This window comes from Numida meleagris, chromosome 4, assembly GCF_002078875.1.
Source record: "Numida meleagris isolate 19003 breed g44 Domestic line chromosome 4, NumMel1.0, whole genome shotgun sequence".
Lineage (NCBI taxonomy): Eukaryota > Metazoa > Chordata > Aves > Galliformes > Numididae > Numida > Numida meleagris.
This window is the reverse complement of record NC_034412.1, coordinates 31075173-31147261: the sequence shown is the minus strand read 5'-3', so window position 1 is coordinate 31147261 and position 72089 is coordinate 31075173. Positions and strand designations below refer to the sequence as shown.

General features: G+C 36.9%; 1 long non-coding RNA gene across 1 annotated transcript; it reads right to left on the bottom strand.

Annotated features, from left to right (window-relative positions):
* LOC110398681 lies at nt 37474-38896 on the bottom strand. The gene is made up of 4 exons (XR_002438552.1): nt 38731-38896; nt 38077-38181; nt 37854-37926; nt 37474-37670 (listed from the first exon to the last, which is right to left on the bottom strand). It is a non-coding gene; the product is annotated as an uncharacterized LOC110398681 (long non-coding RNA).

Sequence of the window (72089 nt, the reverse complement as noted above, 5' to 3'; positions counted from 1 at the left end):
AATTTCCTAAGGGATAACTGATGTTGAAATACTCAGATCTTTAAGTTCCTCAAAGATACGTTGATGCTAGTTAACACGATTATTGGACTTAAATTCCCACATAAGTAAATTCTCAGTCACACGTGTTATAACCATATTACTCTATCATCAATGATTTGTGTTGTCTTCTACAGTTTTAAAAGAATCTTACGTTTTAATAAGTATCTCTCTAGCTGTGCAAACTAACTTCCTGGCAGAGGAAAGAAAGCTGACAGGCACCTTCTTAAATATACAGTCTTATTCACATCTCTTGAACAAATTAGTATTCCTCCCCTTCCAATATCGATCACCATGTACTTCCTTTGTTAGCATTTGGCAGTCAAATTATTATTAAAAGTGCAGGACCCAGTTAATCCCCAGGTGCATTATACTGAACTTATCAAATTAACACTTAAGGAACTTACAGGTCACCATCTTAAAAAGCACTGTCTCTGAAATACTGAAGACTGACCTCCCTCTTCCTTTCACCTCCTCTAGTCCTCAGCAGAAAGATTTACCCTTCCTGTCAGTTGCTAACAATTCCTGGAAACTCAAGTGACAACACAACAACCTAATAAGTAACAAACAAAACCAAATCTAAACCAGAAAAATGATGAAAGTAGTGAAATAAGGCATTTTTGGGAAAAAACACCTATTTCACACCATGTAGTAAATGTCACATCACTCAAATGCCAAACATCTGGGAAAAAGTATCTGTTACATAGGCTGCTCTTAAAGTAATGCCTCCTATTATTTCTATGGAGATTACAACCCATACAAACAGCACAATGACACTTTTTGAGAGAAAATTCTCCGGTACAAAACTATTTTTCAACAGTCACCACCATTAGCTATGCATTTTCACTAGCTATGAACAAGAGCCTGTGTGTTGCACTTGTAAAAATATGTACCAGTGATGGTGACTCATTGTCACTGTTGCCACTGCTGAAACACACCACCCATCACCTCACTGTGCTCACATCCACTGTTTGGTCTCCATAGATGTTCAGCAAGCATCAAGTAATGTCAATGGATGCAATTTTTCCTGCATTCTCCAATTCCACACCTTTGCCTCATACGTGCTTCCACATCAGACACCATTTTGTGGGACTGCCCTGTGCTGCTGTCACTTGGCAACAAAATGTAATGGAATATTGGAGGGACAGTTCAGCCTCTACTCCCACACCACCAATATCCACCTCTGATGTCACAGGCCAGTGTAATAAAATAGGAGGCATTACTTGCAGAGCAGCCATCATACATTGTTCACAGCTTGTTACTGTATATAATAAATTGTTTCAATCAAATATTTGATATCCGCAATTATACATCTATATCCTAATGTGGAAAATATCCCATTGCCCTCTTTTCTCCTGTTCAGATTCTTTTTTCGTCCCTGAACACACAACCTTCTGGGCTGCCTACTTGCCTGTACACTCCCTGAAGTCTATGGCACATGATGAATCACTATAACTTTTCTTTTTCAACCAAAGTTTTAAGTGGCATCAGATCTGATTTACAATTGACAGAAATCATTTGTCCATGCACCAGTAGGAAAACATCTTCATAGATAAGTCTTGCTAAGTCCTGTTTCCAAACAAACAGCAATTCAGTGAAGTCTGGCATATTACAAAATTGCTGCTGTGGTTGACTGACTTTGATTTGTCTACAAGACATCAGCTCCAAATGAACCTCTTCCCTACCTTACAACTTACTATCCAGTAAAAATGAGATGAATGAGTAATGCAGCATCCCTCTCATCTCAGGACATGATCCACCTAAGTATTCTAATGCGGATTTGTCTTTGAGACCATCGTCATACTGTCAAATGTGGTCAAAATGTTATTAGACAATTATCACATGACCAGAAAAATGGGAACCTGTGTGCAGTATATTCAAGTATTCATATATAAAGTGGTATCCAAAAATCTAAGAAGTCATAGATCAGCTACAAAAATGTTGACTCTGATCTGCAGAGCAAGAAGTAATAGACAAAGCTGTTATCTGCATGCACAATCTCCATAAACTTACCCTCAGCTTGTTAAAGATGGAGTTGCAACCTTTTCCTTATTTTCCACAATAAAAGCTAAGTCACATAGCAATTTTTTTAATGCAAACAAGCCAAGGAAGTAGATCTCTAACTGCCTAATAATAGTATGTTTTTATTTAAGTACCAGAAAGTCAAGAAAACATGATAGAAGAACAGAGAAAAACTGCAACGACTACATTTGAATGAGTACAACTTGGTCAAAGTTTTATAAGATGAAGCCATGGGAAACAGTAAACAGGAGTAGTCAGTAAAGACTACTAAGGATACATATCTTAACAGATATGTAACAGATCCTTAAGATACAGATCTTAACGAAGTGTTGAAAAAAATCTCATAGATAATCTTCTCCTTCATTTGAACTGAGGAAGGAAAATTATAAGTGAAATAAATTCCCATGTTTAATTTTCATGAAATCTGGAAAACTAGTTTTATGATGAATTTCTAGCTATTGATGTTTTTTAGCCCTTTGCAGTTGCATAGATTGCTTTCCATTGTAAAATCTTTCCTACTGTTTTCAGACTAGAACCACATCACCTCCAGAAATATGAGTTGTAAAGCCAGTTCTCCTTGGGTGCCTCAAAACTGTTTAGGATAAAAAAAACTATGGACCTAGCGATAGCCATGAGAAGGTACAAAATATCTCATTGCTCCCTTTACAAAGATAGTATAACATATGTTTAGCATGGGGCTTTTCTCATCAGCTCAGACTGACGCAATATGATCCAGTTAGAGTCAATTTACATGTATAATATCAGAGCAGAGCGTCTGTGGATTTACAAGCCAAACAAAAAAGTATTTGCAACTTTGGGAAATGAAAACTTTGAGTTGAAGACAGCTTTAGCTAATCTTAAGTCCCATACAGTTACAAGCTAATTCTCAGTACAGCATGCAGGGAATTAAACATGCAATTCACATTATTATCAAAGCTTTCTGCTATTCTCAGTCTTTATACACCTAAAACCTATCCTCTAGCACTTACTAATAGCAGCATCCACTTAGTACAGCAGGTGAAATACTGATTACTTAATTTATTTCTTAGTCATTTTTAAAACCTCCCACCACATTTATTTCGCATATTCTGCTTTTCTTTATCTTCAGATGAAAGCCACTGAAAAAATCCTCAGAGATACAACAGGACTAGAGCACAACAAATGAGCATCACAGCATGCATACATTAAAGGGCATCAGGGTGCAACAAAAATCTTCTCAGCAGTCCATCTACATACTGTGAACTAAATACATTTACTGTATTTGTATATGAAACTTCCACCTACCCCTGCAGGGCCAATATGTGTGTACTCAAGAGCACACTTCAATATCTGATTGCTTTACCATCTAGATCGTAATTTCACTGATAAAAAAATCAGCCATTCAAACACCTCAGAAGCATTATGAGGTAGAAAAAGGAAGAAATACTTAGATACATTAAGATTTAACAAGTTTCTTTCCTGATCAAGGACCAGATCTTGCATCTCTACACTCCATACTGAGAGAAAGACATCTCAATTTGTTACTAGATAAAATGGGTAAAATCCAATTTATTCATTACTTCATGCCTTCCTGACTCATACGCTCTATATACTTGCTTTACTGTTCTCTTAATAGCATTAAGATATAAATAGCATTTTGTCAATCCATAGTGATCAGAGTTCTTGCAAACAATAAGTTGACCTACACAGAAAAGGAATAGGATGCTTTCAGTTTGATCCTGCCTCTTCCAACATTGCCTTTCATTAGAAAATGGAAAGGAAACCATGATGCATGATATGTAGTTCTTACTTTGTTCCGCTTCGTGAAGACAAGAATGCAGAGACTGGATAAAAAAATAATAAAACAACCAAAAAATTTAAGCTCCCTCAAGAGTTCTCCAGAGTACTCATCAGTATAGCATTTAAGTTCTTCTTAGAGAGACTCACAGTGATTTAATAGAGTCTCTGGTTCTCCTTTCCCTCAGTATAAAAAAAAGCAAATGAATTGTGGCTGTGGTTGCCCTTTTCTAAGATGATTTCATTTCCATAGAAATACTACTGCTACAGTTTGGTTTGTTTGTTCTGAATAAGCATCTGCAGTACAGTACCAGCTTTCCTGGTACTTACAGCTTACTTGGAACATATTTGTAGTAATAGATGCTGAGGTACAGCTCAGATGCATCAGAATTCCTGGTTTCATCTTCTCTCTTCCCAAATTTTAAAGAAGATCACATGTTCCTCCCACTTCCACCTCCACACACATACTTCTCTTATAATGAAGCAGGAAAGGTCTGCTTAACTACCAGCTTAGTCTGCAAGCTGGGACATAGCATAATAGAAGCTGGTTAGCAGAATTCTATCCTTCCTGTTCCCTAGATGGCTAAGAAAACAAAGAAACTCCACTGGCTTTGACAAGCACTGTAGAAATTACATAAAAGAAAAAGTCATCAAATATGTACCTTCCAGGAACCACTTGCCAACGAACTTATTTCATAATTCATCTGCTCTCTAACACCAGGAGTTGCACTAGTATGTGAACTACAACAGTACTTTCAAGGAACTACTTAAACGTTAATCAAGTGAAGTTGCATGCATCCATATTTTAACAGGCTTAGATACATCAGCCCACTTCTTGTGAAAGATGGTTTTCTGAACCCCTCTTGTATTTTCCTTGGCTCAAAACTCACTTCATGAGGCCTTTTTTGGTGGTAAGACTCTGACTGACAACTGCGAACTATCTAGAGGGAGAGTAGTAGGTGTAACCGTGCCACAGTACTTCTGCTTATGATTATAAAGATAAACAGAAGCCGGACAAGCAGTCTTTTTCGGTGGGGGTGGGAGGCTTGAAGTAGCTGACCACTACAGAAGGGGATAATGCTTGTCCTTGACAATGAAGGCACCACACCCTGCTGGCTTATCTGCTGGGCCAGATGTGTCACATTAACAAAGAGAAAAGAAAAAACTGAGAAGCAGGGGATAAAAGGTCCCCACTAAACTAAGCGCTTGGGAGAAGAACTCCCTAAGAAACCACTCGCAAAGGAATTCCCTTAGAGAAAAAGTACCTCTTAGGAAAGAACCCCCTGAGACCTGCTTGCTGCTAAGCATCCAGGCTTTCTCCCATCCCCCCCAAGCACTGGATGTGTTCCTCAGACGGACAGAAAAACTAGGAGCAGTGCTGGAACATCGGTAGTGACAATCTTTCTCTTGCTTCCTATGAAGACTCCTTGCTTTTATTTCCTAGCTCTTTTCTATCGCTTATCTTCCCTTTCTCATCTCCCTAAGCAACTAGGATTTGTAATGAACTGGTCAGGCAAACATTTGACCCGTTGTGTCTTAATCTTGCCATCGGGTATACACACATATCAAAGAATCTCCTCTCCCTCCAATAATTGGAGACACTTCCAGAAAGAAATGTTTCTCATAATATACAAAAAAAGGCTTTCAAAGAAATCAAACAACAAAGCTGACTACAAACGAATTATATAAGGTTGTCTATTTCCATGGGGACTGGGGAGGAACACACTGTCTTTAAGTTACTCTTTTCTTTCCTGGATGTGGACTTCATTATTCAGCTGCTTTACAATTATGCTCCGCTTCTGGATTCTAGTAGTCAAGTACAGGATTGCGAAGACAGTACTTGCAGAATTCCTCATGCTTTAGGGTTGTATTTTTTCCTCTCTGTAAATCCACTTTTTTAATACATAGACTTGCTTTTTTTTTTTTTCTTTTTAAGCTTATAGCTGATTCAATCAGACTAGGGTAACACCATGGAAAGTGCAATAAGACAGCAGAGCAGCAAGGTCCTAGGCCACAGCAAGCAAGGATCAACTCAGAGACAACAGCAGAAGACAGAGACAACATAGAGAAACCACTTACCTTCAGAAAGCCTGTAAGACCCACAGATAAGCAGGCATCTCCCGATAAGAAACCCTCACTTTCACGGCCAACCCTTAAATGAGGTCTGGGAAGGGGTGAATCCTGGCTCCACCCCTTTCAATCACTCAGCTGCACTGCATGCACCTGAGCTCCCCTGGTGTTGGTCCTGCCTTCCTACCAGGTGCTCAATCACTGGTTCAAGCTGTGACTTGTATTTCCGCTACAACTAGATTATTTCATCCAGTAAGTAGTAAAATATGAATGACTTGCACATGTTGACTTCCAGACTGAGACATCTGTGGACTTTGAAGAATTTCTCTGTATACGCATCTCAAATATACTTAGGTTGCTCTGAAAGTAATGTTTCCTATTTATTGCCATAGGAACTACAACGGATACAAAGAGCACAATAACGCTGTTTGCTAGAGCAGATTCTCAACAAAAAAACCACTATTTTTTTAATACAGACCCACATTTTCACCAGCAAGGAACTGGAGCCTGCATGCCACACTAGACAAAATCTACACCAGCAGATTCCAGAACAGCCCTTGTGTGTATGTACACACACGCATAAACACTCAATATCAAACTCTACAGCAACCAGAGACAATCGATACTTGTATAAACATTTTTTTAAATTCTCCAATACCATCAGCCACAAACAAGTCTATTTGATTTACTGGCCTCTCCTTCATTAAAACTTTTGAAGCAGACAGTTACACAACTCAAACAAGTAATGCAGGAAATAAATGGCTGACCACCTCAGTAAAAAAAATGCCAACAGAACAGAGGGAAGCAAATGCAAACAACAGGTATGAAAAAAGAAAACTCATAGGAAGCTTTACTGATTGAAAAAAAAAACAAACAAACAAAAAGTTTCAGTGAGGCTAAAACTCCCCATTTTGCATCCGTTATGCCCAAAAGTCCAAGCTGTGGTCTCAATAAGCATACAGATGCACTAGTCTAATAAGCAACTAAAGATGGGAATGTACTGTGTACGATTTTACTAAGCAGCATCTATAGTACGAGGTGAAAGTGAGCTGGGATTTTTTTTTTCTCTCATAAATACTATCAGTTTCTTAAACTCATTATCTCAACAGTTTAGCCAATCTCCCTGTGAATCGTCTTTTCTTGTGTGAGAAGACAACTCTCCTCACTGGATGAGGATTGAAGAACCAGCTGTTCATATGGATGAGGGCAATTTGAGACATCACTTTGAACTGCTGCTACTGTACAAAAGAAAAGGCAACATAAAATCTACATGCACTGCTTGTAGAAGAGTCTCTTGACATCTCAGGTTTTCTTTCTGAACATAAAATCTGTCAGTCTTCACTGGGTATCTCAAATGCAAAAAAGTGATTTTAGAGGAAATTTTGTTTAACGTTAGTCAAGTGATTGAAGGTGCATGAAACAAGTGACAGAAGGTAAAAGCATCAGAAATTTAAATTTCGCAGACAAAGTGAAGTGATGCAAAGATACCAATTCAAATGCTATCTAACTAAGATTAATGGCAATAAGTGGCCACATGAACAAGACAATTCATGAAAAGGGTAGAATAAAGACTATATAAAAATAAGGTGACTAGTCAAAAAACAGAATGGCCCAGTTAACTTTGCTGTATAACAGTGTTTTAAGCCTTGTAGAACAAGAAGAAAATTAATATTTTAAAGGCAGAGTGCAGTGACCTAGAGCTCAGACCATCTATGTCGTCTGAGGCAAATGTAACACAATTACTGAAGTTGATAATCTAAAAAGGAAAAAAAATATGGAGTAACTCAGTAAAAAATACCAATTATTCTCACAGCCATGTGTAAGAAAACACAGGGGAGGTGAGTTTTAGATGCAGTACTCAACTGAATTACTTCATTATAGAATTGCTTCTTTACTCAATTCAGTTTCTAAATTCTAAATACCAAAGATTTCCTATTGTACATATAAATATATTAGAGGAAGAATGGTAAAAGATGCATAAAGAAGTGTTGGAGTATTATTTTTATTGGTTGGGAAAATCTTAATTATGGTCTTACTCCACAGCAGATATCACCGCAGACACATCAAAGAAAGGGTACTCTTACAGACAAATGCCACCTTAAGTACTACTATCGTATAGATTCAGACAAAAACAAAAAACAAAACAACAACAAAAAAAAACACACAAAAAGACTTTTAAATGTAATATGGCAATGTGGTAAATATAGTATATTATTTCCCCAAGAAATTGTTTAATTAATTTTACAGATATTTCTTCTTACGATTTATTGTGTTCGATAACAAAAAGGAATAACTTGTCAAATGGCAGTTAGTACCAAGAACTTTGCCAGAGACATAGGAACTAAAGACGTGAATACTTCTGAACATGCTTCCTGCTTAAAAATTTGAAATCCAATTATTTCTGTCCATAACAGAGACAAGTCTGAACAATAACATCCTTATAGTTTGTGAGACACTTAGTTATGCTGATGATGGGAACTGTGAAAACAAATGGAATAATATTTGCCTTTAAATTGCAAATATTATGATTTTTCAAGACAAACTCAATCCTCTATATACAACTTCAAATAACGTAACTCTTGACCTCAGCAAAGCTACCCTCAAGTCACATGGGAGAAAGGAGAAAAACAAGTACAGTTTGCTGAGATTTTGATAAAATGTTTGGATCAGATTTTGAAAAGCAGTCAGTTACATAATTCCCATTAGTTTCAAAGTGAGAAAAATGTATAAACATACTTCATAGTCTGCCACTTTTCATATTTTCATCAAATACCAAGGCATTTATCTTTATGATTTCTAAACAAATATATTGCTGCTAGTTGTATACAGTCTAAAATTTCTTTTATCCAGTGAAACAGCTTTTATATTGTGCTCTTTTACTCTAATGTATTTAAGGCAACAAAGAACACTTTTTCCCCCTCTTCAGCTGCAGGGGGTAAAGGAGAAATAAGAGAGTACTCAGACATGTTGTTAAAATATGCATGTCAATTAATAAGAAGCTCTTAAAGTTATCATAATTGTAGATAAAATAATTAATAGGATACTGAAAGAGCAAATCTATTATCAAAACATTTTCTATTTTGCATGTATTACTCTATATATATTATAGGAGGGCTGTTCTGAAAGTAATGCCTCCTATTGTGTTATGTTGGCCCACAACATCAGAGGTGAATGTTGGTGGTATGGCAGTAGAAGTTGAACCTTCCCACCAATATTCCATTGCATGCTGTTGCCGTGAGACAGATGGCAGCAGAGGGGCAGTCTGACGGAATGGCATCTGACATGGAAGTGCATGTGAAGCAAAGGTGTCCCGCTGAATTCCTCCATGTGGAAAAATGGCACTCGTTGACATTAATTGATGCTTGCTGAACATTTATGGAGACTAAACAGTGGATATGAGCCAGTAAGGTGATTGGTTGTGCATTTCAGCAGTGGTGACTGAGGGTCGCCTCCACTAGTGCAGATAGATATGAGTGCAGTATGCAGGCTCTTGTTTATCACTGGCAAAAATGCATGGCTCCTGGTGGTGATTGCTGAAAAACAGTATTTTGTAGCTGAGAATTTGCTCTCTCAAATAGTGTCATTGTGCTGTTTTTATCTCTTGTATTTTCCATGGAAATAAATACAAGGCATTACTTTCAAAGCAACTGACACAAATGTAATGTCAGCTGCCAGTCACCAGGTTAGGTTACGACTGCATTTGTGTATTGGAGAAGCCTTCTAATATCAGAAAAGGTCTTTGAGTCTCGGTGCTGATGTCACTTTTTTGGCTCAAAAAACTTTCACACAGAGGATTTTCTTCTCATGTGCTTAGTAGGCATATCCAGCAGGCAACAGGGTTTATTCTGCTTTAGAACCAGACTGAAAAGACAAATGAGGAAATTACACGAGGGTGAATTTTACATCTAGGTTTGGGCCTCCTCACTGGAACATTTTATTGCTCTCTTGTCACCAAAAAAAAAAAAAAAAAAAAAAAAAAAAAAAAAAAAAGCAGTGTTGCCTGGGAAAGTTACAGCTGCAAGGCTTTCTTACAGCAACCCTGATTTCCCTTCTTTCTGTGATGCCATCATGATGAAATAACAATTAGATTACATTATACTAGCTTTGTCTCAAGCTCTTTGTGTTAATGCACACAGAAGTTAAACTCAGAGAGAAACAGAAAAGTAACACACCAAAGACTGACGTACATAGAGAGGCCACAGTTACAAGCAGGACAGTGTGATAGATCTTTACCCAAATTAGAGAGAGGGTAATATCACACAGCTTTGCTGCCTCATGTGAAATGAAGTAATTCTCAACATAACAACATTATCTTCTGTATTTTCAGAGGATAATACTGATTATATCATAAACATGAGATCATAAAAGAACAATATATTTCAAGAAAAATAAGCTCATGAAATGTTGTTATGATGAGAATTACTTCATTTCAAATGAGGCAGCAAAGCTGCGTGATATTACCCTCTCTCTAATTTGGGTAAAGCACTGTGGAATCTGTTGCTGTAAATAACATGATTGAGAAATCCTTGTGTAACCATAAAAAGATCACTGTGTCTTCTCACCATGTGAATTAATTTAAGCTTCAGCAAACCAGTAGGAGCATATATCCATTTTCTATTAATTCAAAGTCAGGAGAAAAGCATAACAGAGTTCTGGGGTATTCACAATAAATGAAATTAATTTTCCCAAAGTCCAGACTCTTCTTCCTTTGACAGTAGCTGGTAGGCCACCTCCCAGCAGCTTTTCTGTCTTGTTTTCTCTTCCTGTCCTGCTGCAAAGAGGGAAAGAGCTCAGGTAGGTGTATAGCCCTGAGACAAAGCTAACCCGGCAAACCTGGCTTCATCTTCATATTGTTCCTCATCTGTAGGATGATTTTTCCTAGATAATAAAACAGTGAAGATAACCACATGCAGCAGTAGAGGATAGGGTTAGGATACTAAGCCAGTTAAACATGTCTTTTTAGAAAAGGGGGAAAAAAGCATGCACTAGATGTTCCAAATCTAGAATTGGATACTGCAGTCAACATTTAAGAAATGCCAGCTTCTATCATAATACTATTTAATTACTACTTTATTTCCAATGGAAATATCACTATTGAGAAGTAGTATACTATTTTAAATTTTCATTCTGTTTATTATTAATTTCTTGTTGAGAGCAGTTGTCTAAAATTATACAAATAATTCCATAGAGCAATAGCAGTTGCAGAAAAGGAAACGTCTGTTTCAGGTAGATTGCCAAAAGCTGACCTGAAATCAGACTCACAAGGATGTTGTCATACCAGTTAGTCTGGGGAAAATTCCCTTTCTTGGAATTTTTCTGGTATACCAGACAGACAAACAATGAAACAGACTATCAACCAAACGGTTCAGCAAGGAAACACAACTTTGAAATTTCTGCCCAAAATCAAAAGAAGAACAACATGGCATTTAACTGCAATTCTCTAGCAGCCTCAACTAGCAAACCCACTACCTCGTCCTGTCCTTAGAAGGATGCAAACCTCAGCCTCTCCTCTTTTTCAGAACCCTAGTCCCACCCTGCTCTTCTGCCAGTGCTGGATATCAGTCACGTAAACCCTTTCAGGCATAAAGTAGCCCCTGAGATTAAGCACCACTACCTCTTCAGAGCTCTTAGATTTCAGTATATGAAAAGAACTTCAGAAAGCAAAATCAATGAAATTTATCAGCCTTCCTGGAGTAAGATATTTCAGAAACACTATGGCTGAAGATCAAGGCCTCAGCTATGTGAAAATGCTCACGTTTATTTAATTGAAACAAAAGAATGCTTAAGACATCGTCAATTATTTTATCAATGTTCTTTTAAAATAGCAACACTTGTGCTATGACTATGATGAGCTCAACTCATTTTTCTAAAATTATTTTCATTACATTATACTATGAAGTAATGTGGTTGCACTGCAGCTCTGCTTTCAAATAATTACTTTGATGTTCCAATTCAAAGAAAAAAAAAGTAATCAAGAGTAGCATTAGGCATTCTCATAAGCAAGTCTTTGTTGCCAGTCATACAGATAAAAAACACAAATAGCACATATGTCACCAAATGCACAACTTATTAGTGTGCTCAAATACCAGAGGGGAGGGAATTAAGATGACGGAGTTAGGCTCTTTCCAGTGATGTCTGATGACAGGACAAGAGGCAATAGGCATGAACTGTAATACAGGTGGTTTCCTCTGAACATCAGGAAACTCTTCTTTACTGGATGGGTGTCAGAACACCGTAACAGGCTGTGGATCCTTCCTAGGAGATTTTGAAAAGCTGCCTGGACATGACACTGGGCAGCTTGGGATAGGTGGCCCTGCTTGAGCAGGTGACCTCTGGAGTTGTCTTCCAACCTCAACCATGCCGTGATTTTACATCCATCACACAGTCGTGCATGGTTGCATCTCAAATATCAGAGGAACTGGCTTATGGGTGAAAGCATATAAAAATAAACTGACATTAAAGAAAGACTTTTCTCTAAAATAGCATTGAGAAACACATTTTTAATCACTAATAAAACTCAATTACTTCATCTGACTGTAAGATTAGCTAGGATATTTGCTGATAGCTTGCATCAAGCACACATTTTTAAAATAGTTTATCACTACATACTTTTAATTTTCAGTAGATTTCTTAAATTATTGTTATCCTGTTTATAGCCCTTTAAAAGTCAAAGACTGGTGAGCACTCAACACACAGCAGTATCATGCACAGACACACTAATGTGTAATTAGTAGGTCAGTTACACCTACAACATAGGCTTATGCATTTTATTTAAGGATCATTTGTAATGCCAGACATTATTCTAGTACCGAATAATTCTAAACATCCATAGCCTGGTACATCAAAGTTTGAGAGTACAATGTCAATTCTTGTTGTGAAAATTTCAATAAGAATGAAAAAGAGTTAAAGAATACAGAAAATAATTCAATATTTTAACAGAAAGGCTTTGGAAACCCTATAAAAAGTAGGTAGAGAAGCTTTTATTACCAATGTCTTGTTGGTTGTTTTTTTTCTAATGTTTTGGCAAATACAGGTATCAGGAATATCATGAGCAAAAGTAATAATTTCTTGAAAATATGTTGGTGTTAGAAACTCCATACCTTATATTTAAGCTCATCATCCTCAGATAGAATCCTGAGCATTTCTTTGTGCAGAAACATCAGTTCCGCTTTCTCTCTTTTTTTTTTTTTTTTGCTCTTTTTCCAAGCCTTTTCCATTTGTTCAAGAGGACAAGGGGAAATGGTTTGAAATTAAGGGAGCAGAGATTTACATTGGATATAAGGAAAAGGTTTTCTGTGATAAGGGTAGTGAGACACGAGAACAGGTTGCCCAGAGAGGTGGTTGATGCCCCATCCTTGGAGACATTCAAGGTGTGGCTGGACAGGGCTCTGAGCAACCTGATTTAGCTGTAGGTGTCTCTGATCACTGCAGGGCAGTCGGACTGGATGAACTTTAAAGGGTCCTTCCAACTCAAATGATTTTATGATTCTAATTCATCTCATCCTTCCCTACTGTCAACTTTTCAGTCTCATATCAATGAATCAAGATAGAAACAAAAAACTCATTCTGAGATTACTTCCTATTTTAGAAAAAATTATCAATGGGCACGATTTAGATATCAGTACTACCTTAAGTATTCCATAATGGGTTTTCATAGTTTCCAGTGAACCAAAGTATGTTTCTATCATCACAGGCTTATGATAAAATTAATGGGCACTGGATAACTTAAGAGCAGTCAACAGCCTTGGATTTCACATAATTCCATTATACTGTGCTAAAGGTGTCATGTCCGATCTTAGTGATTAAAAAAAAAAAAATTAATCTAGGAAAAAAAAAAAAAAAAAAAAAAAAGAAAGAAAGAAAAAGAAACCACTGAAAATTCCACGCATCCCTCTTCTTTTTATCTGGACTTTTTTACAAGGAAAATGTGGGAATGAGTGCACTGCATACGGATATTTGGAGAGTATAGAAAACAACGTCATAAAGGCTATATTGGCTGTATTAGCAAATTCTATTCTATTATAAATTTGGACTTCAAAACTAATATCAGAATTTGTAGCAAAATCACTGTCTCCTGTCAAAAAGATAATCTCTCCCCCCCCAAAAAAACATTATTAGCATGTAAGCAGATGGTCAAAAGTATTGACTTGAAGACTAATAAAGAGCTACAGTTTCAGGTATATCTTACATGTTAAACTTTACTGAAGAAGTAACTCCCCTTTGGTTTCTCACTTGGTTGCCTTAGACACTAATTCTCAACTCGAAAGATTATCTCACACTTCACTAGCTCTGGTACCTTGGTACCTTAGTACAATCATCTGCTGTGAACTCTTTCTGCACTTCACAGATACACTGCAGGGAACAGAGCAGTCTTAAAATATTAAAAAAAAAAAAAAAGCTATAAAAATCTCAACCAGTTTCATCATAGTGGCTACTGTTTTCTTTATATTTCAGAGGAACTTTCACAAATTTTAGTTTAAGTATTATTCAGGAATAATATAGATAAGAAGCCTACAAAATAGTTTATTTTTTCCTATTCTCTTGAGGCAGTTTCACAAGTCCTTGCAAGATCAGACAATGCACACTTTATCTTCAGACAACGCACCTAAAAGCACCCACATTGTGAGTACGTATGAGGACTTCTCCAAAATTAATGCCTCCTATTTTATTACTTTGGCCCACAAAGTCATAGTCAGATGCTGGTGATATGGCAGTAGAAATTGAACCTTCCTGCCAATGTTCCAAAACATTCTGTTGCCATGAAACAGATGGCAGCAGAAGGGCACTCTGACAAAATGGTGTCTGACGTGGAAGTGCAGATGAAACAAAGGTGTGAAATTTAATTCCTCCATGTGGAAAAAAATGGCACCCATTTACATTCATTGATGCTTGCTGAACCAAACAGAGTATGTGAGTACAGTGAGGAGGTGGGTGGTGCTTTTCAGAAGTGCTGACTGTGACAATGAATCGCCTCCACTGGTGCAGATTTTTGTGAGCACAGCATGCAGGCTCTTGTTCATTGCTGGTGAAAATACATTGCTAATGATGGGCACTGTGTTGAAAAATAGTATATTGGATCAGAGAGTGTTATGGTTTTGTGATTTTTGTTGTCGGTATTCCACATCATTACATCATGTAAGGTACGGGCAGTTAAAGAGCTAATTCCCTGGTTACTGCAAACTGCCTTTTTTGGTGTGGCCCTCCGAGGGGGAGGGGAGGAGGTGCACTCCCCAGGGGTCCTTGTGTTGGAGGGGGTGGTGAAGCCGCCTGGGAGGCGCGGTGTCTGTTCCTTTCCTGCCCGGTGGAGAAAGCACGTGGTCCTCCTGCAGTTTACTGTGTAAGATTTTCAGCCTGTAAACTCTTTGTTATAATTCTACTAGTCTCATTTTTTATATATTTAGTAAAATTAGTTGTTCCTCCTCAGATTGGTGCCGCTGTTTTTGTGTTAGATCCGCCTACGAGTCCCCTGCCTTTCCCCTCTTCCCTTTGTTTTCCCCAGGGTGCGGGTCCACGGCTTCTCTGCCGCTTTAGCCACCGGACTGCCCAGGGCCGGCCCCTACCCGCCGGCAAGTTTTTTTTCTTCCTCTTTTCTCGTTTTTTTTCTTTCGGGCCTGTCCCCCTTGTCACGGACTCAGACCCTTAGATAATACCATGACAGAGAGTTTTCTCTTTCAAACAGTGTCATTGTGCTGCTTTTATCTGTTGTAGTTTCCATGGAAATAAATATGAGGCATTACTTTCAGAGCAACCTACATTCATATACTCAAGCAAGCATATATTTACATGTAACAGTCTATGCTCTAGAGATAATCAAATATGTATAAAGTCTTAATCCTCTGTATAAATATTATTTCTAAAGGTTATGACTTGTTGTACTAATACAATTTTCTTGTGTTGCCCTATGGACAGAGTAGTGCACTATAGTTAACCACACTGAAGCAGGACAGAAGGCTTATGCTGAGAACAAGCAGTCAACTTACAAGACCTCACTGTCATCCTCCCATTTATTTAACAGCTGTAAGAGTAAAGAACTTTTCAGCCCTTTGACACACTGAATACTTTTCAGATATTTTTTTAGTAAGTACTAGTGCATAAAACAACAGAAATTTCCTCTTTCTACCCTCAGCTATTCAGCACCTGAAGTATCTGAACTGCCTACAAGGCTGCCAAAGCTCCTCTTTGGATATAAACTGCAAAGCTCTACAAAATAGAGTTGACTGATTAAGAGACCTGAATTTTCAGAGCCATTTTTATGATTTAGCTGAAATTACAAGTTGTTCAGAGATGCATATAAACAGCTCATTCTCAAACAGGAATTTAATCATCTACATACTTTTATTTGTATACAAATACTTGATCCCTCATTTTACTTGAGAATTTGAGAGTGAATATTTTTTAATAGAAAAAAACACCAACCTGATTTGCTGAAATGTAAAATTTCTAAATAATAAAACCTCTTCTGTTTCATTTTTAGTAGGAGAAGGAACTCTGGTATTGATCTGCTCTGAACACAGAAAAACTAAAATCAGTTCCAAAATAATTATTAGCCTAGTTACAAGATACAACAAATGAAATTTTTATAACAATTGTCTGATCTCCCATTTTCCAGGGGAGATCTCCAGCTCTAAAGTATTCATTTTTTGGAGATTTCTTCTGTTCTTATTTTTGGGTGTTCTTTTCTTTTGTTTTTCAAAACCTCAGGTGGAGTCTCCTGTAAGAGTTGCTCCCAGGTCTAGCTTTCCAAGTGAAAAGCTATTTCTAAAACATCTATAACAGATTTTTAAACACAAATAAAAGTATTTATATGTTAATTACATTTCCATAATTCCATTTTTATTGAGACCAACGGAACAAAAATTTTTGTCATGAGGTATTTGATCTCATTACCCATTTCGTATCTTGCTTGTACCTTCCTTGTACCTCTTTTAAGAAACCTATTTATTACATATTTGAATCAAGAGATCCGGATTTTATCTTATAGGTTGATGCTATTCCTTTGCAGCAAAGGTATGCATCAAACCTCAAGACTGCATGCAATTGGACCCATGCTAATTCAAATTATCAACACCTTACTTCAAAACTGCTATCTTTGAAAATCAATAGTCATAGCTTATGTTATGGTTTATAAGTAGATAGTATCAATGAAAACTCCTTAGTCACATTTACTGCACAATTCTTAAGCCTTGAAATGGTATGCAAATGTAAAAGATAACTAAATGCAAAAAATCAGAAGCTGCCTTTAATGAATGAGAATCCATTAATGTTGCACAGTAATTTCAATCTAGTGCTTGTTCAGAATAGTCTAGTAAGATTTTATTTCTTCAGATTTATGGAGAATTATGTCCAAAGCCAAATCCAAAATAAAATTAAGAATACAGAAATTCTACATAATCAAAATAAAACTTTTCTGAGAAAATCAGCTATCTAAATAGTTTGATTTCACTGCATACAACTTAAGTTCTTGTGTGGCTCAGTGTTTCTTTTTTTCCCTGTTTGTGTATTTCCAAGGCAGTTTTGAGCATCATGGGGCCAGAGCACAGCAGGAGCTTGGTTGTAACTCACAGCAAGTTTGGTTCCCTCTTCCCTTACCTTCAACCAATTGAAAAAAAACTCCTTTGTGAAGAGAGCAACCATCAACCAGCTAGGAGAAAACTCACTGATACGTTTCTTTTGTGCTGACTCATAGCCTTGGCCAAGACATTGCATATGCCTCAGATAATTTGGGCACAACATAAGAACAATTTTCACCTGTTAGTTCTCAGACGAGACATGGCCAATCAGATAACCTGAGTAAAAATGTACAATTAACATACAAGAGTTAAAAAATTAACATTTGTTAGTGGGAAATTGAATGTTTCCTCCTCTTTGCATTTATTATACATAGCACATATTCAAAGATTTCTAACCAGGAAAAAAACAGAAAAGGGTGGAATGGCAATGGGATAACCACGTAATTAACCCTGCTTTTATCAAATGCCACTTATAAGAAAAATAAAATGAATTAAAACATTTAGTTTTCCTCATACTTTTTCAGAAGTATAATCTGAACTCTCTTTCCTTTGACAAAGACTTCAGAAAAAATACTTTTTGCATTTTTTTCGGAGATGCATCCCAAGTGTGAACACTTCATTTACTCCAATTATCATACAAGAGCTGCTTTGAAAATAATGCCTCCTATTGATGATGTTGGCCCACAGCATCAGAGGCAGATGTTGGTGGTACTACAGAAGAGGTTGAACCTTCCTGCCAGTATTCTATTTCATGTTGTTGCTGTGTGGCAGATGGCAACAGGGGGTCAGTCTGACAAAATCGTGTTTGACATGGAAGTGAGGATGTAGCAAAGGTGTAGAATTGAATTCATCCATGCAGAAAGAATTGCACCCACTGACATTCACTGATGCTTGCTGAATGTTTATGGAGACCAAACAATGGATGTTAGCACAGTGAGATGGTGGGTGATGTGTTTCAACAGAGGCAGCTGCAACATAAAAGGTAAGCCACCTTCTGAACAGTCACGAAGATTTTTACGAGCGTGGCATTCAGCCTCTTGTTCACCACTAGTAAAACTGTATAAACCAATGGTGGTGGCAACTGTTGAAAAATATTGTTCTGTGGCTTAGAATTTGCTGTATCAAATAGTGGATTTGTGTTCTTTGTACCTGTTGTACTTTCCATGGAAATAAATAGGAGGCATTACTTTAGGAACAGCCTAGTTCACAGCAGATTGGATTCTGAAAGTGTGAAAGTTACACCCCACGAGCGAACACAGTCAGATCCCTTGCCAGTAAATTCAATAAAGTGAACAATTTTTAAGCTGAGATGTTTTATTACACAGTAATGAAGCTTAGTTGGAATTTTGTCAACAACCACATAGCACTGGCACCTAACAAGTACTTAAAGGCAAAAAAAGCTTGGTAGACTTTTTCTTGAATTAATCAAATGATTCTGCAAAGATATACATATGTCCAAAAATATTTCTGTAGATAGAGAAGACAGCTCTCTAAAACTGCTCATTACTTCAGAATGAAGACAACATCCAATCTGTGATGAACGCTCTGATGTTTCTTGGGGAAATGTTAAGCTATTTGTTACACTCAGAAAATTTCCTTTATGAAACCATACTATTTACAGATCTCTTTGTGTAATATTTCTTCATTTACTCTTTTAAATCTTGCTATATACCAGTAGGAACTTACAACTCTGTTTTGAACTTTGATGGCTACCTGAATGCATAACAACATTAACACACCTATTCACATCTCCACACTTTCAAGTCTGTCACACAGCAAAGGGAGAGAACACTTAACGTTCCTGTCTCCCAGAACACTCAAGCTCATGCTAAATTTAGTTGCTACTGATTGCGTTGCTTCCCTTTGCTTTCTTTGCCTCATTAGTTTTTGATATCTGCTGCAAGGCTTACTGAACAATAACATATGTTCTCTGATCTTACACTTTCTCCTGCAACCTTTTCAAGTACACCCAGCAGAAGAAAAATAATTTGTAGCTTACCTCTGGAAGACTTACATTTGATTTGGCAGAAGTGTGAATATTTAACTCGCACAAGGCTAAATGCTGTTTGAGCAATATAGTGAAAATGCATTTCACCTGAATATATTTGATCATCGTTCAGAGAAGGATAGGTACATTTTGATTTGCACGTATCAAATGTGGTTAAGCATACACACCAACATTATCAAAAACTACCCTGCATATATGTACAAGCACTATGTTTTCCAGTTATTTGTTTTGTATGTTCAAAGACTGGAGTTATTCTCCCAGTTATTACATGACTTTCATTAAGAGTTCCTGACACTGTACTTTCAGATGTCAGTGACCACTTCTTCTAGACATCAAAATGTGAATTTTTGAGCTTCAGTCTCAAAAAGTCAATTTAACTGCTTTAAAAATCATTAACAAAATATAAAGCTTAAAAGCAACATGAAGTATTCTGGGAAACACACAGACATGTTAACACATAGGAACACACTGCCAAGATTTTGAAGGTTTTCTTGTTGGTTCAAAAGCCAAACCCTTTAAATGGAAGGGAAACTCTATGATTCAACTGTATTGGATACATTTTGGGAGTGGAATTAAGTTTATTTATTATTACATCTTTAATAAAATGTCATTCGTCTGAAAAAAAAAATAATGTTTTCACAGAAAAGGCTTCATTACAAGCACTTGTGGGAAAACTGGACCTTCATTTTCAGTGGTATTTTCATCTCGCCTGGGATTATCACTTTCTCTGTTTTTAACTGACTGGTGTCCCCATGTTCCAAATTACCATATTCTCTTGCAAAATTACTCACATCACCAGTGTTGCCAACAGACAAAAGAGTTTCTTTGATAACATGCGTAAAAGAAACAAGTGTACCAAATTCTACGTGCTCAATTCCATTCTCTGTTTTTAAGTGGAAAACTTTGTGATTTTTTTTTTTTACAACAATAAACATGTTCACATTTCCATTTGACTACAAAGTCTATTAACTTGTTTTATTTCCTAGCTTTCCTTTCAAGTAAGGGGAGATCCTTAAGAAGCAGTCATCTCTTGTATCATTGTGATCTTTCTAGCAAAAACAGTCCTGATATATTTGCTTTCCTGAAGCCTTTTACGGAGTCCTCAGTTAGCAGCAAATGCTATCTTGTCACTTTTACTGAAGGTACAATCCTGTAGATGCTGCGTATGCAAAAATACCACAGACTTCACTGCTGTTCCAGGGCAAGGGATGCTACAAAGAGTAACAATCTCTAAGAATATGGGTGATTTATTTTATCAGAGGCCCGACAACAGTAATTATGGAACCAAATTTTCATAGTATCATAGAATTGTTTGAGTTGGAACGGACTCTTAGGTCATCTAAACCAACTCCCCTGCAATGAACAAGGACATCCACAGCCAGATCAGGTTGCTCAGAGCCTGGTCTAGCCTCACTTTGCATGTCTCCGTGGATGGGACATCCGCCACCTCTCTGGGCAGCCGGTTCCAGTGATTCCAGAAGTAAAAAAATTCTTCCTCATATCCAATCGATATCACCCTTCTTTTAGTTTGAAACCATTTCCTCCTGTCCTATCACAACAAACCCTGCTTGAAGAGTCTGCCCCCTTCTTTCTTATAGCTCCCCCTTTAGATACTAAAAGGCTGTTATTTTATCAATTATTAATTCTTATCAAAATTAATTTCCAGTTGAAGAGGAAGAAGAAAAGATATGTTATTGTTGATTTAATGATACAAAAGACAGGCTTCCTAAATTTGAGACTATGCACGATTCTAGACTAAACAACAAAACTGCAGCCTTGTATGCAATGAATTCCACAATGTTATGGCAATTTCTTTTTCTGAGTATGTTCATCTGGTTGTGACCGAAGGAGGTGACTGACAAAGCCCTTAAAAGGTCTAGCACTCAAGAGCTGAATTTGTTAGCAAATTCTTTTCCCCTAGCTTCTCTGTGACAGTAACAAATCACAAGCCGAATTCCCACATACACAAGTCTAAAAAGCTAAAGAGAAAGTCAGATAAGTTCTATACTACTGAAATGTTGTACAATCAAAGCAGCAACAACAGCAAAATGACATTATTCAAGTAGTATCACTATGTTGGAGAATCTAATAGTGCTAGTAGACATACTGCTGAGGAATACCTTTCAAGCTTCTAAAAGATGCTGCAATACCATTTACACTCTACACTGCATGAGTTTTAGTCAAAGAATAGAGCATGTAAGGATAAGGAAAAATTTCAGCAAGAGTTGAAGTAGTGCCTGCAAATCTTGTGAATTCTATCAGCTTAGTAGAAAACTTAAAATCCATGCAATTGCAACAGGAATGCTTTGTTGGATTTCCTGCCTTGAGTCATCGGATGTCACGTAAATTTTAATTTAGGGATCACCACTGTTACCAAAATACAGAGGCAAATAACAGATTTGTTTTGTTGTTTGAATGTCAATCAGAAAAATCAGGACTGACGTGTAACATAAGCACATCTAATACAAAATTAACAGTAAACATAAAGGTCATTTTGCAGTTACTTTCTGAGCAAAACTGTATGTTGTTGTAAGATGATATTGTAAAGCATAGTATTATAAAGAATAACATCATTAACAGAACTTTTAAAAACGAAGTAGAATTCACTAGAAAGTTAAACTTAAAAGCTTTGAAAATAACAACAACCTTTTCCTTACTGTCATGGGTATCGCCCCTTATTTCACTTTATTACTGTCCTTTTTCTGACCCAAAGAAATCCTTTTGTAGTCTAATTAATTTCATACCCTAATTAGAGTAGCTATTAAGATAACTTCTTGCCATTACTATCACCATCATCTCAGAGAGTCATCTCTCTTTACATGCTCAGAGAATGAGGTATGAGAAACAGGTTGTGAACTATGAACTGTCTACAGTCAAGAAGGCTTTAGATCCAGCAAAAGAATGATTGCAGAAAATGCTTAAAAGATGTACAGAGAGAATAGAAAATCTGTTCTCATAATACAAGAATCACCTGGCATGATGAAATGGGCCTAAGTTTTAGGAAACTAGGTATTTTTCTTCATACACTGCATAACTCCTTGTGGAAGCACTGGAACAGTATTTTTACTAGAAAATCTTTTTAAATTTTCAAAAAGTAACTACATCAATTCATGGACCCTGAATTCATTTACAATTTCTGTCCAGGTTCATGCAGACCCCAGATTAAGCTAATGTTAATTACTGCTATGAAAGTAGCTCTAGCTTTGGATCAGCTTTCCTCATTCTTTGTAATATTTCTCTCTGTATCTGAAAAGCAAAGCTTCCAAGGTTCTCTCTTGTGTGATCCAATAATCTTACAATGGATTTATAAAAACCTGCTAGAAAGAAGTAATTAAACAATAAATTATCTTTATTGTTCATGATCAAATGTTTTGCCATCTGCTTAGATCTTTCATGCTTCTTTTTCTCATCTTGTCACAAATAACTTGGTTTAATGAGAACTGTATTACTTAACTATATATACTGTATAATTTTGTACTGCAAAAATGCAAGGCAAAATCACTGATGATTTCTGTGATGTACACTTAAAGTTTCTTGCACTTCCCAGTAACAGCATATATTTTTGCACTCAAAATCTTGTTAATGTCAAAGGGGAACAAATGAATCTAATACGTTATTACTATAAAATCTAGCTAAAATACAAGTAAGAGCAATTATTATTTCACTTGGGATCCGTCTTAGCTGCTAGATACAGAAAAGTCTCAAGAGTAATCCATTTAAAAGCTTTGCAGAGAAACACTTACTGGTACCTACCTTGTTTTCCATAGGGTTTCTCTGGCTCACCCCTGTGATGCCCTCCAGGCTAAGGATTGCTTAGGATGCTGTCCTAAGGCTGATGCTGCCAACTTCATACAGGAGGTGAGCGGAGTGACACAGAAACATCAGTTATGTTTTCTGTACAGTGGCAGGGACATAGGTCTTCTCTCTTAGAATATGCTTGGGTTTATCTAAATATGCTTTCTGAATACTGCCTTTTTTTCTGTTCGCTGGTTTTCACCAGTGAAAACTGGTGGCATGTATTTTTCATTTTTCATAAAGGGCTTTATAGCGAGCAGATCACCTAATCATTCTTTCTATTCCTTGAGGGCAAAAAGGCAGTAGAACAGTGTTGGTTTTTTTTCCCCTTTTCAACTTCTATGGTGGTTTCCCCTCACAAGCTGAGGTCTGATGGGACTAGTGTCATGTGGCTACTAAGTAAATATCTGGGATGTGTGTGGTATACGCAGACATCTCTCTCACACACATAACTCCTATCTAGTCTACTAGAAAACACAGAATCATATCTGTATGGTTATCTCCTACTTTGTGAGACCTATCACTCATAAACTAATTTTGCTATGAAAGCCATCAAAGTAAGGCAGTTTATGAAGGAGTCATTGAGACTGTAAGACCATAGAAATATATACGCTATCTCAGCTTTAAGTTCTCATTTTCTTGCTCGTATTCAAAAAATTTTGACCTTTGATCTACTTATATTCTAAATTATGCAGAAAGTCTAAAAATCTGATCTTTTCAGCTCTGTATACCTGCAGGCAAGAGTGGTTTTCTTCTTTCTAACTAAAAAAAAATTACGTGACAAGTTCTGAAAGATTTCACAATTCTCTTTGAAAAGATGAACTGAAAAAGCACAGAGGTGAAAAACAGACCTCTGTGCAAGGTACTGGCTGATTCACGCATTTGAGGTGGGAAGCTGTAGATTCTTGGTTGGAAAAATCTATATTGGCAAAATGATTTGTATCCCTTTGTGCATAGCTACAGAAGTATTATTGAAGCTTGTACACAGAGTACTTACACCCATTGAAGTCTTACCGGATTTACAGCAGCAATCAGAGAACCCTCAGAACTTAACTTCAGGCAGCAATCTTAGCATTAAGAGGCTTATCAAAACATATCACACCTTTTGCTACTCTCTTTGTGCTGACTTATCCTTCTAGCTTTCCCATTTGTTGGAATCATTGTTTTAATGCTCTTCTTACCCCACTCTCTTTCTTGGGCAGCAGCATTATTTCCAGGGCCAGTACCTTAAGGAGCTAAGGGTTTTCTATTCTCTCTCCCTCCTCTCACCCCTACTCATTCCCTCTCCCTCAAAATTTACACAACTAAATAAATAACCCACTTCCATCCCCAGTTTATTTTCCCTCCCTCACAGCTCCTCAGTATGAATTTTCAGTCAGTCTGGCATTTAGGCAAGACAAATCCTGAAATATATCAGATTATCCAGCTATGATTTAAAGACATTGAATAGCTCAAGGTATTGCCAATGGCTACAAAGATTTTTGTTTATACTCTTGGTTTCAACACCAAATCATGGCTCTGTCGGCCTTAAAGCCAGTTTTATCTGATGCTTGTTTTTGCAAGGATACATTACATGAGTTGTTGAGCTTGATGTCAGTTCTTATGATAGACAATAACCACAGCTAGCACTTCTTTTTTCAGGAAAGAAAGGCTAAGAGCAGAAATAGAAAGAAAAGGAATCGTTCTGTAAATGCAAATCAGTAAAGTCATCTCGGCTCTAGCAACGAGCAGTGTCCAATGTTAGGTAAGAGCATAAGCCACGCTCCTTGCTAAATGTTCCTATCTTCCACCAGTCTGTCATGCCTAAACTTCTAAACCTGGAGGCTGCATTTGAGCCCTGAACTTGACACTACCTGAACTCTACCTACATGTACCTGTGACCTCCTTCTTTCTAAATTTAGTCCCATTAAAGGGGACAAACGGTTAAGCCAGTAGATTTATACTTGTATTAAAACACACATAAAGAGCATTAACCAGGAAACATTACAAAACATTCAGTGCAACTTGCTAACTTTGGAACAGAACCTAAATAAAAAGGTTGGCAATATCCCACAGACTTTGCACAAAGAAACCCTCCTATTTTGAACATCCACTCAACATTAAGAGAACTGGATTACTGTACTAAAGAAAAATGGATTGTCCTGCTACAGGTCTACAGTCAATTAAACATCTTGCACATGTGTGTGTGTGAGCAACTCACACACATGCACATGTGTGTGCTGGGTTGGTCTTTTTTTTTTTTCTCCAGTTAAAGTTAACTGGAAGAAGGCACTGTATTTAAATGAGAAAATTCAGACCTCTCCTGAGGAGAGAGGATGAATAGCTCACAGCTGCCTTAAACCGTCCTGAGATATGCAAAAAGTACATTTTTATTAGAGGTGGATTATACTAGCAGCTATCCAGGAGGTTCAAATGCCTAACCACTGGAGACAATCAGAAGCACACAAAGATCTCCGCATAATGAACATAAATATCCTTTCGAACAGAAAATCATAATCAACTCTGTTGTAATCAAGTCTATATTGTTGCATAAAGAATTTTAAGCAGAAGAGCAATACATAGAACATGGAAAAGAGGAACAAAGACTCGAATGCTTCCTCGTGATCGTTCTGTTTTGATCATTTTTTCAACAAAATAGTTCTGTATGATAATTCATCATAAGGTTGCTTCTTTGTCTCTCAATACAAATCTAGCAGTAACAAGGTAGACTTTCATCCTCATCTGATACATCAGAACTTCTTTCAGGAGTTTCAAAGTCAGTCTAGAATTTGAGTATGCATTTTTGAGACTATCTAGTGCAAGCAAAGCATACCAATATTCAGTGCCAGCTGCCCTATGGAACAGCATCTATACAGCCTAACATCCTTTAAAAGAAGGGAAAAGCCCAGGAAAATAACTGGTTTCTAAAGATATGTGGAACAGTCCCTTGTTTTTCTTCTTCCATTCCCTCACTCCCTTTTCTGCCACAGAACAACTTAACTGAGATTGGTTTTGACTTTTCAATAGAATTATAGACTCATAGTATAACCTGAGTTCAAAGGGACCCGTAAGGATCATAGAGTCAACTCTTGGCTCCACACAGTACCACCCAAAAATCAGACCACATGACTGAGAGCATTCTCTTGATGCTTCTTGAACTCCATCAGCTTGGTGCTAAGACCACTCCCCTGGGGAGCCTGTTCCAGTGCCCCATCACTTTCTGGTGAAGAAACTTTTTCTGATACCTAGCCTGACCTTCCCCTGACACAGCTCCATGCCGTTCCCTCAGGCCCTGTTGCTGTCACCAAAAAGCAGAGCTCTGCACTGCCCTTCTGCTCCCTGTGAGGGGCTGTGGGCTGCCATGAGGCCTCCCTTCAGCCTCCTCTGCTCTGGACTGAACAAACAAGGAAGTTCAGCTGCTCATTGTATGTCATCCCCTCCAGACCCTTCACCATCTTTGTAGCCCTCCTTTGGACACTGTCCCAGTCTGTATGCATAGTCAGGGTTGCCCCTTCTCAGGTGCAGAAGCCGGTACTTTCTCTTATTAAACTTCATGCAGTTGGAGATCGGACAGCTCTCTGATTTCTCTAGATCTCTCTGCAAGGCCTCTCCACCCTTGGCAGAGTCAACAGTTTCTCCCAGTTTAGGATCATCAGCAAACTTGCTCAAAACACCTTCTAGTCCTACATCCAAATTATTTATGAAAACATTGAAGAGAACTGGTCCTAACACAGAGCCCTGGGGAACAAAATCATTCTGAATTTTGCATGCCTGCTTTGAAATTTTAAGGAACAAGGATTCAACATAAAATCTGGGAAAACCTACAGAAGAAAATGCAGCATACATTGGACAGTGTTTGTTCATCTTTCAATATAGATATGCCCTAATATTTTGAGAAATGTAAAACATTAATTTATATTATTCCAGAAAAGCCTTTAATTTCTTGGCAGCATAATCCTTTCAGAGGCAATATCTTTATAGAATCCCATGGTCAGGAATTAAATCAAAAAGAACTTACAAAAACAGTTGCATTTGCTCACAGAAGGAGTCCTGCTGCAGAAGGAATGCATTGACTGTTGTAATTGAATGTACAGTAAAATAGTCAGGGAATATTTAGAAATGTGTACTTCAAAGACCTCCCTATGACCACTCAAAGTATTTCTGCAAGGAACATTTATTGGACCAGTATCTCCTGTTTAAAATTCATGGCTTTGCAAATCACCAATAAGTGATATTTATGGGGCACAATTAAATGATGTTACTTTCCTCACAATCCTAGTAGCATCTCCAAAAGACACAGAATTTTTAGTACACTGCATAGCCTGTTTTGGGCTACATAAAGATAACTATATTTGAATATAGAACTGAGTATTTACAAAATATGGAAATTAGAAACTTTCTATTCCAGCATATTTAAGAATATAGGTATTAAATATGTCAAACATGTAAGGGAAAAATTATTCTAGGAATCAGAAACCCATCAATAATTTTCATTGATGGCTTATTTGTACAGAAACTGTAAAAAGAAAGCAACTTTAGAAAGGCTGTATTAAAAACAAATACAAACAAAAACATAAAAGCTCAAGCCAAACTTCAGGTCAAGCTAGCAAGATGAGTAACCTCAAGTTACATGCTAAATAAGTAGGCTGCATTTCAAACTCCTGAGCAATCTTCATCCATCTTTCAAGTGCGGCGATTGGTCCACCATCTTAATAACAAATTCAAAACTTAATTTTAAAAAGTGAAGTGTAATACTACACCGTTTCTGGATTTTATGAGTGTGTTATTAATGCTTCTTAAATGAAGCTTTTAAAAAAGAAAGAAAAAATGGGGGATGCAAAGTGAGAGAGAAATTTCAGCTGATACACAAAATACAAATGTCGTAATAGTGGGACCCATCATGCTCTAGATTTGTTTCCCAAGATAAATGCTGAAAGCCTCTTTGCTTGACTAAACCAAAGCATTGGGAAATACATATTCTAAATATACCAAGGCAGTCTTGAACTGGATGAGGCTGAACTGAATGACATAATACGTATTTTCCCATTCTAATTTCTATGAGAATGGAAATACTGCATTCAAAACGAAAATGTGGTACCAGTGGCATGTACAGGGCTTAATAATTTACCGTCAGTTTTTATGTTGCCCCAACAACTCGGTATATCATTTCATTAGTAAATTCAGATCCTGGGAGAGACCAGACAACAGAAAAATAATCACTTAGTTCTTTGAGAACATAATAGCTACTTACAGACATACTACAGAAGTACAGAGTAATAAAGAATAGCACATTCTTCCGCTTTTAAGGCAGAAGCAGAATTCAGATTTGAGAAGGAGAGGAAGAGGACTAATGCACGCTATTGCTTAAGGAGAAAGATGAAGAAGGTATAGATATTAGATGACAAACTCAGATGACATTAATTGATTCAAGTCTGCTGCTTTTGAAACAGGGGCACTGAGTATATAAATGTAATAGGGCACTCCATAGGCAGTCAGTGGAATCTAATACGCAGTCATCTAAACCCATGTAGTGCTTATGTCCGCATTACTGAGGGAGATCACCCACTGACAATTCTGTATCTCACACAGACCCTTGGAAAAAAAAAAAAGAAAGAAAAAAAGAAAGAAAAAAGAAACAAATCAAAGAATGGAAAAGTGGATTGAGAAAGAAAATACAGAAGTTGTTTCTTGAATCAACACAGAAAAGAAAAAAGCAAAGGCAAATTTAGAAGATAGCTGAAAGCTACAAGGGATCTTTTGAAGTCACCTACTAGCCCTAACTAAATACAAGGAATTGCAAGCGCCACTTAGTGTATCACATCTTGAATACTGCAAAAAAAATGCTGCTAGGAAAAGAAAAATAAAACAAAACTTTCATGAAAACATCCTGATGGCAGGCTAACAAGACAAAGGCGCAATGCAACTGTACAGCAGATAGTAGCTGATAGCTGGCGTGGATGGAAAAGTAGAGTTCTGAGCACTCTTTAGCTCTGTGTTCATAGGCATGAAATGTATATGTATGATCTCTTCAGCTGTGCTCCTCGTTAGACCCCTGACAGAGGGAAGTTGGGCATACTGTCAGACACATGTTTGCCTCTTAAGCAGTTCATTTTGACAGCTGGGGGTTAGAGGAGCACAGGGAATTTCTGCGTTGGACTCCTCTCCCATTAACCAAGCTAGGGAGTAGCTGAATCTCAACATTTGTCATCAATGACTAATTATTGTTTCTGGGTTTCATGTGTCCGGGTATGACATTACATCTTAAAAAAAGGACAGAATGTGGATCTATGATGGGAATCCTCAGCTGCTAATTCAGAACACCTTTCTATTGTCAAAGTTTAAATGTAGGTCTGCGACAATATGTATGTTCAATAGGTAGGCATTTGCTGTCTTAATACATACATTGGTTTATGTTTTTGTAGGGCTGCTCAAGTGACAAATAACAAAAGATCACGTTGGTGGCATCACTCCTCCCTTAGGCCTTCATACAGCATCCCTGCAGGGAGCACCAAGTCCCTAATACTGACAAATCATTCATATTTAAAACAAAAGCTCCTACATTTGGAAGACTTTCTGCAAAAAGAAGTTCAAGGGAACAATTACATAAAGACTTCACGTGTATTTTGACACATCTCTTTAGAGAAACAAACTACAAAAAACTTAAAAAGAAGGCAAACATTTCTATTGTCCTAAACATTGTCAAGGGTCATTACTTATCACCTGTATTTCTATGCTGTCACTGAAAAAAAACATAGCACTTCTTGATCAAGTACATCTCTGTTCTCATGCAGAGCAGTGGACAGATCTTATTATCCCATTTCTCAAAATAAATGGTGTCAACAAAGTGAAACAATGACAGATTGTCAAGCACCTATTTAGCCTACATAAATTACACCTCCCCCTCTGTGGCAGATAAAGACAACATTGTGCCTCCCTGAAAGTAAGCATGTGATACCATTTTGCAGGAGTAAAATACATGCATGCTCCATACCCTAGCAGCCGACTAACTAAAGATGCATCCGCTGCTGCCCTGCAGCCCTCAGCTCCTGCATTCAGGAGAGCTTCCTGGCAGGCTCTCGTTCTACCCTTTCTAATCTCATTCCCCTCTGCACACAGACACACGTTACAGCGGAGACCAGAGGGCAAGGACTAAATCTCTAAGCATGCATTAAATTAACTCGTTTTAAATTTAGAGATGCATGGATGTACCAAGCTATTCAAGACTTGGTCTCAGGGGCAACATTTTACACTGCCACAGTGTTCTATTTTCACTGTAGTTCATCTCTAAATTGAAAGCCAGTAATTTTGTTTAACTCTAACCTGAAATCATACACTTACAATTGAATGGAAATACTTAAAGCAAGACACAGAAGAATAGAATAAACTTTTTAAAAGTGTGTGAAATGAGCCTACTCTGAGATAGGTATTACTATGTAATTGAACATCTATCAGGCCACATGGCAGACTAAGAAGACCGATGAAAAGTTTTAAAGTCAGAGTTATTTCTTCATTCACGTTTACGTGAATTCAGTTCCAAGGCATGGAAAATTTGAATAGCATTCCATCAAATAAGAGAAGCTAATGATTTCAACTGGTCAGGTGTATATATACACATAAAATGAGCGTGCACACACATAAACTACACATCCACACACTTTGACACAAAAGCTGAATTTTTCTCTGGATTTCTGTAGCTACTGAATTAACATAGATGTAAGCGGTCCTCTGCAAGCCAGGTGGGAAAAAACCCTCTAACTCTCTGCTTCGTTTGGAACTTTTAAGCCTCCAAATTCCCAGCTCACAAGAATTTTACATAGCTTCACTTTATGACTTATGACTTCATTTAAAGTTACCTACTTCCTTGTCATACAAGGATAATACTAATAAGTTGTAATTATACATACTATAATATCTATTATTTTTATATATCTTTACAATAGAACTCCCCTGTAATTTGCATTAAGACCACTGATTTGTGGACCCCAACCCACGAAACTACAGAAAAGTATTTAGAGACATCCATTACTGTGCTGAATTTCCAGCACAAGTAGAGAAGGACTATTCCCTCCAGTACCACCACTGATACAGAAATGCTCATACTCTATTAGCTGTTTAATAGCTAAAATTTGTGGTTATATGTAGCGCTTCATTCTGAATTTTAAGTTAAAGCAACCGGTAGAGTTACTCTGTAATTACTCTTTTAAATACAACTTCTGATTTTTATTTTTTTAATATATATGCATTCATGTAGTATACTTGTAACAAAAAACACCACAAAGTCCTTCACTGTAGTACATACACTCAGGGGGATGAAGATACTGTTGTAGTGGGAGAAATTCACTATGTATTTCTTGACTTGTGTATAATAAAATATCAACTTAAATGCTATTTTAATACTGATATATTTTATTCCGTAATTGTTTTAATTGAGAGAAACCAATTAGGGAGGAAGAAAGTGCCCATTAGCCCGCAATAAAAATAACACATAAGTGCCTCACTTTGTAAAGATGTCTCCATTGGCATTTATTGAAATTACCACTTAGGGCAATTGCTGCTGTTTTTAACCTACTTTTTAAAGCCGCCTCTGTTTTTAACCAAAAACTTTGTCATTAATTACGTCCTAAAATCTGAGGAACTTTCAGGGCTCTGCAGTTTGAATCAAGTTATGTCTTTTTAGGTAGATGCAAAAATTTAAAGAAAGTTTTTTTTTGATATTTTAAAGCATGGCATTCTGCTAGGTTTTCCCTGCCATTTCTCTTAACCTTAATCAAACGTGTTTGTAACACAGGATTACTTTCAATGTACTTATAGATTTCTCCCAAACACTTCCTCCCCTTTGAACTCCACTAATATTTCCACTGGCAACAACTCACCAAGTGGAAAAGAATCCATCCTACAGGAAAAATAGAGAAGAAAAAACTAGCAACATTTTGAGGAGAGTTATTGACCAAACATATTAAGATTAAATTGAAACACGCTATGAAATCACTAAAGCATAGGGATGAATACTTCTGCAATCTTTGCCAAGTATCTTCCTCCTCGAAAATCATTTTCTATAATGGATTACTTGGACTTTTTGAGGGACACCATGAGTTTTAGGTGGGGGGAAAAAAAAGAAAGGGTAAATGTCCTCAAGACAGCTGATTTAGCAAACACTTCCATCACACAGATAAATGAGCTGAAATTAAAAATAGATAAATAGAAGGACATTAAGGAGACAGAAGTAATATTGAATTAAGCTGATTTCTGATGACTGGTAAACGTCATAAATCACTAATTAGCAATGCTGAAAACAGATTAATTTGTGACAAGCTAACTTCATAACCCCACTTCACAGTATGCGCTTTCTTCTTGGAAGTGATGGCAAATCAGACGACTTAATTCTCTGCTGTGTCGTATTTAAGTAAAATAAAAAAAAAATAAAAAGGAGACAGGTTTTAAGTTGGCTTGGGTTGTTTTCCTGGTCAAAATACATTCATGTTTAGGACTTTACTTAACAGAACCACGGACATCACTGAAATATGACAGTCACTGTATAGGACGTTACTGTGTAAGTATAGACACTGAAAAGACACCTTAAAAATAGTAATTGAGAGGGGAACTCTTCTCAACAATAAATAAATAACTTGAAAAGCCAATGGAGAAAAGTATGACTTGATAATGGGATAATGATACATGCTGCATTAAAGCCTGTTGGTTGAAGGTTTGCCATGAGCACTGAATAATGTTCATTGTAAATGTCTTCAGAAAAAACAGCACCCTGCTAATAAAAGTAGAAATGAACAAGAGGAAATAAAATTGCAAAGGAATGAAAAGTAGTAGACTTTACACACTAGAATATAATGACAGTTCCTTGGCAGACTAATATCCCATTTTATATTGGTTAGTTTTCCATGCACTTGAATATGCCAACCATTTTTCAGTAATATTAAAGATGATCACAATTTTGATGAGGAATAAAAATCATCTAAGATTTTAGGTGATTCTAACTTAAAGATGTGCATGTTAAACAAAGCACAGAAGGCTGGCAAACAGCTTTGCTAGATATATAACTAACCATCTCTGATTTGAATCTGACTACAGGTTTCCAAACGTATTTTTTCTTCATAAGAGTTGATATCTCGCCTGCTAGAATCTCATATGTAGAATCTGGAAAAGAAGAGCAAACCCTCTTTGAATTAAATAATGACAAATACTAAAAATTACTATTTTCCCAAATTGATAACATGTTTAACATACAACCTCTGGTACTGTAAAAACGATATCCCATGTATACATTTCCTTGAATTTGTCTGGGGTTACTCAACAACACGTTACTGTCTTCATGAAGAGATATACGCAATTTATGATAACACTGCAAAATGTGCTGCCTTTACTTTTGCTATGACAAGTTGTCTTGAATGATTTCAACTATTTTTTTTTTTTTTTACTCCATTTAAATCCCTCAAGACTGAGATTCAGTAATCACTACAGAGGAATGAATGGTGACTTTTACCACTCAGAAAAGAAAACTGTATTTCAAAACTCTGAATGGAGCAAGGAAATCTTCTCAAAAGACGCTGTTTCAAGAACTGTCATGGATTTTTCTGCTTGAAAATACGTAGGATGGATAACCAGACTTGGTCATAACAAAAGTAAAAAAGATTCCTCAATGATAAGAAACGTTGAGAATAACCAGGCAGAGTAACTGATCTAAGTGGTCCTACAGAAGATGATAAGTTCACAAATTTGCAAACTGCTCTAAATTTTTTGTTTAGTTTTAGCATTTCAGTTCAAAACTTTAGAATTCCAGAAGGGTACATCCAATGAAACTAATAGAGAATAATATGAAAACAAAGTGCTTATCAACATGAACCTAATTAGCTTTTGGAAATCTTTTTCACAAGGTGTAGCCAAGGCCAAGAGCTTAAAAGGATTAAAAATACTAAAGCAAACGGAGATAGATAATGAATGAATGAATCCAGAATCACAACAGCAACTTAATTCATATGTGTTTTTTTTTTTTTCATAACTGCAAGGAATTTTGCATCTTTTGCAAGTAGTAATTCCAATAGTAAATCCAATATTTAGAAACTAACAAAAAAAAAAAAAGAAAAAGAAAACGTGCATTGCTGTGTGCTGAAGTAAAAGAAAAGCCTGAATGCTGATGAAGACGTGAATTAGCATTTAGCAAAATTTCCCAAAAAATCCCAATTCAGAGATCCCTGGATGAGATCCCTGATCTCTGATATGTATGACATCAGTTTAAATGAACAAAATGATCCCTATCTGGAATAAAAATCTATCAATAGCTCTAATTTAATGATCCATTATGGCTTCATAAACGTATACGGGAGAACAACAGCAAGGATTTCGCGTTCCCAACTCCCAGCACATCCTACTACAGACATACAAGGAACTGAAATTTTTTTCTCCATTCCCTCATCTTTGATTGTACGTATGGGTAGGAGGATGTAAGAGAAAGTTCCTTTTGTCTTTCAACAAGCAGTTACTATGAAATGTTTGAGAGGATATGTGCCAAGTACAACAACATAGAAAGAACACTTAATAAGCTTAATTTAGAAAACAAATCTGTTCCATAAATACATGAGATAAATGAGAAGTATTAGAAAGTATGAGTTGATATTCTCAGAAGGGACCTAGTTTGGAACTTGATTTCTTTTTTGTGTATTTGGCAAGCTAACAATCTTTTTTTTTTCCATCTTTTTAAAATATCAAGTACATTAGGCAACAGACACAAGTGCTTAGTACTGATGTCTAGACTTCTGCAGCTTCTAATGCACTTGTATTATCTAATAAAAGCTAAAAGTGAATTTAATCACAGTTCAAAAAATTCAAAACAAAGCAGGATCATCCAAGGATGAAGAACAGTCAGGTTGCAGCCTCTGCAGCCCTGTGGTTGCTCCAGCTCCTGAGACAGGCTCTGCTGCTGCTGCTCCAACCCTTGCAATGGATCCTGGAGCTGCTCCAATCCTTGTGACAGACCTGTGAGTATCGTAACCCTCCTAATGAGCCCTGCAGCTGCCATGATCCTCACAACTAGCCACGTGGTCACTCCAATTACTACAAGTTCCACAGTTCAACCAGAGAACAAACCAATGCCTATAACTGTTGTCCCCTACAAACAAGAAGAAAAAATGACTACAAAAGCCAGAACATTTAACAGAGAGAGAAGCTCATAAGTTAAGATAAGATGAAGGTGGAGCGAGGCTATCACTAAAATGGGAGGAGAAGAAAGAGAAAGAAACCGTCTGACTCCTAACACTGAGTGAGCTATGAGATGTGCAAAAAGATGACAGTCGTTGGCCAGTCAAGTGCCACATGCTTACAACAGTAGAAGCAACCAAGGGATGGCTGGAAACAGCCCGTGCACCATGCTACTGCCCAAAGTACTATTCTGGGCCCTGAAAAGCAAGCCCTGTGGTGACACGGTGCACCAGGAAGAACTGAGTCAGACAACGGGACTCTTCTGAAACAATCTCATAACTACCCGGGCCAAAGAATACGGCTTTGAGTGGGTATATCACATCCCCTATCATACACAGCATTAGGAAAAATCAAATGATATATTGGCCTACTGAAGAGGCTGAGGAAGACAGTCTGGGTCATTCCTGCCTCAGGCAAAGGCAAGCCTATTTGTGGGATTGCTTTTGCTAAAGGATCTGAGGGTTGCATGGTGGGTAAAGCAGAAGGATGGGGGTGTATGTTGTGCACCTCAAAGGGATTTGATGTTGGGTGAGAATAAACAAAAATACATATAGTATGACATCAGTTGCTACACAATACGGCACGTCATCATCGCTATGGTTGTCATAGGCCTTGCCTTGATAACACTAGTACAGTAAGAACCACCCAAATTAAAGAATGAATTCTGATGGAGTCAGAACTAGCTTCAGCATGCAGTAATCCAGCACTGGATCATTTCTCTTGTACCAAAGGACTGCTACGACAGATAGAGCCCAAAGTCATGAACTAAATGAACTTAACGGACTGACAGTTTACATGGATGGACCACAGGATATAGGAAAGAGACATGCATATACATCAAAAAGTAAGATAGGAGACTCTCGGACGTATAGATTAGCATACATTAGTTTAGACGTATAGGATAATTGTGGGACCCGAACATAACGTAAATGGGACAGGATAAGGGGTGGATATTGCCTTAGTTTCAGCAAGGACAGAGTAGTTTTTCTTCAAGGTGGCTGGTACAACGCTATGTTTTGGAGATGTACAACGATGATAACACACCAATGTTTCTAGTTGCTACAGAGTAGTTCAGAACAGAGTTAAGCATATTTTAGTTTTCTCAGCTTCTCCTACTGTCCAGGAAGAGGGCTGGGAGCAGCACAGGGAGCTGGAAGGGGACAGAATCAGGAGAGCTGATCTAAACCTGATCAACCAAACCTAGTATTCCATACCCTCTGCCATGACATGTAATAAAAGTTAGAAAAAGAGGAGAAAGTTCATCAGGAGGGCAGTTGATGATTGGGGACTGGCTGAGCATCAGTCAGTGGGGACTGAGCAACTGCTTGGGCATCAGTGGTTATACATAAATATACATGTTTATGTATCATAGCCATTATCCTCTTTTCCCCCTTCTTTTCTCTACATTAGTAAGTTGTTTTTAACCTCAGTCCACTAGTTCTACTTGCTCCCCTCTTTCCCCAGTCTCTCCTCCTTCCCCTGGGAAGCTAGGGAGTGAGCCAACAACTGCACAGGGCTAAACTGCCTGCCAAATTAAACCACAATACTATAGAGAAGCAAAATCACCACCCCCATTGATCAGGGCCAGATTACCGCAGAACATGCAGAAAGATAACGTTCTAAAGAAGAGAAGGGATAAAGCACCAGCAGAGAGAACAACACTAACAGTTGGTAGGGAACCAGGCACATATAACCACCCCTGAGCACACCCCATTCATCCCATAAATCCAAATAAATGTCTAGCATTTAGTTGATGCCTCTGAAAAAACGCAATGGGAGCAGAGTCCAGCACAAGCGTTCCTGTGAGACAACTTATGTGGCTTCAAACCTACACCTCAGTGTGCTTCACACAGGACATGGGCAAGAATAAGGACAGCACTCTGCCAAATCAGTCAGCAGAATGCCCCAAACAAAGGCCACCAAAATCCTCAGCACAAAGATCTTTACCTATGGGTAAAGAAACTAATAGCTAGCTGGATATTCAACCAGTAAAAAAACAAACAGCTCCATGTTACCTAAGACTTAATTTAATACCAAAATTCAATATATGCCAGAGATAAAAAGCAGATATCAATTGAACATGCAAATTTTATTCTCAGGGGTCCCCGGGGGCAACAAGGAGCCATCAAGTCTTATACAAACGTGCAAACTGGGGTTCCAAAAGGCCAAACGTAATCCCAAGAGACTGACAGCCAACATCATCCTCTTCTTTCTTGCTCTGGGCTCCCAGTTCCCCATGCCGCTCCTTCTTTCCTCCGCAGCAGCTCCTGAGAAATGAGGGGGGACACCGTTAGACCTGAGGAGCAGCAAATCCGCCACCTGAAGGAGATGGGAAACCCAGAGTCCCAAAGGAACCCGGCACACGACCACGCAACCAAGGAAGACCTTGCATCGTTCCCCACCTTCCCCACTTCATCCCAGCGAAAACTACCTAGAGCAGCTTTTCTCACCTCATTGACGCACCGCAGAGCTCCAGCCGGCGCTGCAGGGGATCACGGAGGCAGGCAGACTGGGCAAATGGAGCTGGGCACACAAAAAGCAACGGGCAAAGAGTCAGCTTCCCTGCTTAAAGGGGACCCCCGTATTGCTACGTCCATTGCAAAGACACCAGTTCTCATCACAGCAACTTTGTTACGTACTAAGTCAACCATGGTGCTCACCATCTTTGCTCACCTGAAATGTGACAGCAAGGTTATTTTGCCCAGTGCTCCTCTCCTCTTCATGCTAATTTGAGATTCTAGTTCCCATTATTTCATCTTTGTTGTCATTCACCAATTCCTGGTAACGTATCAGTAGTTACAAATGAGTTTGCCAACTCACAACATCTACTGTGATTGTCTTCAAGTAGGATACAAAATTTTACTTTTAAGCCTGAGCTTTTCTCTAGGCATCCTGCTCCACCCTCCTACAGAGCTTCTTCATCACATTTACTTTCTTAAACACTAGAACACCACTCCAGTTCCTCCCCCTTTTCAACCTCAGTGTCCTTCTCATGTCCACTCCCATTCCGACCACCCCCTTTGTGAGAAGTAGAAATAAAATCCGTATTGGTCATCACTCCAACAGCACAATACTTTCGCTTTATTGTTACTGCCTGCTGTTGTCTCGTAGCATCTTCCACCGCCAGGCAGCTTGCCGCGCTCGGCACCTGGCTCTTTGCCCCCTTGCCATCTTTCCCAGCACAAACTTTTCGGCGCCCTCCTTCATCTGCCCCCAGCTGCGGGCCGGTCCGTCCCCGCCGCACCTCAGCTCTAGAGACCGCTTTCCGCCAGTCCCTCACAGAACTCAGTTTCCTCTCACACGCTGAGGAGAACACCTGTCACTCACTTGTCCGACTCTGTGCCTTATATAGGTGTCCCAGCCGCCCACCAGACAAGAGGAGCCCGGAACGCCGCTGTCACTTCCCACCGCCCTCTCTTCGACCCTCAGCGTTCCCGCCCTTTCTCGCTGAGGGCGGCTGGGCCAGGGTCACCTGAAGGTCACGGGCCCCTCCCGCAGGCGTTGCCGCCCCTCCCCTCGGGGCAGCGTTGCCTCACAGGTGGACTCACCTCACAAAGCAAGTGCCCTGGCAGAGCTGGCTGTGGGGAACTAATTTCTTCAGTTTCAGTGTTTCTTTCAACAGTCACATCAGCATTACGTGTTCCTTCCTGAGTAGTAGATGTCCACAGATGTAATTAAAAATATATGTAGTTTTTAAGGAATTCTTCACATGGCACCTCCCATCTCTGCCCCTACAGGGAAAATCCCTTCTGAGCTCCGAAATAGTGTTATGGAGAGAAAAGGGTGAAAAAAGCTGATCCCTGATGTATGAAGGATATGATTTATTTGCAAACTCAGGATGTTCTTTTTTTTTTTTTTAATAGAGTTGCTTGTGTTTTGTAATTTATTTAAACACCATGGTTGGCAATGCTCACCTAAGTGCTGTGCATTGCAGTGTATGTTTGCTAAATTCATTTCATTCTGTCCTTGGCTACATCTCATTATAACAATGGTATAAAATAAGGCTCAGAAGGAGAGAAAATGATGGATGCAGAACATATGCTGCTCCCACCAACGAGCGATGCCAAGATAGGATGTATCAGAGGCAGAAATGACTCTTGTCAGCTGGTATGTAACCCAGGCAAATGGACTACCCTGGAGAAAGGCACCCAGGACCTGAGGGAACTAGCTGTGCTATAGAAGGTGTATAGCATGAGCATCCAACCTTTTGGTTTGCCTCAGTTGTGCTGAGTGAAGATGAATTGTCTTGGGCCACATATATGTGGGTTGCTTCGAAAGTAATGCCTCCTATTTATTTTCATGGAAATTACAACAGATAAAATGAGCACAGTAACTCCATTTGATAGAGCAAATTCTCAGCTACGAAACACTATTTTTCAGCATAGTCACCACCATTAGCTATGCATTTTTGCCAGCAATGAACAAGAGGATGCATGCCATGCTTGTCAAAATCTGCACTGGCACACGTGACCCACAGACACTGTCACCACTGCTGAAATGCACTGCACACCGCGCCTCTGTGCTCACATCCATAAATGTTCAGCAAGCACCGATGAAAGCCAGTGGGTGCCATTTTTTTCCACAGGAAGGAATTGAGTGACACACCTTTGCTTCACACACACTTCCATGTCAGGTACCATTTTGTCAGACCGCCCCTCTGTTGCCGTCTATCACATGGCAACAACATGTAATGGAACACTGGTGGAAGGTTCAACCTCTACCATACCACCCACCATTTGCCTCTGATGTAATGGGCCAACATTAACTCTTTAACTCCCAGTGCACTACATGATGTTATGACGTGAAATACTGATAACAAAAAATCATAAAACCATGACAAAGGGTAAATCTGAAAGAGCACATGAGAAAAGCAATGATAGAAACACACTTAGGTGTTGTTTAGGATCTTATTGCCTTCACTCAGTATTAGATGTGGTTTTGCCCTGGACTAGCCAGAGCATTTTTCACAATCAGAATAGTAAGATGATCGAGGTAGTAGAACCGTCATCCCAGAAACCCAAACTGCAGCAGAACTGCGAGTTTGTGTTCACTCATTATGCTTGGTCACCTCTAGTAGGCTACATTCTAGACTGGATTTGGTAACAACTGATAGAATAAACTGACTTTGATATCTTTGATATATTTGATAGCAAATGTAATAATCTGCTATCAATATGTATATTTCATATTGATTGTTAGGGTAAAAAGTTTCAAAATTGAATATCTAATATGAGACTCTGAAGGTCAAGATTTTGAGAAGTACCTAAGCAACTTAAAAGCATAAGTCCTTTTTAGGCACTTAGAAACAAACTTAGCTTTTATATAAAGAAAGAAAACGTACATGATCACTCCCTAGAAAATGCATTCCAACACAAAGGAGAACAGAACATACTAGGAAAATTAACATAGGATTTTACTACTTTTCAAGTGCTTTGTTCCAGCTATTTATTCATGAAATGAAAGCTTATCTAAGATCCACAATAGGTAAGTAGGTTTAGGTTGTGTTGAAGCTGCTTCTGGAAAGGTGGGGAAAAATAATGTTTATGCCTTGGAAGACATCATTCAGGGCATTCATTTTCTAGTTTGAAGTTTACTTTTGTTTTTAGTTTGTCTGAAGTATTTTGAAAAATACAGCGTAAGACAGTTGAGATTAAAAAGACATCAATAGTATATAAACTTATTTCGAAGCGCATACAGTTCCTGCATGCCCTAAAAGAACTGGTTAAATAACTCTAGAATAACATCACTTACGATCCACTAAAGGGATTTTTCAGGCTAACATGACATCATTACGAAGGTTCTCCTCATCATATTATAAGATAGTAATTTTATCACGGTAAATAATATTAATGATTATATTCTTTCAGTTTCATCACTCTTGTTACTGCCTGTGATTACTATCTATCACAAATTGAGTTACAAAGCTATGAGTGAAGGTAGAGAGGAACAGCTGGAGAGTTTTTCACATTCTTAGATCTACGTTTTATGTTACATTCAGAAAGGGAAAAATTCAGATAGATTAGCTTAGGAGGCCATCTATTGTGTTTCATGGATATGACCGATTCTTCAGGGACTTCCAGATTCAAAAATTACAATGATAACTAGATGGATGGAAATAAATACAGAGGCACTTGGAATTCCTGACATTAATTCAATGTAAACTGACAGAACATATTTCCTTCTGATTTGTTTTTGTTTGAAATAACAGTCCTTAATAGAACTTTTGGGAAACACTCAGTAAATACAGAAGACTGAAAAAGTATTATCTATATTGGCTTTTCTTACAATAAATAAATTAATTACAATTTTAAGAAATCTGGTCCTGTAAATATGTTGTACTAAGAAAAGCAGACTTATCATCTGAAAAAAAAGGAGTGCTTTTTCCAAGGACATACAGTAAAATAAAAAAACAAGTCTTCCATTCATCTTTTCTTAGCAATAATCTATCACTACTCATGGAATGCATTTACCTATTAAAAGCTAAAATTGAATAAACCCAAAAATACCTCTTGGAACTCCAAACTAATAACAGATACAGAAAACATCAGGAGGCAGCACCAACTACCATCAACACTGATCGCTTCAGGAATTTTCCATCAAACAGTATACAACTTAATCAGCAATAAATCCACTTGCCCTTATTACCAATATTCTATTCCGTGTTACTTCCCAGGAAAAAGAACAATGCATCCCAAACCGACAGAGCAAGGACACGCTCAATGCTTTTTTTTAATCTCAGCATTAAAACAAATAAAAATAAAGATTAGAACCAAAGAAAATGCTTCTAGACTTCTTTGTCAGTTCTACAGTAATTTACAGATCATCATCAACACAGATATCTTGTTGACAAGGGTGAAATATCCCAGTCTTGTAATTGTATGACAATTGTGAAAATAAAACTCATTTTCAAATATTTCCCTAAGATTTTCAAAAGCCTGGACCACCAAAGCAAAAAATGCTCTAAGACCCCAACATTTCATCTAGCTGTCAAGAACATTACAGAAAAGGCAACACTCTCATCAGAGTGAACAGGCATCTTTCCACGAAGTACATGAAACAAAACAGAGCAATGATTCTGATACGATTCACCAATTCAAGCACCAGTAATTAAATAAACAAAGAAACAAACAAATAAATCCCATGCCTTCTGAAGAACAGCATTTCAACAAGCAAAAGGTCTACTGAAACAATGTATGATGATTCTACATTAGACCAGCATGACATTCTGTCTGTCCTCATTGGCTACCCAAATCTCTAAGATCCCATCTTAAAGGGATGAGCAGGTATTCAAATGCAAGTGGCAGAAAGAAAAAGCAAATGAAATAAAACAATGAAGAGACTCAGTGCAAGACTGACTTTTATAGGATCACATTTGTCAACCTCAAACAATGGAAATCAGAAACTATTCTGTTAATGAGTCTCTATTGCCTATGTAAGAGCAAATATATCTATCTCCACTACCTTTATCCACCTAGGAGCAAAACGCAATGTAAGCTAGAGTTGTTTTCCTTGTAATTAACAGTGAGAAAGAGCCCCCCCTTTTAGAGGATACATCGACCTTCCTTGCTTTCATTTATCAGCTTAGCAGAAGATAAATCAGATTCTGGATGTGTTTCCAAGTGATTCCAAGAGTTAAATATCTAACTTGCCTTGGTATGAAGAATCATAAGGAACTGGTTGTCGACGGTTTACGGGCGTTAGGCCCGATTCCGTGACAAAGGGGACGGGGGACCCAAGGGCCCACGTCCCGGGAAAAGGGGAAAGGGGAAAAGGGTAGGGAGATGGCCCTGAGAGCAAAGAACAGCGGCAACAATCTGAGGAGAAACAAACTAATTTACTAAATAAAATATCGGAATGCAAAACAACACACTATAATACAATATAATTACAATTTAAGCTGATAAATTCAATACAGAGAGAGAGAATGTCCCAAAATCAAGGTAGGCCTTACTCTACTACCGACGATAAGGCGGCTGGAGAGCGAGGTGCTGCCAAGACGAGAGACGGTGGAAAAAGGGACGAGGTCTCGTGATCTGCAAGTTTTTATACTGCGAGCTTTTGTCTTTTCCCTCCGGCTGGAAAATGGTAACAGAGGAGCAAAGTGCCGTGGGGACTGTAGTAGTCCTTCTCTTCTGAGAACCAGGTACATTCACTACATGATGTTATGATGTGGAATACCAATAACCGAAAATCATAAAACCATGACACTGGTACAAACCCTGGGCTCAGCGTCAGATGGTACCTAGTACACTCACTTTCATCCTTCAATTTCTGCACATATAATCTGATATCATCACCTACAAGACAGGAGTTGTGCCTTGTCCAAAAGGTGTCATGAACTGAGGTAATTCATCAGAAAGCTCAGCTCTTTCAGTAGGGCCTCTACTAACATTTTGACGGGAAACTGTATTTTCACTGGTGGCTCAGTCATTTCTAAAAAACTACAAGGAACAGTATTTTCCAGTAACTTCTAACATCCTCAAGCAATCACTAGGTGGACATGATCAGAAACATCATGAATCTCTGTTCTTTGTCTTGCATCAACAAGATGCAAGATACATCTTGTTGATGTTGTTGTCTCTAGCACATACTTTTAAAACTAAACAACTGTGCAACCAAAACAACCAAATCCTACTCGCTAAAACGGTACTGCACACTTGCCCCTTGGGATGAAGGAAAACAAACAACAGATGACCATATAAACTGATGCACAAATAAGAGATGCTCTGATAAGGGAAATTTTAAAAAGTTCCTCTTCCTACTGGTTTAATTCTTCTTTTAGAAATATCAATTATATTGATGGATAAATTATGAATCTTCTACAGCAGAAGTATAAAACACATTATGAGCATTGGCTCTAGAGCTTCTCACAGTTACTGCAGAACACATTTGAATACTTTAATATGAAATTTTAAAATTTTAATAAATAATTTTAATAAAGGAATAAAACATGTAATCCGCTAAATCTCAATAAGTCAGTCAAGTTGACCCTTTCTTAGATGCACTGACTTCAGCAAAACTTGCAACAAGAAAACTTTTCTTGCCATCAAGAGTCAAGATAAATTCCTGATCAAAGGCAACAGGAAAGGGACAGAGTATGCAGGCCTCTCCTTCCGAAATGGAAAGATTGGCAGATCTAGGCTCTACTCTGCCTATCAAGATAATTCAAATAGTAGGAGATGGGGAACACGGCCCTTGTGAAAATGAAAAACATTAATAAAAACAAAACAAGACTCAGACAGAAAACAAGAATTATATGTACAATGGAAATTAGTGCATAACAAACTGTGCCTGAAGGTAGAACACTTTTTTTGAGAAGCAGGTCTTCTCCAAGCAAGGATGTGCTACACTATACCCTAAAGCATTGAAAATTGAGAATGGAAGAACTTGTAAGCTATGAGCTGTGCTTCTCCTGATCTGATTGCCTTCTTGTCTAACACCATCCGCATTTCAGCAGAGAGCTTCCAGCTACTGCCAATCTCAAATGTCCTTCATGAATGTCTTTTCTTTCCCTCCAAGAATTCTCTCTCACTTGTGCCTTCTCATGGAGAGAGTTGACCGAAAAGCATAAGCCCAGAAATGGTACTGTAAAAAGCTTTGTATTTTTATCCCTGTCCTCCATCACCCTGCTCCTCCCCACATCTTCCCACCCCTTGCCAAAGTCAATCAGTATTGAGCAAGTATACGTTTATTAGTTCATTCGTGGATGGCTGAATACTATAGTTTCAAACTAATCTGTTCTTCAACAAGTCCACATAGGATCCTATACTATCAGATCCTGACTTCTGGGACTAAACTCAAGAGGCTAACAACAGAGTAAGAAAATCAGTTTCTTAAGGTAGGCTTTATAAAAATCTGCCTTTTAAAGAATGGTTCTACTCACACCACAATCTTAAGGTTTTACAGAATATTCATTCAGCTTTATTTTCAGTTCTGCTTACTCAGGTTCTGTTACCTTCATAAGCGAATTCCTATTCTCAGTATTTGATCTCGATGCTCTATTAACAAATGTAGGTTTTCTTATTTAAAAAAAAAAAGATAGACACAATTAAGATTTTTTAGCTCAAATTTATTTACTGGAGTTGAAAAATACATACATGTATGTATTAAACATTTTTCTTTCAAACCTTTTCTTGTTGTAGTATTTAAGTCATAAAATATAGCCTTAACTTCTGTTCCATTCCAAGACTCTTCCTTCTATTTTTAAGCACATATAGGTAAAGAACTTGGAAAAAATGCAGCAGAACAACGTTTACTGAGATAATAACTTTCTGCTGAAGTAATTTGCATTAAAATTAATCTTTAAGTACCTTACAGTATTCTCCTGAAGAGCGATGCTGCCATCTATTGGCAATGTAAACATATTTTCAATGTTACTTCAGTGCTTAGGAAAGCTAACACTCCATTAAAAATAACTTCCCTGCCTTTATAGAACACTCAGGAAAACAACTCTTCTGTCCTTTACCTTTGCTGATAAATACCTAATGGCTGAGTAATTTGGATGGAATCATTTGTACAATGTATCAACACTGAAAGTTTCACAACATTTAATGCTAGAATGAAGATCACTCAGCTTTGGTATACATTACATACATACAGTCAAGCAGTGATTTTCTTATACATATGATAATGTCAAAATACATCTAGTACAAAGCACACACACAAAAAGTCATTGTGAAATCAATGAATAATCACAACAATCAGCTAAACGAATATATTCATATGAGAATAAGCATTTAACGAAAGGGAGGCATCATCATAAGTTATCTGAATGAGTCATTAATGCTTAACAAGAAAATTTCATATCTAGGGAGCTCCAGACTAGTACAACCCTTCCACAATAGTGTTTGAAGATCAGTCATTACTTCTGAATTCTCTGAACTTCAGTGAATTTCTGACACTGCCTGTCATATACTTCATGGTAAAAAGATTATCTGATGAAAATACAGTAAGTTACTTTAAATTAGTAGCTGTTTAAAAAAACAGAGGTGTTATACCTTTCATTATGTATGTAGTAAACCCTCGTGTCTTGCTTATGTTTTTTTTTTTTTTAATTTATTTTTTTTTTAAACATCAGAACACATACACTTTAAGGGAACAAGAACAGCAGCTGGCAGCAGAGATCCCAGAACACTTAGACATTCTGGGAACACCATGATCAATGTACCAATTTTTTTCCTATTACCAATATGCTATTAAAATCTTATTTTAGGAGACAAAATACACATCATTTGTTATTTCCAAGTGACTAAAAAGCCTGATTCTTCTAGTCACCTTTGCTAAAGATGACATGCAGAAAATATTTTAAAACAATTTTGCTTTTAATTAATGTAAGTTGTTGGGATGTGATCAAGAACAGTTTATATCATTCAAGATAGGTTTTGAATATCAATCTCAACTTTTAAAAAGCATTATTCTATTATATCTTCATTTTGTTTTCTCCTTTGTAACATACACTGCAAGAAGCTGATGCTGGATAGAGTAGAGACTCTAATGCTTTTTAGTGGGTACAAATCCACCTCTGCAAAGACTCACCATTGCTGAAGTGCAGCATGATAAGATGACAGTTTATGGCTGTCATGGCCACCATTAAAGTAAAAGGAAAATAGTAACTCTGAAGATTCCACTTGTTTATATGGAGGCATGGGGGCTAGACCCCACTGCCCCTGAGATGAGAAATAAACGTGGCTGCATCTACTCTTTTCTTAGTCTCAACCAGCACCTACTCTCTTCTTCCTCCTCCACAGATTCAAAAATATGTAGTGAGATTTTAACAAAACACGTCTTTCACTAACTGTTGATTGTTACTTATTTCAAGCCTGCGTGTACAGGCTCAGTTCCATGAACTCATATTCTAATACTAAGTATTCCATTTTCCAAAAGGCTGAATTGTCAGTACAGCTGAACAAGAGATGCCAGGAAAGCCTGGAAGCTGGGAAGCAGGTGAAGCCTACTCCAGCATAACAAACAGTTGAATGTACATTCCAGTACATCCCAAATAAGGAGTCGAAATGTAGTTGTTTCTACTCTTATAACTGATAGCCAATGGCATATATAGGCATGCCAATTATTTCACTGATGGAGACCAGTCAGCTACTTTGTGGCCAGCTGGTTTTAATAAGATCATACAAGTCTGGATATAATCACTTAAGAAAAAAGAACACACAATCACAACACAAAATGTAAGACTGCTTAATGAGATTTTGGTAAAACAAGATATTTTCTCAACCTTAGGAGACAAGGGTTCTTTAAAGCTATTTTTCACCCTTTGAAAGTGCACATTGCGATTTATTATTACAAAGCAAGATAGGGGAATCTTATTTGATACACTTCATTGTATTTCATATTAAAATTCAGGAATTCTAAGCCTTTTTAATGCATAGAAATGTGAAAGAATTTACATCTTCTGCTTTAGTAATCAACCACGTTATTGTCTGTTACCCTTAGCTGAATCTAATGTCAGAAGTAATACCCTTATCAATGAATCATGGTGGACCAAACCAGCAATTTTTACTCATGCAAAACTGCCATTGACTCCATTGTCTAGAAATTACTACACCCGAAATATGCAAAACAGACTGTTCTATGTTTTCTTCCAAAGTTAATTCCAAATTTACTTTTTAAAATATATATAAGTAACAATCTTACTGTTGTTAAACATATTACAGATATTAAATTCTTACGTTATCAGCATTATGGCAATATTTCATTGAATCACTTTGGTCTCTTTTCTTTCATACTTATTTTTTAATTCCATTTAAGTATTTTCTTCAGTGAGATTTCTGTTCTTAGACTTTTCTTATATAAAGCATGATTTGATACCACTAAAGTGCTTGGCACAAGATAACATCATTTCTTCAAGGAAATTCATCTCAGAGAAAAAGAGCTGGTCGATGTTCCTGTAGGTCAGAACTGAAGGATATCAGTATAGTAGGACATGGTAAATAGAAACTACTACTTTCTATATCACATCTCATTCTAGAAAGTGGTATTAATAATTTATTTATTTCAAGATTAGCCTGCAATTAAGGAAAAAAGAGACAAAACAAGCAGAGAAAACAAGAGTTAAATACTGGCAACAAAAGCAAAAAAGAAGTACAAAACAAATAGAAATCACCAAAATAGATTAGAAGGCTAAGACTTGAGTTTCAATCCATGGAAGATGAAATGCTCGTAACTGATAGCAATATCATCATGGTCCTTTTTTAAGGAGGTCAAATGATGCTTTATTTTCAAAAAACTTTTAAGAGAACGGATCAAATGGGCATATTTTCAAAGCAATATATGTAGAGGATTAAGGGAGGCCACAGAGCTTTGAAAACGTTCCTAACTCACAGAATCTCACCGATTCTATTTTTGATACACTGTATTTTATTTTCTTCTTTCCTCCATCTGAGTCTTTCTTCTCCTTGTCATACCAGTTCCTTCTTTATTTGGATTCTCTTCCTTCATATTTTTTTCCCTGCCATGCATTTAGAGTTACTCATGTCCCTGTTGCCTCCTTTCCCTCTCTTCATTCTACCTATTGGCAGCCATGCTGTACTTCCCAAATTATCTGCGTTGAAAATTATCTGCATTTAAGAGACTAATTTTTCAAACGGCAGTTGGAGGTAAAAGGAAAATCCCCCTGAGAAGGTGAAATTTCTAGTGTATTTCTTGTGACTTCCATATACTCTGCAGAGTAGCTTCATTCAACTGTCAGATTGCAAGAAGTAATGGTGCATGCTCTGAGCACCATCACAACAATGGAACACAGAGTAATTTTTCCCCACTCTGGTAAAAAGACTACATCTCAATGCTATTTTGGCAACTCTTTAAAACAATAATTTTCTACCATTAATAATCTTTCTCATTTGGTTTAGGCTCTCAGTTTAAATTTCTTTTTTATCTATATATCCTATGTGAAATGTTGATTCAAGTTTTTTGTTTTCTTTTTCAAGTTTTTGTCTAATGTTAATTATCACTCTTAGTTGCCAACTGTGGTGAAACCATCAGAAGTACAATCTCCATACTACTTCATAAATATACATATATTAGGCCTAAAGGTTACTTCTAAACTACATGACAGGATGCAAGGCCAGAATACATGATCCCTCAATTCAGAAAGTTGTTTTCTCTTCCTTAGCATTTTGATAGATATGGTAACTCTGCACTTCAAAAGTTTTGATCTCTTTCCAGCAGAAACAAGGTGAAAGAGTGAATGAGCAGGGTGAGACAGGATTTAAATCAAGCACCAATTCATATTTCACAAGGCTTTGAGTTCAAAGTAGTTTCAGTGGAAAACTGGCACTTTGCATAAGCCTTTGTGAACTTACCATCCAAATATTGCAATAAGCTGCCTATCCATATGTAAATACATAAAGACATTTATGCCTTCAAGCTTTCATGGGAGTTTTAATCCAAATGATTCATGCCACATCTTCTACTATTGGCAAGACTACCCAGGAAGGTTACTTAATGCATTTTTTGCACTTCCTGTATCAGGCAAAAATATAATAAATTAATCATATGGTTGAATCATTTTAATAATATCTTACCATAAAAGCAAGGGTTTTAATCCAATTAATATTTTTCTTGCATCCAAGAAGAGTGGATGGGTTATTTCCTTTCATAGAGACTTCATTTGTCTTAATCATACTGGCCACTGGAATTTTTTTTTTAAGTGTTAGTGAGTGGGAGTGCAGGTTTGCCTCTATGCCCTACCATGCTGTAATCAAGTTCCTATGATTTTTCCATGAGTCTTTCAATTTAACATACTAACGTTTTCTTTTTAAACTACAGAGCGCATGTCACAGCACTGCTTTGTCAGTATCATATTTGAACCAGAAAGTACAGTCTCTAGGCTGCTCAATTCTTTAGCTTTCTCCCAAGAGGCTATCACTAAACAAAGGTACAATTTTTATCTTACTCTGAGCATGTCCACTGACCTTTGCATCTTCTCTCACTTTCTCCATTAGTAGTTAACCTTGTTATTACTTACTACCTTTCACAGAAAAGATGAATCTCCACCAGATCTGTAAAAGCAGAGGAACAACATCCCACTGGAGCTCTCCTTTTCCTCTTCACTATTCCTCTCAATGTACTATGAACAGATAAGGATTTATATAGTAGTTTGATACAGAAACACTTTTGAAATGCATTACAATTGGCTTGGATCTGGACCAAGAACACAGAAAAACTTCGGGGAATGGCACCAGTGTGATCTCTTTCAATTGCGATTTTTCAGTGGTTCCACTTAGAATAATGGCAAAGAATCAAATTGACGTGTTTTATTCCATCTGTAGATAGGACAGACGGCATCAGTTCCTTTGTTTACCTGACTCTAGGCCTTCTGTCACTTTTAGAAGCAATTGATTTTTATTTTTTTTTTTAAAACTTTGTTCTCCCTTTTCTGCATACCTCTACCTATGTCATATCACCAGAATGCTGACATGCAATAGCACTCAGCTGAGAACATCCAGTATTTTGAATTATTTCAGTAATGGGCTGGTGAAGAATCAGGTTCCATAAAATAACCTCAAGTTTTGTTACAAGTTGAATTCAGGTTTCGTTATAGGCTGAATGCATTCTTTAAATCGTGTTTTAATTTTAACGTACATTGAACTGTGTATATTTTTTCAGTCATCACACATCAGACAAAAAGACAAGCAAACACGTTAGGCAACACTGGATTAATATATAAAAAATTCCTAAAATTGGTGCTAGATTAACTCAAAAGCTTCATTTGATCTTCTCAGGGAACTGAACTGCAGAAAAGTAATTTCAACATTAAGTTGACAAATATTTTTGCAATGTCGTCTATCACCTCAAATACTTCAGAATATTTAAACATTTGGGAGAGGAAAGCAAACAATTTTGTTGCATATGAACCTGAAAAGCGAACACCTATTTAACTCAAAAGTTTTATTTTCCTGAATTCTTCAAAAAGCTAAGTTTTGGAAATACAAAAAAACAGTTGAGGAATTCAGAAGCTTAAATGTAAGAGCTGAGAGAACATGGGATATGAAGAATTCCAAAATCAAACTGCTGCTTAGGTCAGAAGATATTTCTATAACACTAGTTATGTATCTCAGCTGCTTTATTTATGGATTTAACTCATATTAACAATGAAGGGAGACTATAGACATATTTGACTGCAAATCAAATATAAAGAGTTCATTCAAAACATCTTTGCAAAGAATAAGCAATGTTTGGATACCATACAAACTGCTATTATCTATTGATATAACCACATCCAAAAATATTACATTACTTATGACAGCAATATTTAAAAATAAGTTCTGAAGCTCATTTAATTCATATGAATATTTTCCAAAATACACTTACTGAATCTTCTCACTGTGAAAGCATATATTAATAAACTTCAAGGAACTTGCTTTCAATACTGTATTTTATAGTACATGTGGCAAAACAGATGTTCTAAATCAAGCACATTTTAGTACAGTTAACTTCATAGATTTAGAGAAAAAGAATACAGCCCATACTTTACAAAAAAGTTCATAAATAAGCAAAGGCATAGAAAGGTGTTTGTATCTCTAAATGCAATATCACTAAAATAAATGCTGTAATACTATATCCCCTTTCGATGTTCACTTTTTGAAAGGAATGTTGAAAAATGGAAGGTAGTGGTTTAAGCAAAAAAAAAAAAACATACACACACCAAAAAAAAAAGCCCCAAGAAAAAAGAAGCCTCAAAAATTGCTCAGTGATTGGACATCTGCAAAACATCTTGCAGTGAGAGAGTGAAATAGCTCAATCTGCTCAAAAGGAAGACTGAGTAATAGCTCTATTCCAGTGTGCAAGCACATTCACAAAGAGAAAGTACCAGGTGCTCAAGTGCTCTTCAAATCTGGCAGAGAAAAGCAAAACATTAAGAAAGGGCTTGACATAAAATCCAGACAAATTCAAATTAAGTCATAAATATTTAACAATGATGGTGATTAACCACTGGTACTACTGAAAATATTGTTCTCTCAGTAATTTAAAGTTAAACCTGAGGGCCTTTTTGAAAATATGTCTTAAAGAGACAAGTCAGTGGTCTCTAAGTGAGGCTACATGGAGTGAAATTTTACAGGCTATGGAATAATAGGGGACAAACTAGATGTCCCTGCCTTGCGTTCTGTAAAACATACTAGTCTTCATTCTGTCCTAAGAGCTCCCTATAGGTGTTAACTTAGCATACTCCATCGCTCCTTTTGTGAATGCATAAATGAAATAAGACGTTTTCCTCCAGTGGAACATGCTCAGTTCTCTCAACATCAACAACAACAAAAAAAAGGATTTCCCGTTTCTGCCACTATATTATGAAAGCCTCTCTGCGCTAGCCTGAACATAAAGGAGCAGTTGCTTTTTCCACAGCCTAGCCATGCTTTCAAACAAAACATAAAATGCACATTAGCCATAAAAAAAAGCCAGGTCAAAAACTCAGCTTTAGGTCAGTCATCTGAATTAACATGGGGTTAAACAGGGAAAAAAAACAAAACAAGGAAAAATTTACCCCCCAAACCATCCAAGAAAAACACATTTCCACGTTTTTTTAACTAACAGCTAAGTTCTGAGGTATCTTCAAATAGATGTCAATGACATAACGAACCAGAACCTTAAACACAAGGCAAAAATTTACCGGTGCCAGTCTTGTTTTTTAAACTTTAATGGAAATTGATATGAGAAAAGCAGATTCTTCTGTGACTATTTAATTTATTTCCATTCCATGTGACCTCTCGTACAGAAACAGTAGCAGCTAAAAAAAAAAAATCGTGTGGGTATGCACATGTTCAGAAGGCTGCTTGGTCACTCTCATTGCATAAGAAAAGTAGAATCTCTTGTGAAAAATTTACAAAATTGCCAGTGAAGGATGGCAAATAAAAGATAGAGTAGCAATATTTTACAGCCAAAGTCTATGAAAATTGAACTTCCACAAGAGTTTCAGCCATCACTAGGTTTAACAGTCTAAAGATGAACACATAGAAAAAAAAGGAGTGACCGAGATGCCAATACCTGATGACACTTAGGTAAATCAGTAAAATTTGAATTGCCAGGATTGCCATTTCTTTTTTAAATGAAAAGATTATAACATGGAGATTTCTCATTCCTAATCATTTACCTTCTCTGTTGGATGAGAAGTTGAGAAAACAGGACAGAAAACAACCTGTGCTTGTATTTCCTGGCATCCTCCAAAACAAAGACGGGCACACTTAAGGCTCGGGCCCTGTATCATTAGGAAAACAAGCTTTGGAGGTGTGCCTGAAATCTTTTGTGTTGTATCTGCTTATTTTGATTATAATAGTTCACCATTTATGACAAATCTGCTTACATGCATTATCTGCTAGTACCTTGGACAAGAAATGACAGGAAGGCTTGTAAATCTCACACCTGTCATATATTGTCATCTCTGCTCGCTATTTGGAACCTCACAGCTATCTTCACACTGAGCAGTGAGTTCATGCTTCTGTGCTTCTCAGTGTTGGATCAATTATTGCCCAGATTAGACACCTTTCTGTAGAATACTTTAACTCCCTTCTGGCCCATCTACCTAAGGGATTTTAAAGGGCTAAGAACACAGGTCTTGTCCTAATACTGCAATCACACAGCAGCTGGAGTCTGACTCACATGTCCAAAATACTTCTAAGACTAGCATTCCAATTTCAGCTTTATAAAATGATCGCGTTGTTATAGGTTGACTGCAGGCCGCAGCTAAGCACCGCACATATGCTCGCTCACTCCCCCCCATCACCCAGCATGACAGAGAAAAGAATATATAGGGAGAGAAAGACTAAGAAAATTCATGGGTTGAGATAAACATAGTTTAATAAGTGAAAAAGAAAAAAGTGATGCAAAGGCAATCATTCACAGCCTTCCACCATATACCAATGGCCTGTGGCAGTTTCTGAGCAATGGTCGGCTTCCTAAAATACCCTCCCTCCATTTTTATTGTCGAGCATGATGTTATATGGCATAGAACATCCATTAGGTCAAACATAGGTCAGCTGCCCAGGTTATGGCCTGTCTTAGCTTCTCTCCCATCCCCAGTTTACACGCTGAAGGAGGTGGGCAGAACAAAAAAAAATAGGAAGCCTTGATGCTGAGAAGTACTTCTCAGCAGCAGCCAAAACACCGGTATGTTATCAACACATGTTTGGTCACAAAGATAAGATTTAGCACCATATGGGCTGCTGTGAAGTAAATGAACTCCATCTCAGCTGGACTCAGTACACAGGTGTATATAGACTTCAGCAGTTAGGAGCTGGAATGACTACCTCAGCTCTTCAAGTCTCACCAAGAGACTCAGGTGAACTTAACTGAAAACAAGAAACAGGCCGGAATAATAATAAGAGCTAAGAAATAAAGAAAAACAGGAATTATTTATATATCCCAGAGAAAATATTTTTCTTGACCTTCCTGGAAACAAATCATTCACTACTCTCGCTCTATAATAACTTTGAGATTAAAGAAGGTGCAGAAAGGAAGATGAAAGTAACTGAAATTCCACAAGCTTTTCATCTCTGTCTTCTCTACACACAGCCACTCTATCAGCAACTCCGTGTTTTCACCCACACAGAATGGACTGCACAATTCTACTTTACTTCAAACTCCCACATGGCTTCACATGGCAGGTTATGACATATAGCCACATGGTCAAAATGAAGTCTTCATCAGATCTTAGACCGTTAACATTATTTTATCATGAATAAGAATAGAGAGACTCTAGAAAGGACAGGATCACCCTTCTTGCCTTGTTTTGCAGATGGAAGAAGGCCTTCACATCCACTGGTTGTCAATCTAGTTCCTTTCACAAACATAAAAATTCACTTTAAAGTCTGAATAATAAGAATTGCTGACCCTCCTGCACTGATAAAAAATAAATAAATGCCAGTCAGACACCGGTTTATTCACTAAGGTACAAGTAAATTCTTTTTCTAACCACACTGCACAGATTTATTCTTTGAGCTAATCAGAATTCAAATGGAACACAAATCAAATGTCACCCTGCTACACTAACATCCGTCAACCACAATGATTACATCTACATCAATCATTTGATATAATAGACATAAAGTCATTATAATAGAACGTTGTCAAAAGATCTGAAATGGTCTTCTATTTAGTATTCCACCATATAGTACCTACAAGATTATTTCAAAGGCAGCAGTGCCTCCTTTGAAACTAAGAGAGCTTGCTTCAGCATTTTCCTGGCAGCAGATTCAATGACAGCATTCTCTACGAAGCAGTCATATTACCCAATTTGAGTTTTATGAAAGGGGTTATTCTATTTTTTGTTCCAGCAGTTTTAAAACCAGAACTGAAAATGTGAACTATTACATCACTTTTGGGTATACAGTCTGCAGCGTATCAGAAAAGAAGCTTATCTTTCAGCAGAAACATTTGTTATATCACATATGTGGAGAGAAATCAGTAAACTCCCTCCAATGCCTCCTTTACTTGGGAAGTCCCACTGAGTTTGTCTTCTTCTGCATCTAATTCTATGTGAAACATCTCACCACTTCATTTTCAAGTACCAGTTTTCTGAAAAGTGAAGCACTACCAGGGGGTTAGGCACATGAAAAAAGTGTGCACATGTCAAAATGTAAAGTCACATGCTGTGTCAAGACATGACTTCTCAGCTTACAAATCGAGCCAGAAATCATCTATTACACTAAAAGATGACTAAAAATTCTGCATACAGACTCTGAATGTTGCACTCAGTGCTGTGGATTACCAGCCTGAAGCAAAAGGAAGAGAGAGCAAAAGTGGTGCAGAAAGCATTCTCTTTCTGGATAAAATGGAAAATGTCAAAAAGGCAGTACATTGCTGTCACTTTAATCAAAACAGAAGATTTAACTCAGAGTGACCTTTCTGTGCTTTAATCACCACAGTGAGCATGAAGATCCTTAACCACAGCTAAGGATCTAAAATTACGCTTGCTTTCCACAGCAAGTATTGTGTGAAAAAAGGATGAAGACAACTAGTAAAGTAAACCAAATGGTGAAAGATTAAGCTTTAGATCCACCACTATGAGGATGAAAACCTGACAGTTTATTCTGTTTGGCTTGGAAAGCAGACATCTAAAGAAAACCATTTAATGTTAAAACCAAAGTAACACTGCAGTTAAGCCTTTATCAGTTTAATGGATTTTTTTTTAATAGAACAGATAGCAGTAATGGTTATCCTCAGATACAGTGGTTCTTAGAATCAAAAAATATTTTCACACAAGAGTTTAATGGAGCATAATGGACCTGTCATCCTCATCGGCTATTTGTACCTAGATCCTTCTTGGTCGTTGTCCATTTATTCATGGCAAAAGTCATTCATAATTGACTCCCAAAAGAATTGACACAACAGAATCTTATATCAATATGTAAATGCCAGGAGTTTCAAACAAGTCTTCATTAATAGGCCAAATCTGTTAGTGTCTTCACAAAGATGGATTGGAGGAACATCCTCTCCATTTACATCATTTGCTCTTTTCGCTTCTGAATGGAGATCCCTATTCTGTCAACTGCTCAACCTGGATCTGAGTGAACTCTTCACACCACTTCATTTTGTAACTAACTAGAATACGGTAATAATCTCGCCTGAAACCCTTTTTCCTAAAAAATAATTACTTAGATCAAGCTCATAGATCACACTCTTATGAATACGTATATTTTAATAAATACTTTCTTTCAGGCATGATCCCTTAAAAGCATATAAATCACATTTACCAAGTACATGTTTAGATTTTAGCTGGCTTACAAATCAGTGACAATTCTTTTAATTAGTAAAAGTTCATATTTGCAGTAAGTACATTACAATCATTACTCTTGGGAATAAGAATCCATCACAGCAAAATTCTCACTAATTTAGAATGCAAATTAAATATTTTTAACCAAAGGCCGTGATACTATTAAATAATGGAATGTAATTGCAAAATTATCAAGTCATATTTTCATAGTTGTGTTGTGATTAGTGAACAATCTACATCTTTGAAAATTATTTTTACAACACAGTAATATTTACATGTAAATAGCAATGGCAGCACTGTATGTATATCTTCAGAACCATCAAGATGTAAATGGTGAACACTCTTTTTACTTTGCATTACAGTGAACATTAAGGTTTATAGTTCTCTGAGGTAAATATTGACTTTGACTTTACTTCAGTCAATATTTATTTCTCCTCTCAATAAACATTGATGTTTGCCTCAAGTGAAGTCAATATCCTGTTAATGTACATTACTTGAATAACATTTGGGAATTCCTAAACAAATGAGTCAAATTCAGTGAATCAAAGGTATTGGGACCAAGAGACCTTATAGGTCATTTTTTAAAACTTTCATTATTAGCAGAAGTATCAGAGCACTGCATGGAACACTCCTGAACAACCCCTTCTTTAGTCTTCAGCACGCTGGTACTGTAGCCAATTCCTTTTGCGGTACAATTCCCAAATGTTTATGCACAAGAACTTTATACTACGCCCTTCTTAAACATTTCTCAAGATAATAAAGTTCCTAAAGGAACCATTCTTACAATACTCAGATTTTTTAATCTAAGTCCACATTACAGGACTTTCTCACCATATGATATTTTAAGGGTATTGAAGTTTAAGATGTCTTATTTCTGGAGATCTGATTCTCTTGAGAAATAAATAGCACAGACTTTAGCTACTGTATTATACTTGCACATAGCATGAATATAAGCCACAGGAAATACTACTGAAAGGTCACATTATTAAGAGCAGAATAATCACATATTAGGTTATAAGTTTTTTTGTTTTGTTTTGTTTTTCTGAAAAGCATCACTCTAAAGGAAACATACTTATAAGAGGTACAAACTTGATCAATTACCTTCCAGTTCTTTATTTATTTATTTTTAAGACTCCTCAGATATTCTCAAGCAATTCACATGTAACAGAATCAGAAGAGAGGAGATAGGCTGGATTCCAAACATTTCAGTTGTGACATGTTTTTTCTTACTGTTTTTGAGAAAGAATCTTTACTAAAGCTTTAATTAGGATGCTTCCCATCACATCTCTAGCAAGTTTTGCCACTTCAGAGAAGAATAACCAGTTTGCTAAAGATTTAATGCTTTCAGCCGTCACCTGGAAGATGTCTCAGAAAAAGTACTGGCTGCATTATAATGTCTCACATGGCCTCTCATGACAATTTTCAGAAGGTTGAGATCTTGAACAGAACGATTTTTTTATCACTGAGATCAGCCTTCTTGCAAATAAATTTAGCCAAAAAAATCAGGATTTGAAGGTATACATCTTATAGCAACACATGAATTCTCGACAAAAGTAGATGCATCGTGGGCAAGGTTTGGAATGGTAAGAAGATGGCAGGAGCATCGTCTTTGCTTTTTAGTTCTTTGTCAAACTACTGTCAAATTCCCAAAGCTGTCAATCTAGAAGTACTAAACCTTTCACAAGTCAACCTTAAACCTAATCTTTCACCTACCAACCTTTCTCAAATACTGAATTCATATTAGGTAGATTAAGAATGGAAATAACCTTCTACTCTAATAACCAGAGTCTGCCAATTAAATCCATGATGTATGGACATTTTCCCCTTCCTTGCCCTTTTTATGCAAAATAACATTGTAGGAGGCTGCATGCAATGTCAACATGTTGATCATTTTTATTTTCTTCTGAGTATTTGTCCAGACTGTAGTAGATTAATCCAGTCTGAAATATGATTTATTCACTCACTTGTAAATTGCATCCTAATGCATTCACAGTGTTAGCATACATAAACAAAAAATCTAAATTAGAGTTCTTTTTGCATTAAAATTGATGTAGCTTATCTTCAGAAATTGTGAAGAAACAGTTAAATGAATTTTAAAATAATTATTTCATATTTGCACGCATAAGTATTGTGAGATTTTTGAATGTGAGTAAAAGCTGTCCAAAACTCCTACAGCAAAAGACATTTTTCCCTTTTCTAAATACCTACAGTCCTATGTTAGTATTTCAGTGTTTGCTTTAAGTTGATCTTCATAACATGCTTATGTGATAAAGACAACATTATTCTAGGGTGAAGATACGGGGTTTATTTCTAACAACCTATGGCAGTCATGAAATTCTGGTCCATCTCTCTGGTGGCAACATATACAATGTAAATGCAATACTAAGCGTATTTTATATGAAAAACAAACTTAAGGATTGCACAATTAGCAAGTTCATAGAATATTCAAGACTAATTTTGTCTGAATTTCTACATTTTCTATTGACCTGTAAAAATGTATACTTACTGTGAAAAATCATTGCATCTCTCTCACACTCAGGCACAGGAACTGGCAAAATACAGGCAAATTTCAGAAAAAAAGCAACACCCAAACTAACAAAAAAACCCAACAAAACAATAAAAACCAAAAAAATGAGACATCCAGTGGTAAGAACCAGCCTGACACCTTTGGAAGTACTTGTGATCTGTGTTTTGGCTCTTGCACCAATTGAATGCTAATACTGCTGACTATAATCACTGTTAACAGAAAGAGGGAAAACAAACGAACAACACTCTTACCTTCTCAACCTAAATCAAAATTTTAAACAGAAGTTACATGAGAAGTAAAAACATATCTCCAGGTGCATGATATATTATGACTGATACCATATGCCATCCTACTTTGCTATTAATTAAATAATAGGCAGTGGATTCAGGCAGAAATTATTCATAGCCATTATAGAGAATGAAGCTGAAAAATTAGACAGTGAACTTCCACACTAACTCTACAGTTTTAGTTGTATGAAGGAGATATTTGAGTTCCAATCACAGTGTGAATTACATCGGAGAGTGTGGCTATAAAGACCGCAAAAAAAGGGTAAATATATCAAAGCCTAAAGCCTATTCCTAAGGAGAAAGTGAATGAATCCGTTCACTTAAAAAAGCGAATCTCTACAAATCATATAACACGGCTCTCTTCTCTATTTATCTTTAGTAATAATGCTAAACACCACGCAACTAAATTCAAATGAATTGCAATCTGTTACTCCCTTACAAGTGACCATTAGTGTAAGAGCAGTGGTATTTCTGCCTTGTCAGTTCAGTGTTCCATTCGTTCTAATACAATTCACATGTTTTAGAAGGTGTTGTCACTGATTATAATAGTACCTAGTGAAGTTTATTAGCTGCTCAAACATCAAAGCAAAGAAATTTCAAGACAGCAAGGTATTTCTGCTAAATCACAGCTTTGTATAAGACACTTTAACAGGTTTGTACCAAGTATGTTCATCACCACCTTATTTCTTTCAAGATCTGATCATTCCTATTCAAGACAAGACCAGCTTCTCCAAATTCCAAACAAGAGACCCATCCAGCAAGAATCAGTCACATTGAGTATACTCACTACAGTAAAACTCCTGCTTGTGTCCTACCACATAGATAACCTTTTGAAAGAAAATATCTGACCTTCAAGTCAGTTGAAAGCCAAAGACGGTCAGCTGTTGCATTTCCTCTGCTTGTTGTTCCAAGAATGGATCACGGTGATGTGAAACAGATCTGTTTACTGTTAACAAATGCTTACAAATTGAATCGTTTCTCCTAGTCAGGCACTGTTTAATTCAAGTGAGGAATTAAATTTACTTGGTTTAGGTGAAAGGAGACTGGTATCTAATCCACAAGATTTAGAGCTTTAGAATTTGTTTTATTTAGAATTTGTTTTGCTTTTCTTTGTATCTGCTAAATATCTATTCTTTTGCCTTTTCCTTGTTCACTGAATAGCATCTATATGAAAGACATGAGCAAGTCTAAGTCCAGAGAAATATTTGTAGTAGTTTAACTTCGCTGTATTTCCCCTTTTAGACATGAACGTATTAAATATTATGTTGTTTAACTTCATATTTGATAAAAATAGTTTACCTTACCCTTGCAGTTTAATCTTAATGGTGTTTACCGTGACAGAAATATACTTTGTTCACTCAATATACTTTCCTTTGTGTTTTAATATCCTAATTCTAACTACAGCATATTTTTATGTTTTCTTGCAACTCAATATTCCAAACATCCATTTTGCACAAAGTATTTCACTGGGTAATCACATTAGGCTGCCGCTTGACTACTGGCTCTACAAAATTAAATTTTCAAGATTACTGTTTTCTTTATTATAGCAAAAAATGATTTATAGTTACATTGTAGTCAATTTCTAGTCTTTCATGATATTATTTGTCTTTTAAAAAGCTACCTTTGTATTACTGATTGATTTTTATTCATGCCTAAGAAAACAGATTTCTTACAATATTAAGTGTTTTCATTATTCCAGGAGGCAATGGCCATGCATGCTCAAATTCCACAACAAAGGAAACACAGCAGGAAAAGCAAACATTTCCAGATCTGGAAACAATGTCATATTCTACTCATAATCCACACTTGTATTTCCAGATAATTAAAAACCTGAATATTTGATATGCCCTACAAGAGTTAGATCATATGTTTTACATAATGGATGCGTGGGTCATATTTTTGTAAAACCATTCAAAATCAAATTCACCCACTAGTTTAATGAGTACTTAAATTTCATCAGAAATTGCTGTCCAACTCCAGTGAAATTCCCCAAAATGGCTCAACTCAGCTCCCATCTTCTAACAATGGTATTGCTTTAAAGTTTCAAATTTATGTCTGTTCAATCGCCATTTCATCAGTTATTCCAGGCAAAATTAAATTTCAAAAAATAACTATTTTCTTACTTGAGCTAATTACTATAAATGATTAATTCTTTTATGTGTACATTAACAAAAAAACTCATAACTTGTCTCTTTTGTTTATTTTTAATTAAATTTAAATGAGTATGGATTACAAAAAGGATGCTTTTAAAAACATTAATTAGGGACACAAAATCACACTTCATAAATGCATCTGCTGCTTCTTACTCAGAGGAACTGGCCTCTCACTGCAGTTCAAATAGAAATAGATAAGAATTTTTTCTCCTTTTTCTTCAAAGAAGTAATGACTAAGTAACAATAAATCACTTAGAAAAATTTGAGCAAGTTACGGAAGGCCCGAGGAGTGTGTTCTGTTTTATTTACTACAGCTGTTGGTGGCTTTAAATCACCCAGTGATTTGTAGGCACAAAGCGGTTTGAGAGGAACCCACCAGCAACTGTTTTGGGCCTCTCAGTCGGATTCTATAGCCCTGGTTCTCTTTCCTTTGAGGAGATGTGACTGCTCACAGGCAGTAGGTTCCAAAAGCAAGGAAAATAAATTATTTACAAGCCAAGTAGTTGTACAGGCAACTTACCAATCAGCGGAGTTTACAAACATGTTAACTCGATAGCTTTGTGAGAAAAACAGGCAAATTTTTTCACGAGCCGCTCCCAAAACTATTTTCATATGGGAAGATTTTTATCATCATTTTTCTTAATCTCGCCAAGCCAGAAATGTCATGAGAAAGCACTTGTTTTAATTGTTTAGAACAATGGCCTACAATCACTAACAAAACGTACTATTTGCAACTTAGGTAAGCCACTGTGGAAACCATTTAGTATTTATTATACCAAATTACAGATCTTTTAATGAAAAAGTTTAGACATGTAAGTAGTTTAAATGTAGTTTGGGGTAATAGGTCTTTCGAACATTTAACATCCACGTTTCCTCTGAGTACCTTCTCATTCCAACCAAGGATTCGGAGGGACTCTTTTCAACTCCTCCTTTGCATACTATTCATTATAATTCAAAGTTCAGTTCCTCCTATCTTCTTAACATCAGATGATTAGCTAAGTGACGAGAGGTGTGTTTTCCAAGAGTTCAGAGAAGCGCTCACACAAAGAAATATAAAGTCCTCTCACACCATACTTAAGCTAGTTCAACAATTAGAGGTTCATTGTTTCATTAACACACGCTACTATTCATAAAGTAGTAACAGCTCACGCCAATAGTTGTAAGCTCTGTGCCATGACACGATTTGTCTCCTAGAACAATTCCCTTATAATGTTCAAGTAAATGTAAGCATTTTGATCAGCTGCTGACCTGCTGCCAAACCTGCTTCTTCTCCCCAAGAACACTGCAATATATCACGTACCCTCAGTGGGATCTCTCACCTCACTCTGCACATTTGGATCTCCAGTCTTTTCCCATCTAAGACTGCTGATGGCTCTGAAAATATGTCTGTAGCAATAAAAAACATTCACGGTTCTACCATTATAAAATAAAAATGAGCATAGCCCAACCTTCAGGATTTCAAATTAAGAATGAAACCAATACACAAAGTGAATTTCATCACTGAAGTCTTTACATGGTACCTGTGTCCTTAACTAGAGATCACTAAAATTGCACTGAAAGTCCTCCTAACTGATTTACATGACATGTGAACATAATCCTGTGGAACACTGTAGAGAACTGTTTGTAGAAGTCCACTTCAAATTTCACCAGTTGGCAATTTTCTTGTCTGCGTCATTAACACATTCAGCCATTTGTCACATTGGTGCTCCCATATTTCCACTGCTGCCTTCAGTCATGTTTTCTCTGAGGTAAAAAGTTTTTACAGTTTTAACAAACCTTTTTAGTGTTTCCACTTACCCTTTTTGTAAAGACTGCTATTTAGATAAAATCCAGGAAAACATGGTCACATACCTTATTAAACCATCTTGGATGAACTTACATTTACAACTCATCTGGCTGACTTCTGTTCTCTGTACACCTTTGGCTGAATTTCTTAGTGATTTGCATATTGCTAGTTGTTACACTCGGCAGCAGATTTTTCTGTGTAATTAGTTCTTCTAAGTAAGTGCATCAAAGCTTTAGAAGATATATATTCATTTGACAGCTTTCTAATTGCTTTCTACATTGTCATCTTTATGGTGAAGGAGTTTTATAATCTTAAACCTCTGAAATATTTTAATTTTTCATAGAACTTACTATTAAAGGGCTAAGAACTGCAGACAGATTTAAGAAGTCTAACTAACTACGGTGAAGTTACATCAGCTCTTAGCAATGCATCCGTTCAGCCAGGGCCGAATGTTTTTAACTCTTTCTGTAACGGTCAGACTATACAGAAACACAGCAACCAAAAGCTTGCTGTTTCAGAGTAACAGTTTGGTCTAGACCCTAATAAACATAAGCATTACGGTCAGTTTGCTTTATCAGCTGGTTTTCCTCTCAGAATTTATAATATATAATAGTAAAACTCAACGCCAAGCAGATTTGTTACCTTCATAGCTGCATGAAATGGCCTTTTCTTTCAGCAGTTGCCTGTGCTTTTTACCTACTGAGATTTTTTCTTCCTCTCCTTTGCAGTGTTTGCCTTGGTTACACATATTCTCTGCCCTCCATTAGTACTCAGTGGGGTCATGTTATTCAGTCTTAATAAAAGGCCTCACAAGCCTTTCACTCCAGCAGCGCTAATCACTTTTATCATTTTACTTTCAACCTTTTTATTAACAAAGGCTGTGCTGACATTAGCAATTCAGCAGAACAGGAGATGGGTAGATCAAAGTAGATCAAAGCAGTTGGTGCTGAGCATGCTACATCACCATCCTCGCTTTGAAAGTTTCAGAGTTTCACTTTAGATTACACAAACACATGCGTTGTACACTGAGCAGCCCAAATGATTGCTTGGTTCAAGGCTATCTAAAGGGGCAAAGTTTGGACCCTCATGTTCCCACAATGACCAGGAAAGCATTTGTTCAACTCCAACATCCTTTATGAGAGATCTAGTTGACGTGCTCTGTATGAATCCAAGCCTACAATTCAGACCAAACAATGAAAGCTAAACCGGGACAGGCAGAGTATAACACTTCAAAACGCTTTTTCCAAGCTGAAGAGGTAACAAATGTGCAGACAAATAGTTGCATAATAGCAGTAAAAGGGAACAAAAATCTCCCAAGCTATAAAGGTGACAATTGTAGCAAAGAGATGGATACGCTGTTACTAACAAACACCTTCAGTTTTCAGAGTTGATTTTCTAAGTCTAACCTGAGGCAATGAACCCTTATTATTTATGATCTTCATGCATGATTCTTTTCTGTTCAATCAAGACTTCCCTCAGTAGCAGAAAATCCCATTTTTTGCTGGCTATGTTATAATTTTGGTAACAACTGTATCACTTAATTAACAAGGGCATTATTGTTTTTTTCTTGCTCCATTTTCTGAAGGACAGGGCAATGCTGTATAAGGAACAAGCAGTTTTTTAATGTATCCATGGAAAAAGAGAATTAATCTTTCTTTTCCCTCCCCAAAGCTCAGACTGGCACAACTGCGTGAATTTCTCATTTTCAGCTTAAAAAAATAAACAAAACAAACAAAACACTGAGCAGTCTAGTTAAACACTGCATATGAAACTAATTGTTATGAGAGGTAGTTACCTGAAACCCAACAGTAAGCTCAGCTTTCTCCTCTTTGGTTTGGGGGAAACTCCAGAACTTCAAGTTGTAAGCGAGGTTGCTTCAGGTTCATCTGGATAGTCTATTGCAACTTGTTAGTTCAAGCACATTGTGAAATATTTTGGATGAACTTCCTTACTTAAAGAATATTTAAAAGAGTGTCCAACATTTCTGTAGACAGTGGCAGATGAACCATGAAAGTGGGTTATATTCAGGCAGTTACTGCGAACCCACAATTAAATAAATCTCCTTATTTCTAGTGACAATGTTTGCTAGATAATGCATCTCGGAACAAATAAAAAGCTTTGCAACTTAATGCAGCAGCTCACCAGAGATCTGTATTGTATCAAAAATAACTACTATTGCATTAGTACTATTGAAGTAAAATCGTTTTTTCCAAGAATCATGAGTAGGATACAGTTATTTCTTGGTTCAGATCAGCCGAATTCTAGTGTTCATGGGTACAAAAATTAAGCCTTTGTTTGCCTTATTATACTCATGAACTTTTTGCTCGTTTCAGAAATTGTCACACTGTTTTCTTAGCAAATCTCAAAACACGTGTGGTTTATCACATGGTTAATGTAGATGAACAACACATTCATTTTCCATTTTTAACTTTCAGAAATATACAATATAAATTTTATTATAGAAATTATCATTGTGAAATCTGTTCTCAAAAGTGTATTTCATTTCATATCTCAGGCATAAGAGAAATATCTTATTTTTAAAATGCTCATCTTATTTTAAAATACTTCATTTTTAAAAACCTGTGTTTTAACAGAGCAAAAACATTCATTTTAATGGCCTCTGTAAGAACAATCTCTCACCACAGACCCAAGTTGGTTATTTGCGTGTGCACACTAGTATTGTTTTAAATTACACCATTTTTTAATCCGGATGTTCTCAGAAGCCTGCACTGATTGCAATTGCTCAAGAGATTCTCAAACATATGTTGGGTCTCCTGAAAGCTATTTTCTAGAGATTATCCAGAGTCATAAACATCCTATGTTTAATTTGTGAATTCTTAGAATATCAGAAAACATAAGCAGTTCCTCCCTAGATTTTAAGATTTGACTGAATTTTTGATTGAAAATCCAATTTTAATATGACTTATGTATGACATAATCAGAGTTAGGATGTACTAATACTTCTCTTCTTAAAAAAAGGAAAAAGAATGTCTAAACAACTGTTTAATACACATACATCTTTCAGTTATACTATTACTGAAATAATGCTGTTAATGAATGGTGATTGGAGTGTGACAGTCTTACAAATGACTCCAAGTGCTCTCACATTGGTTCTTTTCAGTAAGATCAAGCACAACCCGGAGCAGATCCACTTGAAGGTAAACACTGACTGTTTTTTCCTTTTTCTGACTCCTATTTGGAAAGACAGGCCACATTTGCATGCCCACAAAAATGGACAAAGTAAATAGTCTTAGCCATAAAAGACTCCAGGATTAAAAACCTATGGTTTACTAAAACGCAGCAACTACAACAAAATCCACATCTACAATTTATACTAGCTAAGATTCCAGCCTTTTGTGTAATAATCTTATTGGTAACACAGCAGGACGATAGGTATACAAAGCCAAAAGTGAGGAAACAAGAAAAAAACAAATATTCTGGCAGCAGTCCAACATTTGTAACTGAGCTAACGCTCAATTACTGTGAAACGCTTTATGGAAATGTTAGTTCTACATGAATCCCAGATGAGTTTATTACAATTGGTGCCATTAAAATGATTAAAACAAAGCGTTACTAATACGTCAAACAACTGCAACTGTGTTTTCATAAAACTAGTATTTAATATCCATCAGATAAAAAATATTTTTCTACAATAACTAAACATTGTGATGCATCTAAAGCATTTGAAATTATGATGTGTATGACAGTGTACTTTACCCTTGATAAGAATTAAATCAGCGCAATGTGTAAAATACATTAGAACACCTGATGGTTACTAAGTAACACAAACCTTCTCTTAGCATCTCCTTTCAATCAACAGAAAAGTAAACGAAAAATCATCATAAAACCATTCTCTTGTGTTTTGATTTGTTTTTCCCAAAATACAAAGTGTATCTGATTATATTCTTTTTGCTTACAATTTTTTTTGCTCATTATAGTACTCAAAACACTGGATTTAATCAGTGTTTTCAGAAACCTAAATGACAGCTTAAATAAAATGATATACTTACGCAAATATGTATTATTACCGAGTGACAGTTCATCTCAAGGAAATACTGGGGTACCCAACATGTACCTGATGTGTCCGGTCAGTACATTCAGCCTTTTCCTTTGGAGAACACATTTTGTTAAGAGCATTATTTTTAATTTTATTAGGAAAGACAACTAAGCACTTATACAAATACCAGCATCTCTGCTGAAGTTTTCCAAATGAACAAGGTTTCATTTAAAAAATACACACATAGACAACATACCAAAAGATTTTAAACATAGCATGTCTATGCGGTCAGCAACTGAAGCACAACTTTGAGGATGCACAGAATATTCAACTTAAGCTGCTTTTTTCCACCAAGATCTGCCTCTGTCACTACACTTGGAGTCTTAAACATTTAGTTTCCAATCTAATTCTGAACCGTTTAAATACCATTCTTTTTAGTGTTCACAGAGTTAAAAGTGAACATTTAAGACCTACATGGATATCTAAAGAATCATTTTCCTAGCCTCTGTGACAGTGCTGCAGCTGAACGGCTGCTACTGATAGCCAGCTACTTCAATTAATGCCTTTCTTGTTTCTTTGTTTCAGCTTTATTCTGTATAAATACACTAAGTGCTCCCACAAATAAATAAATGAATTTCCACTTTTCACCAGATGCCCGATAGCTGTGTTACCATTTTTTTGGCAACGTCTGGGTAAATCTTTTTTAGTTCTATCCTCTAATATCTGAGCTGTTGTTTTCAAGATCAGTTTTTTTGCTGCTTCTATTTCCACAATTATTTTAACAAGTACAGTTACTGTTTGTTTTCTGCCCTGACCTATTTATGTTTTTTTTTATTCTGCTTTGGCTTCTTCAAAAACAGCTTTTAAAAAGTTACCACATAAGTAAGCGTGGACCCTTTTCTCCTCTGCTGAATGGGGACTTCCGAAGTCTGTGAAACTCAGACGAAAAAGTGACTACATGAGACCTGTACCATTTTAAGATGAGTGATTTGAAAGGACACATCTTATATGAGCAAGCTAGAGTCATAAAAACTGGAGTGACATTAAACAAATTATCTTATTTCATCAAAATTCACTTCCCACTCAGTAAAGGGATCAAGCGTTCAGTTAAGCCATTGTAGCATCCTACTGAAGAATTAGATGAGGATAAGAGATGGATGAATGCATCAAAGTTTCCACAATTTGTGCATGCCAGGAAAGTCATGTCTAACTTCATTCCACAGTCAAAGCTGATTAAGAGTCTGGAAATAACTAAGGGATGAGACAAGAGAAGTTGCTACAGGTGCATGACTAGGACCTTGGCATCCACAGTACTGATGAGCAAATCAGTAACCTCCCACTACTCCACCGTGCTCATGAAACAGAGATACGGGTCTTCCTGTAGGCGCTGGCATCAGTTGTGAAAGGGGGATCTCACATCTAATACTAACCAAATCATACCAACTCATCTGCTCTTTTTCATATCACAAGTGAATTATTTGCTGTGCATTGGCAAATTGAACAGTGAATACACATTTCTCCAACTGAAGTCCATCCATAGATGGTAGTTAATGCTACTGGAAAACAAGAGATAAAAATCTCTGCTTTCTCAGGCTAACTGAATCTCCGCTATCAGGTCCTTCAGCATCTACAAAATTCAGTTATCTCACCACTGCTTCTCTTCCACTTAAAGATTGCTATGACTCAGCTTCCGAGACAGGAGGAGTGTGAAGTTAACAGAAGGACTGTGAACCACAAGTCAAGTCAGGAAACTGGGGCTTTCCCTAAACAAACTTTATTGTCTCAGGAGAGCAGAGCAGGCACTGAGCTGCCCTGCTCCACACCTACCTGAAGAGCTCTAAGGGTATCTCCGTCCAAGACATTTCCTAGCCCTTGGCCATAGTTCATTCAGGATGTCAGAAACAAAAGAGAATCGTGAGTACTGTAGACTTAAAAGTTAATTAAATAAAAAGGAATAATAATTTTAAAAGTCCAGACATCCCACAGAAGCAAACCAACTTCTAGGTCTTCTTGTACGAGGGTTGAAGGAACAAGAAATCCATGACAGAGCATAGCAAGCTCTTTGGCAGGGCTGGTTCCTGCATAGTGGAACCTGTATGCTTGTAAGCAATTGATGGCACTTTTAATTTAATTAATTAATTTAAATTTAAAAAAAAAAAGCAAAGAATTATTTGGGTTTTTTTAATCTTAATTGCAGAAACTGGTGATAAGTTCTGTAAAAAGTGCTATTAAGGAAGCATAGGAGTTGGTTTACTTATGTGCTTGTTTTCATCCCAGGATGTTGCCCTGTCTCTTGATTTTATATACTGTTTACCCTAGTAACAGAATACGGAACATTTCTAAAACTAGGTAACCAGAACACAGTATGCCTGAGCACTGTTAGCGGTGCCTATGTGTGTTGGAGTTAAAGAACTCTGCTCCTAGACAACATTTATATCTAACCAGTGCAATGTATTACTAAATACAGAACACATTTTCAATTTTTTTTCTCAATACTCTTTCAATATAAAATTACCTAATATGACAAATGTAGTGCACTGAAAGTGATTGCGAATTGTTCAAACAGAAAATCCTAAGTACAATTGAAGAGCTTTTCAGACATCCCAAAGCTTTGAAAACTATTTCTTATATCTGTATTTATACTTTTTTTCCAAATTATACTCTAGAATTGTTTGTTCTCTGAGAAATTTACACTATATATTTTCCAGTTAGATATATAATTAGTGCTGCGCAACGACAAAAATAGTTTTGCAAAGGACTGTAGTAAAGCGGCCTTTCAAACTTAAGAAGAGTTTCCATAATTCAAACCATCCTCTACAAAGAATCCACTAGGGACAACTGAAACACATCTTTTCAGTGTGGTCATTTCCTAATAAAAACAGGAAATAAGTGAATTATTTAAATGAATAGTCCTTAGGAAAAGTTTTCAGAGCAACACAATTTGGCCTGAATGTAAAAAACTGAATGTTCTGTAGCACTGAAGGTTCCTTTTCCCTTGCCACTAGTATTTTTGTTTAAAGTGATACTTGGAGAAAGTGCTCCATTAAATACCTTTTTTTCTTCCAATTCCAATAGTGTAATAATCAATGCCAACACCGTTTTTAGAGCTGTGATTTTGAGGTTTTCATCTCAACCCTGTAACTGGGGCAGTTCATATTACAAACATCAGGAAAAAAATTGCCATTCTTAATATACAATTAAAAACAACAAACAAACATAACTCATATCCCATTAAAATAGAATCAATAGCACACACACATTCTCAGAAAACTGAGAATGCAAAATACTTATAACATGGAAGAAGATTCAAAGCTAGAGTCTGCATTGAGATCTCACATCTCAAGCAATTATTCCAAGCACCTCACTCAAGTGTAGCCCAGTAAGTACAGTTTTGACATTGCTAATAAAAGGGCATAGACTTTGTACGGACCCAACAGGACCACGTCAGAGCTGGCATAGTTTTGCCCCTGACTTGAGTTGTGATAGATGCTAAATGAGCAGTGAATGTTGCCTTCTCTATGGGCACTGGCTCCAGCTATCAGAGGCACAGGGAAGTCCCCCTCAGCCCCTCCAGGCCATGCCTGGGGGATCATTGTGTCTCCCTGGACACCCAGGGAGATGCCAGTGCAGCTGGCAGGCCTAACCTGGGAACCAGGGTGAATGACATCTGCTGAGATGAAAAAATACAACAAGGAAGGGACACTCTCCTCCCGTTCCACACTACCAAACTGATGTTGCTATTACACGCTCAGGGCTTCCCTGAATGAGTAGCACTGTCGCCCTTTGGAAAGTTGATCACAAGGGCAAGACAAACACCAGAGAAAGGCGTTGCGCTCCCTTTTGGTTTTAATATTTTCTGTAGAATAGTCCTTACTTCCCCATGCCCCTCAGCCTTCCTGCCATTTATTTGGACAAATGTTATATTATTTGTACTTCAGAAGAAGTTCATCTTTCAAACTAGAAGAAACTCAAGTTTCTTAGCTGTTCAAGGACAGCATTCTTTTGCATCCTATGGTTTTGATCAGATGTAGCATTTTGTACCAAAAAATCACAGATAAAGAGGGAAAAAAATATAAATATTGTGTTGTTTCCCAATGACACATCATGTGGTAGAAGAGATTCAACTTCACTGATTTCAATTTAAATTTACTTTGTAGAATTATATGATAGAGTAAGGAAAAATATCTATACTTCAGTATCTAAACAATAAGACAA